Here is a 72,089-nt window from a genome sequence, read left to right on the forward strand (position 1 = left end):
GTTCAAACACACACTGGTTTAACCATTTTGACACAACATTTTTCACAAACATTCAAAACAAATTGTTTAAACATTTAAACATATAGATTTTCAATCAGCAAAACATCTTTCGCCTTTCACACAAACTTAGCTTCAGTCTAATACGTCAATTTGAATTCACATGAGTAACCAAAAAATAAATAAGACAGAAAATATTTTTCGATTTTCTAAAATTTATGCTAAAAGACACTAAAAATATGAATTTTTCATAGTATGAATGCATGTATGAAAAGTTGATGCAATTACACTAAAATACTAACATGCATTCTAACAGAAACAAAATCACATATTTTTGTGAGATGTTGATCTTAACATGGAATCAATACTAAACTATAGTAGCAATTCATCATCGTTCAATTCTTAAGATTAAGTACCTAGAGATTAAAACTCTGATTATAGATGTCAAGTCATATTAATCTTTCATATTCTTTCCTCGTAGACATTTTGATGATCACGTTGATTAATTACTTTAACATATTGCTATGCTAGATTAGATCATAGAATCAGTCCTCATTTGAGATCGCACGATGTATCAGGTAGTCAATTGAGCACTAAAGTCCAGACGCTGTCCGTTATCACTAGCACATACTTTTGATCTAATTGATCAGGAGGTACTCTCACAGTATTTTGAATATTCCTGTCAGCCTTGGGCTTCTACCTCAACCTATACCTTCAATTTAGATGGCTCGGGTAGATCTCATAGTATATTGAATATTCTGAGATGTGCATACACAAACGCTATAAACCCCATGCTTTTCATCTATGATAGCATAACTTAGATTACATATCTGTAAATATATTTCTAACTTCTTGTCTTAATGGGTATATCTTATATCACAAGGCACAAGGATACTCGGCAGTTCAATGTGAACCCCTGGATCAACAATCCAAGCCACGCGAGAGCGGCACACTATGAATGATTTGAGATTTTAGCACAGATATTCTTTAATTATGAGAACTCTCCTCATTATCTTTCTTCTTGATTGATTTTGACTTGAATTCTTCATCTTTGAACATTTGAATATTGTTTTCATATTGTGGAAACTTGACTTGAACTTTATGCAGATGCTCGTTGACTTCATAATTACTTTGGATGCTCAAAGCATTCATACGTGTTCTCACTTAAAGACAAGGACGGCCCGTGATGGTCGGATATACTTTTAGACATTATTTTCAAAATATATTTACCTCTATGTAAGCTAACCTTTCTATGTTTGGATTCAAGCATTACGAGCCGATAGAATTTGATATACAATATCTGTACAAAATATCCTCACCTTGTATTGATCACATGAATATCCCAATTAGTCGTCAGACTCAATGGTAGAGCAAATTTTGATTATTGCTTGGGGACATTCATCGCCAAATATGTCCAGTATAAATCTTAATAGGGAATACCCTCACCTTCTGTTGATTTCCTGACCAATTATTTCTAGAATATGCACACGTGATAATTAGGTGACTACCGTTCAACCGCTGTAAATCTTTCCATGATTTCCTCATCAAGATATTTACATGATTATGAGTGTGATCATCTCATTCTATGATTGAGTCATAAGGCTTAATAGTACTTGATATGAATAATCACTGATTTAATCTATACTACTTACTATTCGTGCCAAACGATAAACATGCAAGTTCAGTAATACAGTCATCTCCCAACGTGTTGATCAAGCAACTCAATTTTTTAATTTTCTATTTTTTTATGTTTTTCATTTTATCTTTTTTTTTTTTTTTTGTATTGTCGGATGTTGCCATTTTCTCCCCCTAAAATACTAAAACCGAGAATTTTTTTGGCTTTTTGGATTTTAAACAAAACAGAAAATAAAATTCAATACAGAAATTTAAACTACCTTACATGCAAATGTAGTAAAGAAAACATAAAAAGAGTTGGTTACTCATTTGACGTTTCGTTTCAGGGATGATATCAGACTGATTTTGACACCAAATTACGTTACTCAATGTATTTTACACTGAATTGTGTAGAAGTCAACAACATACGTTTCATTTCGGGTTACATAATAAAGATATGCAAGCCATACTTTCCTGGGCAGTTATGTGCTGGACCGCCCCATTGTCGACAATCCAGGTACTATCAACAAGGTTAAACAAACTTGGCGACCTGCACAAAGCTCAAAAACAAAATTAGTTCAAAGTGGAAACCCAAGCCCGAATGGCAGTGGATTTCCCGTCGACACCAACAACTTGTAAATCCACCCATTTTCCAGTGGATCCCGACGATGTCGTAATCACATCATCACCACTTGAACTACCACCTCCATCAGACTTAGCTTTCCAAACCTGACGCTTAGATGGCGATTGTTTACGATAAACAGTTGCCGAGTCAAAGTTAGGAGGTGGGAAAGTTCTGAAAGTTGGGGTGGAAGCACGTTTCTTAATAGGAAAGGCTGGACGATTCTTGAAAAGTCTATTGTTCTTCCATTTTGACCTAGACAAATTTTCATTAAACGTTTGGTTCAGGTCAACCTTCCTATGTGGTGTACGCAAGTAGTTCGAACATTTCCAAGCAACATGTCCATATTCTCCAAAATCAAAACATGTCCGGTCTACAAACTTTCTAGGACGGTGAGTCCTTCTATCTTTGAAAACAAATTCCTGATTAACCTTTCGTCTATGTGGTGGAATGTACGCACTTTTAAGATTTTGAGTCTTTAAGGATGCACCAGGAATAGTTTGATACTCTAGTTCTTCGTTCTTAGGAGAAGTAATGGGTTTGGTCGTTAGATTGAGATTAGACTTAACCTTTGAGTTCGATTTAGACCTAAAGGACTTAGATTTAGTAGCTCTTCTTGATTTTGACTCGGGTCTGTCAACAGGTTTTGACACAATCTCCTCAACTGTCTCATCATTAGAAAGAACTTCGTCAACAAACTTAGGCACACTGCTAGTCTTAGAACTCTCACTCTTAAAAAGTTCTTCAGGTGGTGGAGTAAGAACATACTCATTTTCTAAGTTCAGTCCTTTCTCATACTTAACACGTGTTTGAAACACAAGCTTCTCCTTAGGATTCCTAGACTTCTCAACTTTTCTTGATTTTGGTTTCTTACTAGCACTAACCCTACGAGCATTCTCAGGATTTTTCAAAATGGTGATGGGTTTAGTCACAAGTCTGAACGGTTTGCTGTCTTTCTTGGTGTCGATATCAGTATCTGATTCCGTCTCATAGACACTTTCAAGTGGTTTCTTAACCTCTACATCCTCACTCTTATTCTCAACCTTAACAGGGGAATCACTAAACTCACTGTAATTTTGTTCAACAATATCATCCTTACTTTTCTCACTAGGCTTCTTAAGATATGCACCCATAAGGGGTGGCGGACACTCGTTGTAGCTAACACCTTTCTTTTTAGCATCCTTAGATGGATTAGAGGTCTGTAGCACATACTTTGACCTCTTCCAATTGTCCATCCTAGCCTTCTCAGTCTCATATTGTATCTTAAAGGATTCCTTCTCTTTCTTAAGGTTTTCTATCTGATTTAAGTACAAGGTAATTGCTTTCTGATCATCTACAACTGTTGCTTTCAAGTGTCCTACCCGATTCTCTAAGGCCTTAATAACATCAACATACTCTTTCTGCTTGTTTAAGTAGAAAATAGCATCCTCATAGTTCTTTTTATTTGTCTGATTTTCAAGACTCAAATTTTTAAGTTCAAGTCTAAGATTCGGACAAGTTTCACAAGTAACAGGTATTTCACTAAGCTTAGAAACTACACATTCAAGCCTAGCTATTTCCTGTTCAAAATCAACACATTTAGAACAAACAGAAGTAGATTCATTGCATACCTTATCATTACTCGACGTGTTGGCCATGAATGCACAGTTGGTAGTCGAGTTCGAGACCTCGATTTCAGACTCTGACCTAGAACTGTCTGACACTATCTCCAGCTTCTCAATACTATCAGTAACAACATTCACAATTGGCTCTTCTTCCCTAGCCGGATTTTCAATCTCAGTAGCAGCATCACCACTGTCATCTGAAGATTCATCCTTAACGCAATCACCAACAATCTCAACCCCGTTATTAGATCCGGACGAAAATTCAACATTTATCTTAAGATCTTGAAGCATATTCCCTTTAATACATTGTTCCAATTCCTTCTCTCTCAACTTGGAAATAAGTGAATTGAGAGAGAGAACCTTATTTGTAGCCCAAGCTCTTGATTCAAGCTGCTCAAAGTATGCCTCCCATTTCCTTGGCAATCCCTCTTTTAGAACTTTCACAGCTTTAGATTGCGTCACCTCAATTCCATAACTTTTCATCTCAGATATAAGATGACGATACCTCGCAATCGTATCTTCTAAACTTTCCGTGCTTGGTGCCGTAAAATTTTTCCATTCCCGTTTCAACGTCATGGCTTTCATTTCCTTCTTTTCGTGACGCCGGTTCAGTAAATAACTCTTGTTCAAAATCTAAGGTATATAATGAATTAAAACACAAAATTATCACCTTCGTGTGTATCGAAATCAACTGAAAACAAGAGTGTATTACTCAATTGAATTGATGAACAAATACATATAAAAAATATATATATAATTCAAGTAAATCTCAAATTTTGTGTTCTCTTTTCTTTCCTTTTCTTGGTCGACTAAAACAAATAACCTCAAAGTGGTTTACTTTAATTTGTCTTCCACCAACATCATAAACAAATAATTAATTGTTGATCTTTCTTTTGTTTTACGTGGCCAACACCACCAACAATTTTTATTTATTATATTTTTTTTATATTCGTGGGCCAACAAACACCAAGACACTCCTCCTCCTTCCTTTTAAATGGACACGACAACAAACACACCCTTATTTCTTGACTTTGTTGATTCTCCTCAAATAATTAATTCAAGCTAGTAAGAACCTCAAAAACAAAACCCCAAAGATGGAGTCACCTCCTTCTGCCACTGATTGGCCCAAGGCCACACCCTCAAAACCAACAGCACACCAACAATTAAATTGAGAATTCTTCTCTTTTCTTGTTTCTCTGTATCGATCAACACCTGCTTCCACCTTCTTGATTCAATTAATAATCAAAACAACAAAACTCCTTTCTCGTTCTTTTGTTGCTCGATGACAAAAACCCAAAAAGTAGAAAATAATTTGCCTCTTTTTGCTTCTTCTCAATAGACGAATAGAAGCAGAGACATAAATCAAACCCAAACCAACAGCTTTGACTTGTTTTGTTCTCTGAATCACAGTCGGTCGATGGAGATGGACAATCGGTCGAGGGTTAGATAGTCGATCGATGGTCCTGGTATAATCGGTCGTGGGTCAGACCTCAAACAGAGCACGGGTAAAATACAATCGGTCGTGTGAGTTGTTTCAATCGGTCGTATGTGACATGACAGTCGATCGAGGGAGGCCAGACAATCGGTCGAGGAGGAAATACAATCGACCGATGGTGTTCTTGTTTCAAACTGAAGTTTCAGGCGACGGAAGTAGGTGGTTCACGGTGGATTCGACGGAAACAGAGAATTAGACAATGAAAATCAGCAGTAAGTTACGTTGTACGATTCCTAATACGATTGCAATATTAGTTTTTCAAAATACTCACTCGATCTCACTAACTTAATCAATCTTTATATTGAAAAATTTTGAAACAAAAACACAGATATCTCGTTGAATACTAAATGGAAACAGGATCTGTAAATTGGAGCATTTTCGTGTGATGATAAAGATTGTAAAACACTGATCAATTGAGAAAAATAACACCCAAAAACGAAATTTTAATTTTCGAACAGAAAAAAAATAAAAAAACCAAAAACTCGAATTTTAATTGACCCGGAAACCAAATCACGCTATGAACGATCGATCCTACAAGCCTCAGCTCTGATACCACTTTGTTGGAGCTATTCGGATCTTCGGATTGATGTTCTAGCGAATCGTTGACTTACGGGTGTCGATTGAGTCGAACCGGATTGTTTAGATCGGATTAGATCGACGCCTAGAGTCGTTATTCGACTTGGGTGGGTTTTTGGGACGAGTCTTGATGAGTGGAATAGCTGGAACAGTTAGGGTTGTGAAATAAGCATTAGTCACAAATGAAAGCAAAGCTTTCATTATATACTCGACTGGGCCCGATAGACGGTCAGACCCGTTAGTCGTTCGTCTGACCCGTCTAACTTTAATCTTGTTTCGGTTGATACGAACTTGGGCCTTTATGCACCAACAGGTTTAATTTCTTCATCGATCCTGCCAAAAGATAGTCTCATTTTGATGTTGGCCTTTTGATGTTACATACAATGAGTGAAACATACACAACCCTATTTAACTTCCATCAGCGAGTCTCCCATTCGGACCTTTATAGTTGCTATAACAATCACCAATCTCAACATGTTCAAGTCTTATAATTTAACGCTTATCCTAATCCTAACAAGTTTCAAATTTATAAAATGTAGACATAAATATTACAGTAATAAATAAATATAGTTAAAGTGTTTATGAACATAAAAATTCTATAAGCTTACCGATTGATGACTTTGTTAGATTAGTATCTAGTGTCATTTGTGTTTTACGAAACACGGATTGTGTGAAAGCGACATGAAAACACATGATATATACTAAATTCTCACCAATTCTTTAACTAAAAGTATTAGTTTTTGATGTCTAACTGAATCATAAATCCAAAATTGTCTACTTGTCACACCTACTCATTAACTAAATTAGTACTCCATAACAAAGTTTCCCCCAATACTTTCAATTCTTTAATGCATAAGAAAAATAAAACGGTTACCAGATATGGTTAGTGAGTACAGTGAAATGGAAGATAGAAGGTGAAATGTCCCGTTCTTATTGATTAAAAACGTTCCATATTAATTGATTTCGTTGCGAGGTTTTGACCTCTATATGAGACGTTTTTCAAAGACTGCATTCATTTTAAAACAAACCATAACCTTTATTTCATCAATAAAGGTTTAAAAAGCTTTACGTAGATTATCAAATAATGATAATCTAAAATATCCTGTTTACACACGACCATTACATAATGGTTTACAATACAAATATGTTACAACAAAATAAGTTTCTTGAATGCAGTTTTTACACAATATCATACAAGCATGGACTCCAAATCTCGTCCTTATTTAAGTATGCGACAGCGGAAGCTCTTAATAATCACCTGAGAATAAACATGCTTAAAACGTCAACAAAAATGTTGGTGAGTTATAGGTTTAACCTATATATATCAAATCGTAACAATAGACCACAAGATTTCATATTTCAATACACATCCCATACATAGAGATAAAAATCATTCATATGGTGAACACCTGGTAACCGACATTAACAAGATGCATATATAAGAATATCCCCATCATTCCGGGACACCCTTGGGATATGATATAAATTTCGAAGTACTAAAGCATCTGGTACTTTGGATGGGGTTTGTTAGGCCCAATAGATCTATCTTTAGGATTCGCGTCAATTAGGGTGTCTGTTCCCTAATTCTTAGATTACCAGACTTAATAAAAAGGGGCATATTCGATTTCGATAATTCAACCATAGAATGTAGTTTCACGTACTTGTGTCTATTTTGTAAATCATTTATAAAACCTGCATGTATTCTCATCCCAAAAATATTAGATTTTAAAAGTGGGACTATAACTCACTTTCACAGATTTTTACTTCGTCGGGAAGTAAGACTTGGCCACTGGTTGATTCACGAATCTATAACAATATATACATATATATCAAAGTATGTTCAAAATATATTTACAACACTTTTAATATATTTTGATGTTTTAAGTTTATTAAGTCAGCTGTCCTCGTTAGTAACCTACAACTAGTTGTCCACAGTTAGATGTACAGAAATAAATCGATAAATATTATCTTGAATCAATCCACGACCCAGTGTATACGTATCTCAGTATTGATCACAACTCAAACTATATATATTTTGGAATCAACCTCAACCCTGTATAGCTAACTCCAACATTCACATATAGAGTGTCTATGGTTGTTCCGAAATATATATAGATATGTCGACATGATAGGTCGAAACATTGTATACGTGTCTATGGTATCTCAAGATTACATAATATACAATACAAGTTGATTAAGTTATGGTTGGAATAGATTTGTTACCAATTTTCACGTAGCTAAAATGAGAAAAATTATCCAATCTTGTTTTACCCATAACTTCTTCATTTTAAATCCGTTTTGAGTGAATCAAATTGCTATGGTTTCATATTGAACTCTATTTTATGAATCTAAACAGAAAAAGTATAGGTTTATAGTCGGAAAAATAAGTTACAAGTCATTTTTGTAAAGGTAGTCATTTCAGTCGAAAGAACGACGTCTAGATGACCATTTTAGAAAACATACTTCCACTTTGAGTTTAACCATAATTTTTGGATATAGTTTCATGTTCATAATAAAAATCATTTTCTCAGAATAACAACTTTTAAATCAAAGTTTATCATACTTTTTAATTAACTAACCCAAAACATCCCGCGGTGTTACTACGACGGCGTAAATCCGGTTTTACGGTGTTTTTCGTGTTTCCAGGTTTTAAATCATTAAGTTAGCATATAATATAGATATAGAACATGTGTTTAGTTGATTTTAAAAGTCAAGTTAGAAGTATTAACTTTTGTTTGCGAACAAGTTTAGAATTAACTAAACTATGTTCTAGTGATTACAAGTTTAAACCTTCGAATAAGATAGCTTTATATGTATGAATCGAATGATGTTATGAACATCATTACTACCTTAAGTTCCTTGGATAAACCTACTGGAAAAGAGAAAAATGGATCTAGCTTCAACGGATCCTTGGATGGCTCGAAGTTCTTGAAGCAGAATCATGACACGAAAACAAGTTCAAGTAAGATCATCACTTGAAATAAGATTGTTATAGTTATAGAAATTGAACCAAAGTTTGAATATGATTATTACCTTGTATTAGAATGATAACCTACTGTAAGAAATAAAGATTTCTTAAGGTTGGATGATCACCTTACAAGATTGGAAGTGAGCTAGCAAACTTGAAAGTATTCTTGATTTTATGTAACTAGAACTTGTAGAATTTATGAAGAACACTTAGAACTTGAAGATAGAACTTGAGAGAGATTAATTAGATGAATAAAATTGAAGAATGAAAGTGTTTGTAGGTGTTTTTGGTCGTTGATGTATGGATTAGATATAAAGGATATGTAATTTTGTTTTCATGTAAATAAGTCATGAATGATTACTCATATTTTTGTAATTTTATGAGATATTTCATGCTAGTTGCCAAATGATGGTGGAACCATGTGTTAGGTGACTCACATGGGCTGCTAAGAGCTGATCATTGGAGTGTATATACCAATAGTACATACATCTAAAAGCTGTGTATTGTACGAGTACGAATACGGGTGCATACGAGTAGAATTGTTGATGAAACTGAACGAGTATGTAATTGTAAGCATTTTTGTTAAGTAGAAGTATTTTGATAAGTGTATTGAAGTCTTTCAAAAGTGTATAAATACATATTAAAACACTACATGTATATACATTTTAACTGAGTCGTTAAGTCATCGTTAGTCGTTACATGTAAGTGTTGTTTTGAAACCTTTAAGTTAACGATCTCAATTAATGTTGTTAACCCATTGTTTATTATATCTAATGAGATGTTAAATTATTATATTATCATGATATTATGATATATTAATATATCTTAATATGATATATATACATTTAAATGTCGTTACAATGATAATCGTTACATATATGTCTCGTTTCGAAATCCTTAAGTTAGTAGTCTTGTTTATATGTATATAACTCATTGTTAATATACTTATGGAGATACTTACTTATCATAATCTCATGTTAACCATATGTATATCCAAATATATATCGTCATGTTGTTTTTACAAGTTTTAACGTTCGTGAATCGCCGGTCAACTTGGGTGGTCAATTGTCTATATGAAACATATTTCAATCAATCAAGTCTTAACAAGTTTGATTGCTTAACATGTTGGAAACATTTAATCATGTAAATATCAATCTCAATTAATATATATAAACATGGAAAAGTTCGGGTCACTACAGTACCTACCCGTTAAATAAATTTCGTCCCGAAATTTTAAGCTGTTGAAGGTGTTGACGAATCTTCTGGAAATAGATGCGGGTATTTCTTCTTCATCTGATCTTCATGCTCCCAGGTGAACTCGGGTCCTCTACGAGTATTCCATCAAACCTTAACAATTGGTATCTTGTTTTGCTTAAGTCTTTTAACCTCACGATCCATTATTTCGACGGGTTCTTCGATGAATTGGAGTTTTTCATTGATTTGGATTTCATCTAACGGAATAGTGAGATCTTCTTTAGCAAAACATTTCTTCAAATTCGAGACGTGGAAAGTGTTATGTACAGCCGCGAGTTGTTGAGGTAACTCAAGTCGGTAAGCTACTGGTCCGACACGATCAATAATCTTGAATGGTCCAATATACCTTGGATTTAATTTCCCTCGTTTACCAAATCGAACAACGCCTTTCCAAGGTGCAACTTTAAGCATGACCATCTCTCCAATTTCAAATTCTATATCTTTTCTCTTAATGTCAGCGTAGCTCTTTTGTCGACTTTGGGCGGTTTTCAACCGTTGTTGAATTTGGATGATCTTCTCGGTAGTTTCTTGTATAATCTCCGGACCCGTAATCTGTCTATCCCCCACTTCACTCCAACAAATCGAAGACCTGCACTTTCTACCATAAAGTGCTTCAAACGGCGCCATCTCAATGCTTGAATGGTAGCTGTTGTTGTAGGAAAATTCTGCTAACGGTAGATGTCGATCCCAACTGTTTTCGAAATCAATAACACATGCTCGTAGCATGTCTTCAAGCGTTTGTATCGTCCTTTCGCTCTGCCCATTAGTTTGTGGATGATAGGCAGTACTCATGTCTAGACGAGTTCCTAATGCTTGCTATAATGTCTGCCAGAATCTTGAAATAAATCTGCCATCCCTATCAGAGATAATAGAGATTGGTATTCCATGTCTGGAGACGACTTCCTTCAAATACAGTCGTGCTAACTTCTCCATCTTGTCATCTTCTCTTATTGGCAGGAAGTGTGCTGATTTGGTGAGACGATCAACTATTACCCAAATAGTATCAAAACCACTTGCAGTCCTTGGCAATTTAGTGATGAAATCCATGGTAATGTTTTCCCATTTCCATTCTGGGATTTCGGGTTGTTGAAGTAGACTTGATGGTTTCTGATGCTCAGCTTTGACCTTAGAACACGTCAAACATTCTCCTACGTATTTAGCAACATCGGCTTTCATACCCGGCCACCAAAAATGTTTCTTGAGATCCTTGTACATCTTCCCCGTTCCAGGATGTATTGAGTATCTGGTTTTATGAGCTTCTCTAAGTACCATTTCTCTCATATCTCCAAATTTTGGTACCCAAATCCTTTCAGCCCTATACCGGGTTCCGTCTTCCCGAATATTAAGATGCTTCTCCGATCCTTTGGGTATTTTATCCTTTAAATTTCCCTCTTTTAAAACTCCTTGTTGCGCCTCCTTTATTTGAGTAGTAAGGTTATTATGAATCATTATATTCATAGATTTTACTCGAATGGGTTCTCTGTCCTTCCTGCTTAAGGCATCGGCTACCACATTTGCCTTCCCCGGGTGGTAACGAATCTCAAAGTCGTAATCATTCAATAATTCAATCCACCTACGCTGCCTCATATTCAGTTGTTTCTGATTAAATATGTGTTGAAGACTTTTGTGGTCGGTATATATAATACTTTTGACCCCATATAAGTAGTGCCTCCAAGTCTTTAATGCAAAAACAACCGCGCCTAATTCCAAATCATGCGTCGTATAATTTTGTTCGTGAATCTTCAATTGTCTAGACGCATAAGCAATCACCTTCGTTCGTTACATTAATACACAACCGAGACCTTGCTTTGATGCGTCACAATAAATCACAAAATCATCATTCCCTTCAGGCAATGACAATATAGGTGCCGTAGTTAGCTTTTTCTTCAATAACTGAAACGCTTTCTCTTGTTCATCATTCCATTCAAATTTCTTCCCTTTATGCGTTAATGCAGTCAAGGGTTTTGCTATTCTGGAAAAGTCTTGGATGAACCTTCTGTAGTAACCAGCTAGTCCTAAAAACTGGCGTATGTGTTTCGGAGTTTTCGGGGTTTCTCACTTTTCAACAGTTTCTATCTTTGCCGGATCCACCTTAATACCTTCTTTGTTCACTATGTGACCGAGGAATTGAACTTCTTCCAACCAAAATGCACACTTTGAAAACTTAGCATACAATTCTTCCTTCCTCAATACTTCTAACACCTTTCTCAAATGTTCACCGTGTTCTTGGTCATTCTTTGAGTAAATAAGTATGTCATCAATGAAAACAATGACAAACTTGTCAAGGTATGGTCCACACACTCGGTTCATAAGGTCCATGAAGACAGCTGGTGCATTAGTTAAACCAAATGGCATGACCATAAACTCATAATGACCGTAACGTGTTCTGAAAGCAGTCTTTGGAATATCATCTTCTTTCACCCGCATTTGATGATACCCGGAACGTAAGTCAATCTTTGAATAAACAGAAGAGCCTTGTAGTTGATCAAATAAGTCGTCGATTCTCAGTAGTGGGTAGCGGTTCTTGATGGTAAGTTTGTTCAACTCTCGATAGTCGATACACAACCTGAATGTACCATCTTTCTTCTTGACAAACAAAACAGGAGCTCCCCACGGTGATGTGCTTGGTCGAATGAAACCATGCTCTAAAAGTTCTTGTAATTGGCTTTGCAGTTCTTTCATCTCGCTAGGTGCGAGTCTGTAAGGAGCACGAGCTATTGGTGCAGCTCCTGGTACAAGATCTATTTGAAATTCAACGGATCGATGTGGGGGTAATCCCGGTAATTCTTTCGGAAATACATCGGGAAATTCTTTTGCGACGGGAACATCATTGATGCTCTTTTCTTCAGTTTGTACTTTCTCGACGTGTGCTAGAACAGCATAGCAACCTTTTCTTATTAGTTTTTGTGCCTTCAAATTACTAATAAGATGTAGCTTCATGTTTCCCTTTTCTCCGTACACCATTAAGGGTTTTCCTTTTTCTCGTATAATGCGAATTGCATTTTTGTAACAAACGATCTCTGCTTTCACTTCTTTCAACCAGTCCATACCAATTATCACATCAAAACTCCCTAACTCTACTGGTATCAAGTCAATCTTAAATGTTTCGCTAACCAGTTTAATTTCTCGATTCCGACATATATTATCTGCTGAAATTAATTTACCATTTGCTAATTCGAGTAAAAATTTACTATCCAAAGGCGTCAATGGACAACTTAATTTAGCACAAAAATCTCTACTCATATAGCTTCTATCCGCACCCGAATCAAATAAAACGTAAGCAGATTTATTGTCAATAAGAAACGTACCCGTAACAAGCTCCGGGTCTTCCTGTGCCTCTGCCGCATTAATATTGAAAACTCTTCCGCGGCCTTGTCCATTCGTGTTCTCCTGGTTCGGGTAATTTCTAATAATGTTGAAATGTCCCGTTCTTATTGATTAAAAACGTTCCATATTAATTGATTTCGTTGCGAGGTTTTGACCTCTATATGAGACGTTTTTCAAAGACTGCATTCATTTTTAAAACAAACCATAACCTTTATTTCATAAATAAAGGTTTAAAAAGCTTTACGTAGATTATCAAATAATGATAATCTAAAATATCCTGTTTACACACGACCATTACATAATGGTTTACAATACAAATATGTTACATCGAAATCAGTTTCTTGAATGCAGTTTTTACACAATATCATACAAACATGGACTCCAAATCTTGTCCTTATTTTAGTATGCAACAGCGGAAGCTCTTAATATTCACCTGAGAATAAACATGCTTTAAACGTCAACAAAAATGTTGGTGAGTTATAGGTTTAACCAATATATATCAAATCGTAACAATAGACCACAAGATTTCATATTTCAATACACATCCCATACATAGAGATAAAAATCATTCATATGGTGAACACCTGGTAACCGAAAATAACAAGATGCATATATAAGAATATCCCCATCATTCCGGGACACCCTTCGGATATGATATAAATTTCGAAGTACTAAAGCATCCGGTACTTTGGATGGGGTTTGTTAGGCCCAATAGATCTATCTTTAGGATTCGCGTCAATTAGGGTGTCTGTTCCCTAATTCTTAGATTACCAGACTTAATAAAAAGGGGCATATTCGATTTCGATAATTCAACCATAGAATGTAGTTTCACGTACTTGTGTCTATTTTGTAAATCATTTATAAAACCTGCATGTATTCTCATCCCAAAAATATTAGATTTTAAAAGTGGGACTATAACTCACTTTCACAGATTTTTACTTCGTCGGGAAGTAAGACTTGGCCACTGTTGATTCACGAACCTATAACAATATATACATATATATTAAAGTATGTTCAAAATATATTTACAACACTTTTAATATATTTTGATGTTTTAAGTTTATTAAGTCAGCTGTCCTCGTTAGTAACCTATAACTAGTTGTCCACAGTTAGATGTACAGAAATAAATCGATAAATATTATCTTGAATCAATCCACGACCCAGTGTATACGTATCTCAGTATTGATCACAACTCAAACTATATATATTTTGGAATCAACCTCAACCCTGTATAGCTAACTCCAACATTCACATATAGAGTGTCTATGGTTGTTCCGAAATATATATAGATGTGTCGACATGATAGGTCGAAACATTGTATACGTGTCTATGGTATCTCAAGATTACATAATATACAATACAAGTTGATTAAGTTATGGTTGGAATAGATTTGTTACCAATTTTCACGTAGCTAAAATGAGAAAAATTATCCAATCTTGTTTTACCCATAACTTCTTCATTTTAAATCCGTTTTGAGTGAATCAAATTGCTATGGTTTCATATTGAACTCTATTTTATGAATCTAAACAGAAAAAGTATAGGTTTATAGTCGGAAAAATAAGTTACAAGTCATTTTTGTAAAGGTAGTCATTTCAGTCGAAAGAACGACGTCTAGATGACCATTTTAGAAAACATACTTCCACTTTGAGTTTAACCATAATTTTTGGATATAGTTTCATGTTCATAATAAAAATCATTTTCTCAGAATAACAACTTTTAAATCAAAGTTTATCATAGTTTTTAATTAACTAACCCAAAACATCCCGCGGTGTTACTACGACGGCGTAAATCCGGTTTTACGGTGTTTTTCGTGTTTCCAGGTTTTAAATCATTAAGTTAGCATATCATATAGATATAGAACATGTGTTTAGTTGATTTTAAAAGTCAAGTTAGAAGGATTAACTTTTGTTTGCGAACAAGTTTAGAATTAACTAAACTATGTTCTAGTGATTACAAGTTTAAACCTTCGAATAAGATAGCTTTATATGTATGAATCGAATGATGTTATGAACATCATTACTACCTTAAGTTCCTTGGATAAACCTACTGGAAAAGAGAAAAATGGATCTAGCTTCAACGGATCCTTGGATGGCTCGAAGTTCTTGAAGCAGAATCATGACACGAAAACAAGTTCAAGTAAGATCATCACTTGAAATAAGATTGTTATAGTTATAGAAATTGAACCAAAGTTTGAATATGATTATTACCTTGTATTAGAATTATAACCTACTGTAAGAAACAAAGATTTCTTGAGGTTGGATGATCACCTTACAAGATTGGAAGTGAGCTAGCAAACTTGAAAGTATTCTTGATTTTATGAAACTAGAACTTTTGGAATTTATGAAGAACACTTAGAACTTGAAGATAGAACTTGAGAGAGATCAATTAGATGAAGAAAATTGAAGAATGAAAGTGTTTGTAGGTGTTTTTGGTCGTTGGTGTATGGATTAGATATAAAGGATATGTAATTTTGTTTTCATGTAAATAAGTCATGAATGATTACTCATATTTTTGTAATTTTATGAGATATTTCATGCTAGTTGCCAAATGATGGTTCCCACATGTGTTAGGTGACTCACATGGGCTGCTAAGAGCTGATCATTGGAGTGTATATACCAATAGTACATACATCTAAAAGCTGTGTATTGTACGAGTACGAATACGGGTGCATACGAGTAGAATTGTTGATGAAACTGAACGAGGATGTAATTGTAAGCATTTTTGTTAAGTAGAAGTATTTTGATAAGTGTCTTAAAGTCTTTCAAAAGTGTATGAATACATATTAAAACACTACATGTATATACATTTTAACTGAGTCGTTAAGTCATCGTTAGTCGTTACATGTAAATGTTGTTTTGAAACCTTTAGGTTAACGATCTTGTTAAATGTTGTTAACCCAATGTTTATAATATCAAATGAGATTTTAAATTATTATATTATCATGATATTATCATGTATGAATATCTCTTAATATGATATATATACATTAAATGTCTTTACAACGATCATCGTTACATATATGTCTCGTTTAAAAATCATTAAGTTAGTAGTCTTGTTTTTACATATGTAGTTCATTGTTAATATACTTTATGATATGTTTTCTTATCATAGTATCATGTTAACTATATATATATATATATATATCCATATATATGTCATCATATAGTTTTTACAAGTTTTAACGTTCGTGAATCACCGATCAACTTGGGTGGTCAATTGTCTATATGAAACATATTTCAATTAATCAAGTCTTAACAAGTTTGATTGCTTAACATGTTGGAAACATTTAATCATGTAAATATCAATCTCAATTAATATATATAAACATGGAAAAGTTCGGGTCACTACAAATGTGGCCCGGTTTTCCACATTTATAACAAACTACATTGGCATAACTTGCTCCGACACTACTTGCTCCGCCATTATTCGTTCCGACACCATTTTTTCCTTTCGTTTTATTAACCCCTGGTCCGTAGACCTCACACTTCGCCGCGCTATGACCATTTCTTTTACACTTGTTGCAAAATTTGGTGCAGAACCCCGAGTGATACTTTTCACACCTTTGGCATAGCTGCTTCTGATTGTTGTTGTTGTTGCGGTTATTATTGTTGTTGGGATGATTGTTGTAGTTGCTGTTGTTGTTATTGTTGTTGTTGTTGTTGTTGGGCCATTTGTTGTAGTTGCGATTGATGTTGTGATTGTTGGGATAATTGTTGCGATTATTGTTGTAATTGCTGTTGTTGTTGTATTGGTGATTCTTATCACCGTTTTCCTCCCACTTTCTTTTAACTTGCTTCACATTGGCCTCTTCAGCAGTCTATTCTTTAATTCTTTCTTCAATCTGGTTCACTAGTTTGTGAGCCATTCTACATGCATGTTGTATGGAGGCGGGCTCGTGTGAACTTATATCTTCTTGGATTCTTTCCGGTAATCCTTTCACAAACGCGTCGATCTTCTCTTCCTCATCTTCGAATGCTCCCGGACACAATAGGCACAATTCTGTGAATCGTCTTTCGTACGTGGTAATATCAAATCCTTGGATTCATAACCCTCTAAGTTCTGTCTTGAGCTTATTGACCTCGGTTCTGGGACGGTACTTCTCGTTCATCAAGTGCTTGAATGCTGACCACGGTAGTGCGTACGCATCATCTTGTCTTACTTGCTCTAGATAGGTATTCCACCATGTTAACGCAGAACCTGTGAAGGTATGCGTAGCGTACTTCACTTTGTCCTCTTCAGTACACTTACTTATGGCAAACACTGATTCGACCTTCTCGGTCCACCGTTTCAATCCGATCGGTCCTTCGGTTCCATCAAATTCCAAAGGTTTGCAGGCAGTGAATTCTTTGTAGGTGCATCCTACACGATTTCCTGTACTGCTAGATCCAAGGTTATTGTTGGTATGTAGCGCAACCTGTACTGCGGCTATGTTTGAACCTAGAAAAGTACGGAATTCCTCTTCATTCATATTCACGGTGTGTCGAGTAGTCGGTGCCATTTCCTTCAAAATAGTCAAATGGAACAAGTTAATCATACAGAATATTAAGAGTAGTTAATAGTATTTCGTAGTATAATATGAACTCATTTATAAAAGCTTTTTCTTCATATTAGCGTTTTATAAGTTTAAATTCGGGTAGTACCTACCCGTTAAGTTCATACTTAGTAGCTAATATACAATTCAACTACTACAATTCTATATGAAAAACTGATTATAATAATATTTCGCGTTCAAACTTTTATACAATATTTTACAAACTTACAATACCGCTTATTTTACATAAAGCATGAAATATAGCACACAATAACTTTGATACAAGATAGTTGTGAAGATAATTCTAGCTAGTACACAAGTCGTTCAGCAAAGGCAATAAAGACACGTAATTCATACGTCCAGAAACAAGTCATGCATTCTGGTTTTACTAGGATTACTTCCCATCCTTGGTCTTGTAGAACATAACCGTTATGTTCGTTGATAAGATAGCGTGTTGTAACGTCGTCAAAGGGACGAGGGTTACGTAATGTCCAACAGTCCCGTAACAATCTAAAAACCTCATTTCTTACCCCAATTACCGACTCCGTCACTTGTGGGAACTTTTTGTTTAATAGTTGTAGCCCGATGTTCTTTTTCTCACTTTGGTGAGAAGCGAACATTAATAACCCGTAAGCATAGCATGCTTCTTTATGTTGCATGTTAGCCGCTTTTTCTAAATCATGAAGTCCTATATTCGGATACATTGAGTCAAAATAATTTCTTAACCCGTTGCGTAAAATAGCATTTGGGTTCCCCGCAATATATGCGTCAAAGTAAACACATCGTAACTTATGGGTTTCCCAATGTGATATCCCCCATCTTTCAAACGAAAGTCTCTTATAAACCAAGGCATTCTTGGAACGTTCTTCGAATGTCTTACAAACTGATCTCGCCTTAAATAGTTGTGCCGAAGAATTCTGACCGACTCTAGACAAGATTTCATCAATCATGTCTCCGGGTAGGTCTCTTAAAATATTGGGTTGTCTATCCATTTTGTGTTTTTATTCTGTAAAATAGACAAGAGTTAGATTCATAAAAAAAATACTTATTAATACAAGCAATTTTTACATATATCATAAAGCATAAGCACACTATATTACTTATATTACACCACACGAATACAACTATCTTATTCCGACTCGCTTGTTTCTTCTTCTTCGATTTTGGTTCGTTTTGCCAAGTTTCTAGGGATATATGATGTTCCCCTAATACGAGCCGTCGTTATCCACATTGGTTTAGAAAAACCTGGTGGTTTAGAGGTTCCCGGGTCATTGTTACAACTTAAGGACTTCGGGGGTTGACGATACATATAAAGTTCATCGGGGTTGGAATTAGATTTCTCTATTTTTATGCCCTTTCCCTTATTATTTTCTTTTGCCTTTTTAAATTCATTTGGGGTAATTTCTATAACATCATCGGAATTCTCGTCAGAATCCGATTCATCGGAGAATTGGTAATCCTCCCAATATTTTGCTTCCTTGGCTAAAACACCATTGACCATAACTAACCTTGGTCAGTTGGTTGAGGATTTTCTTTTACTTAACCTTTTTATTATTTCCCCCACCGGTTCTATTTCTTCATCCAGTTCTGATTCTTCTTCCGGTTCCGATTCTTCTTCCGGTTCCGACTCTTCTTCCAGTTCCTCTTCGGGAACTTGTGAATCAGTCCACGAATCATTCCAATTTACATTTGACTCTTCATTATTATTAGGTGAGTCAATGGGACTTGTTCTAGAGGTAGACATCTATCACATAATATCAAACGCGTTAAGAGATTAATATATCACATAATATTCACATGTTAAAAATATATAGTTTCCAACAAAATTTGTTAAGCAATCATTTTTCAAGTAAACATGGTCGAAGTCCAGACTCACTAATGCATCCTAACAAACTCGATAAGACACACTAATGCAAAATTCTAGTTCTCTAAGACCAACGCTCGGATACCAACTGAAATGTCCCGTTCTTATTGATTAAAAACGTTCCATATTAATTGATTTCGTTGCGAGGTTTTGACCTCTATATGAGACGTTTTTCAAAGACTGCATTCATTTTAAAACAAACCATAACCTTTATTTCATCAATAAAGGTTTAAAAAGCTTTACGTAGATTATCAAATAATGATAATCTAAAATATCCTGTTTACACACGACCATTACATGATGGTTTACAATACAAATATGTTACAACAAAATAAGTTTCTTGAATGCAGTTTTTACACAATATCATACAAGCATGGACTCCAAATCTCGTCCTTATTTAAGTATGCGACAGCGGAAGCTCTTAATAATCACCTAAGAATAAACATGCTTAAAACGTCAACAAAAATGTTGGTGAGTTATAGGTTTAACCTATATATATCAAATCGTAACAATGGACCACAAGATTTCATATTTCAATACACATCCCATACATAGAGATAAAAATTATTCATATGGTGAACACCTGGTAACCGACATTAACAAGATGCATATATAAGAATATCCCCATCATTCCGGGACACCCTTCGGATATGATATAAATTTTGAAGTACTAAAGCATCCGGTACTTTGGATGGGGTTTGTTAGGCCCAATAGATCTATCTTTAGGATTCGCGTCAATTAGGGTGTCTGTTCCCTAATTCTTAGATTACCAGACTTAATAAAAAGGGGCATATTCGATTTCGATAATTCAACCATAGAATGTAGTTTCACGTACTTGTGTCTATTTTGTAAATCATTTATAAAACCTGCATGTATTCTCATCCCAAAAATATTAGATTTTAAAAGTGGGACTATAACTCACTTTCACAGATTTTTACTTCGTCGGGAAGTAAGACTTGGCCATGGTTGATTCACGAACCTATAACAACATATACATATATATCAAAGTATGTTCAAAATATATTTACAACACTTTTAATATATTTTGATGTTTTAAGTTTATTAAGTCAGCTGTCCTCGTTAGTAACCTACAACTAGTTGTCCACAGTTAGATGTACAGAAATAAATCGATAAATATTATCTTGAATCAATCCACGACCCAGTGTATACGTATCTCAGTATTGACCACAACTCAAACTATATATATTTTGGAATCAACCTCAACCCTGTATAGCTAACTCCAACATTCACATATAGAGTGTCTATGGTTGTTCCGAAATATATATAGATATGTCGACATGATAGGTCAAAACATTGTATACGTGTCTATGGTATCTCAAGATTACATAATATACAATACAAGTTGATTAAGTTATGGTTGGAATAGATTTGTTACCAATTTTCACGTAGCTAAAATGAGAAAAATTATCCAATCTTGTTTTACCCATAACTTCTTCATTTTAAATCCGTTTTGAGTGAATCAAATTGCTATGGTTTCATATTGAACTCTATTTTATGAATCTAAACAGAAAAAGTATAGGTTTATAGTCGGAAAAATAAGTTACAAGTCATTTTTGTAAAGGTAGTCATTTCAGTCGAAAGAACGACGTCTAGATGACCATTTTAGAAAACATACTTCCACTTTGAGTTTAACCATAATTTTTGGATATAGTTTCATGTTCATAATAAAAATCATTTTCTCAGAATAACAACTTTTAAATCAAAGTTTATCATAGTTTTTAATTAACTAACCCAAAACATCCCGCGGTGTTACTACGACGGCGTAAATCCGGTTTTACGGTGTTTTTCGTGTTTCCAGGTTTTAAATCATTAAGTTAGCATATCATATAGATATAGAACATGTGTTTAGTTGATTTTAAAAGTCAAGTTAGAAGGATTAACTTTTGTTTGCGAACAAGTTTAGAATTAACTAAACTATGTTCTAGTGATTACAAGTTTAAACCTTCGAATAAGATAGCTTTATATGTATGAATCGAATGATGTTATGAACATCATTACTACCTTAAGTTCCTTGGATAAACCTACTGGAAAAGAGAAAAATGGATCTAGCTTCAACGGATCCTTGGATGGCTCGAAGTTCTTGAAGCAGAATCATGACACGAAAACAAGTTCAAGTAAGATCATCACTTGAAATAAGATTGTTATAGTTATAGAAATTGAACCAAAGTTTGAATATGATTATTACCTTGTATTAGAATGATAACCTACTGTAAGAAACAAAGATTTCTTGAGGTTGGATGATCACCTTACAAGATTGGAAGTGAGCTAGCAAACTTGAAAGTATTCTTGATTTTATGTAACTAGAACTTGTAGAATTTATGAAGAACACTTAGAACTTGAAGATAGAACTTGAGAGAGATTAATTAGATGAAGAAAATTGAAGAATGAAAGTGTTTGTAGGTGTTTTTGGTCGTTGATGTATGGATTAGATATAAAGGATATGTAATTTTGTTTTCATGTAAATAAGTCATGAATGATTACTCATATTTTTGTAATTTTATGAGATATTTCATGCTAGTTGCCAAATGATGGTTCCCACATGTGTTAGGTGACTCACATGGGCTGCTAAGAGCTGATCATTAGAGTGTATATACCAATAGTACATACATCTAAAAGCTGTATATTGTACGAGTACGAATACGGGTGCATACGAGTAGAATTGTTGAGGAAACTGAACGAGGATGTAATTGTAAGCATTTTTGTTAAGTAGAAGTATTTTTATAAGTGTATTGAAGTCTTTCAAAAGTGTATAAATACATATTAAAACACTACATGTATATACATTTTAACTGAGTCGTTAAGTCATCGTTAGTCGTTACATGTAAGTGTTGTTTTGAAACCTTTAAGTTAACGATCTCAATTAATGTTGTTAACCCATTGTTTATTATATCTAATGAGATGTTAAATTATTATATTATCATGATATTATGATATATTAATATATCTTAATATGATATATATACATTTAAATGTCGTTACAACGATAATCGTTACATATATGTCTCGTTTCGAAATCCTTAAGTTAGTAGTCTTGTTTATATGTATATAACTCATTGTTAATATACTTATGGAGATACTTACTTATCATAATCTCATGTTAACCATATGTATATCCATATATATATCGTCATGTCGTTTTTACAAGTTTTAACGTTCGTGAATCGCCGGTCAACTTGGGTGGTCAATTGTCTATATGAAACATATTTCAATTAATCAAGTCTTAACAAGTTTGATTGCTTAACATGTTGAAAACATTTAATCATGTAAATATCAATCTCAATTAATATATATAAACATGGAAAAGTTCGGGTCACTACAGAAGGTAGAATGAAGGTTGCGAAGACGATGATTCAGATATGAAGATAGCAGGTAGAATAAACCCATTGATAGCAGATAAAGGATTTGAGTATTTGATTTTAAAGGAATTTTAGGTAGGGATGTGCTATTGTTACGTTGGATAAACCCTAGGGAATGGAATAGAATGGGTAAAAGATTTGACAATGTTTGTTTGATATATTTGCAAATATATCATCTGTTTTTAATCTAAGGGTTAGGTTATAGTAGATTTTGACTTTTTAATCTAATGGTTTAAATTATGTCAAGTCAGCTTTTTAAACATATAGTTTGCTAATTATTATTATTACTTTGAGAGAAGAGAGAAAAGAGAAGAGATATAATATATATATATATATATATATATAAGAGAAAAGAGATATAAGTTTCAGTTTTGAACTTAAAAAATAATCTCCAACTTTCACCTCAAGCTACATAACCAAAGTCACCGTATAACAAAACAAATACATAGAGCACCTAACTAAAATTTCAAAAGACGTGGCTAAAACCATTGACGTGCCCGTTTTACTTTTTTTTCGCGGTATCTTATATATCTATCCATCTATCCGAACATAGTAAACCCTAATTCCAAATTCCAAATTCCAAATTCTACAACAATTGATTCGAAATTCCAAATTCTACAACAATTGTGGCGTTGTGACGCCATCTTATATATTTATCTGCATCCTAGTGGCTTTATCCACAACTTCAAATCATCATCAATCACATTCGGGAGGTAAATTTCTTCACATCCAGCTAATATCATCTAATTTCACTACTTATAATTGTTTGATTTATTGCTATACGTGTATACTGATGTTGTATTTTCACGTTTTTGTAATTCGATTCAATTGAAACCGTTTTTTCATTACTAATTCATAGATACTCTATCAGTGCTATCATTCGTTCTGTGATGTGTATTTTGTGCTTCTGACGTATTGATTCATATATTAGTGTTATTATTCATTTTATGACCGTGTATAGTTGTATATATAATATGTAATGCAGTATTTGTACAATTAGTGACGAGATGGGAGACATAGATCGTGGGAGGGGCTTAAAGAGGAGGGACCAGCTTTTGGATATTGAACACGAAGTACGAAAATGGTGGGATGAAGGTCATGTTTTCGAGGCAGAAGCTAGTGAACAGTTCCCTAAAGAAGGAGATAAGTTTTTTGGGACATTTCCGATTCCTTATATGAACGGGTACTTGCATTTAGGGCATGCGTTTACGCTTTCAAAGCTGGAGTTTGCTGCAGCTTATCACAGAATTAGGGGTGCTAATGTGCTTTTACCGTTTGGATTCCATTGTACCGGAATGCCAATTAAAGCCTCTGCTGATAAACTCAAAAGGGAGATTGAAAGATTTGGTAATCCACCTGTTTTTCCTAATTTAGATGCAGAGGAGATTGTTGTTAGTAAACCCGAAGTCAAGTCTAATGAAGCAAGTGATCCAGAGAAATTCAAGGGGAAGAAAGCAAAGGCGGCTTCAAAAGGTAGTAGAGAGAAGTATCAGTGGGAGATAATGCGTGGTTATGGGTTGTTGGACACTGAGATTGCTAAATTTCAAGATCCTCATCAGTGGCTTATGTTCTTTCCTCCATTGGCTGTTGAAGATCTGAAAGCTTTTGGATTGGGTGCTGACTGGAGGAGGTCATTTATTACAACAGATGTTAACCCGTATTTTGACAAGTTTGTTAGGTGGCAGATGAGGAAGTTGAAACAATTTGGAAAGATTGTTAAAGACATAAGATACACCATTTATTCACCGTTGGACCGGCAGCCATGTGCCGATCATGATCGGGCATCAGGAGAAGGTGTTATTCCTCGGGAGTATACTTTAATTAAAATGGAGGTGGTCCCACCGTTCCCTGCCAAGTTTGCACATTTAGAAGGAAAGAAGGTTTATCTAGCTGCAGCAACCCTTAGACCTGAGACAATGTATGGGCAGACCAATTGTTGGGTCTTGCCAGATGGCAAGTATGGTGGCTTTGAAATCAATGAGATTGAGGTTTTTATTTTGACTGAGCGTGCAGCACGCAATTTGGCTTATCAGCGTCTATCTCTTGTTCATGAAAAGCCTACTTGTGTAGTGGAGTTGACTGGTCAAGATCTTATAGGGTTACCAGTTCGATCACCATTATCGTTTAATGAAATTATATACTGTCTTCCAATGCTCTCGGTTATGACTGATAAAGGTACTGGGATTGTTACCAGCGTCCCCAGTGATTCACCGGATGATTACATGGCGTTGCAGGTACTCCCTTTTTTTTTTTTTTTGACAGTACAAGCAGCTGATATATGTTTTAACATGTTTTAATGTTGTTTACTTCATATATTGAATTACAGTTCATTTAGCTTAATTGGGAAACTGATTTGTTGGAGCTGAAACTTCAGTATTGCTCTCTCGTAGTTTTATGGGGTGTTTGGATTAGCTTATTTTGGAGCTTATAGCTTATAAAGCTAGTAAGCTCCATAAGAGAAGCTTATATTTTCTTATAGCTTATCCTTTCGTATTTTGGCTTATAAGCGCAATAAAATAAGACAATTTTACCACAAAGTGGTGCTTATTAGGTTAGGAGTAATTAGATTAAAAGCTATAAGTTCACAAAATAAGCTAATTCAAATACCCCCTTAGAAGCCTAACATTCCAATTTTACTTGGTCCAAGTTGCTGATGAATAATCGATCATGTATTATTATCTATTCTACAGTCACCTCCATCTTCTTTTGGTTTCTCACTTGATATTCTCATTTTGCGGATTCCTTGATCACATTATTCATGAATCATGACGTTATTTAGTTGAACAGAATTTTAGTTTTTAAACACGATCAGTTACATTCTTGATGGTAGGTTAAACATACATACCGTCAGACGCTATTTAAACATGTGAGCAAAAAGAATATGTAATCGCAGCTTTGTGTAAGATTACCCAATGGTATGTTTCTTCATTTATAATCACACTTGTTACTGATTTTTCATTGCCCTCTTTAGGAGCTAGGACTGTCACTAAAATTCTCCAGATCACTCTACCCTCAAAAAATTATTTGTCAGATCATAATCATAAGTGATAAGTGATCTTTGTAACAAATTTAAAAGTTTTGCTCGAAGAAATGAAACTGACTGGAATCTTTTGGGGAATATGAAGATCATTTGTTTAAATACATTCCTTCCCATATATATATAAGCAAACTTAGAAACTTTCTATGAAGAATTGGAACTCAATGGATAAACCAGAAATAAGTTGGAGAAAATGAGGATAGAAAATATATGAGTTGTGATAAATAAGATTTAATTTGATAAACTCCTTCCCCCCCCCCCCCCCCCCCCCCCCCCCCCCCCCACACACACACACACACACACACACACATATATATATATATATAGGGTCATAATCAAGAGGGAAGTACTTTTTTGGGGGGAAGTAAAATTAATTTTTTTATTTTTTTCGAATTTTTTTTTCCAACATTAAAAGCAAACGAAAATATGAACATTTAAAAAAGACACTTTGTGATAAATGTTATTATTTTGGCGGGAAAATACTCGAAGAAAAAACTGATAACATGCAGCATGCGTAATGTTATTCATGAATGTTCCATCATATGTGAAGTTTTTTTCAAGATCTAGCCCAGTTTAGAGTTTAGAGTTTAGAGTTTAGAGTTTAGAGTTTAGAGTTTAGAGTTTAGAGTTTAGAGTTTAGAGTTTAGGGTTTAGGGTTTAGGGTTTTGGGTTTAGTCCCTAAACCCAAAACCCTAAGCCCTAAACCCTAAACCCTAAAATCTAAACCGTTTGTGTTAAAAATTCAATCTAAACCCTAATTTCTAAACCCAAAACCCTAATTTCTAAACCCTAATTTTTAACCCCTAATTTCTAAACCCTAATTTTTAAACCTCAAAAAACAAACTCAGAATCAAAACATTCATTGCAGTGAATGTTATCATTTATTTCTCCGAGCGTTTTCCCGCCAAAATAACAACATTCATCACGAAGTGTCTTTTTTAAATCTTCATATTTTCATGTGATCTTGATGCCTGAAATTTTTTTTTCGAAAAAAACGAAAAAAAATTACTTTCCCCACTTCCCCCCAAAAAAGTGCTTCCATATATATATAATGAGATGGGATTCAAATGTTGCAAATTTACAAGTTTGTGTGTTTGCCTTTTGAGATGGTTGAGGCTTGTTCTAATAATGAATGAACGATCTTGATGCATCTATACATCATGATATTGATACTTGTCAAATTCTGCATTGAATAACAAAAGGTAATTTGATTCTGGTTTTGTTACAAGTCTAACACCTTCACATTCACATTGTAGGATTTGAAATCAAAAGCTCCATTCAGGGCCAAGTTTGGAGTAAAAGACGAATGGGTATTACCTTTTGAGATCATCCCAGTTATCAGGCATCCAAAATTCGGTGACAAGTCTGCTGAAAAAGTATGCACCGACATGAAAATCAACAGCCAAAACGAGAGACAAAAGCTCGATGCTGCTAAAAAGGTTATCTACAAGGGTGGTTTCTATGAAGGAACAATGTTGGCTGGTGGATATATCGGAATGCGTGTTCAAGATGCTAAAAACTTAATCAGAAACAATTTACTAGAACTCCGTCATGCTGTCGTGTACAGTGAACCCAAGAAGAAAGTCATGTCACGATCAGGTGACGAGTGTGTGGTTGCCTTAACCAATCAATGGTATATTACATACGGTGAAACCAGCTGGCGAAAAGCTGCAGAAAAATGCTTAGCCGATATGAATTTGTACTCTGATGAGACCCGTCATGGGTTCGAGCATACATTGAGCTGGTTGGACCAATGGGCATGCTCTAGAAACTTTGGTCTCGGGACCCGCATTCCATGGGACGAGGAGTTTCTTGTGGAATCATTGTCTGATTCCACCATTTACATGGCTTACTATACGGTATGTCACTTGTTACGGAACGTAAAACCAAGGCACCTGACAGACGATGTCTGGGACTACTTGTTCCTGTCTGGGCGCGAACCAAAATCTTCAGAAATTTCTCTATCACTTTTGAAAAAGATGAGGAAGGAGTTTGAATACTGGTACCCGGTTGATCTTCGTGTTTCTGGTAAGGATCTGATACAGAACCATCTTACGTTTTGTATTTATAACCATACTGCATTATTTCCCGAGAAACATTGGCCTCGTGGGTTCAGATGCAATGATCACATTATGTTGGGAGATGAAAAAATGGCAAAGGCAAACGGGAATTTCAGGACATTGAAGCAAGCGATTAATGAATTTTCAGCTGATGCCATTAGATTCTCTTTTGCTGATGCTGGTGATGGTATGGACAATGCTAATTTTGTGTTTGAAACGGCTAATACTGCCATTATGAGGCTCACTAAAGAGTTGGGGTGGATGGAGGAAGTTCTAGCTGCTCCTGACTCAGCTTCGTTAAGAGTGGGCCCGCCTTCTACTTATGCTGACCGTGTGTTTGATAATGAGATGAACATTGCTGTAAAAATCACTGAGAAAAATTACAGTGAATATATGTTTCGTGATGCTCTTAAAACAGGGTTTTTTGATCTTCGAAATGCTAGGGATGAGTATAAGTTATCGTGTGGTGGCACGAGTGGGATGAATCGTGATCTTGTATTGCGGTTTGTGGATGTTCAAACACGACTGATTGCTCCTATTTGCCCACATTATTCTGAATATGTATGGAGGAAGATATTGAAGAAACAAGGGTTTGTTATTAAAGCTGGTTGGCCTGAAGCTGAAAACCCTGATGTTACCCTTCAAAAGGCCAATAGATACTTGCAGGACTCGATATATAATTTCAGGTTCCACCTCAGTTGGCTTAAATAAATTCGATGTTTTATGATAAATATTTATTTTGTTTGTTTATCTGTTTCTGCTAACTGTTATTATTATCGAACTAAGGGCGTCTGATCTTCTTCTACTCTAGCTATATTTGGCGCGCAGTTCAATTTGATTTAGTCAATCCTGGTTATGTTTCAAAATTTTAAAAAGACACATGTCAACACAAAGGAATATAAGTTTAAAAGTGAAACAATATTATATGATGCGAAGGGGTATAACTCATCGCAAAAACATGTTTTTTTTTTTTTTTTTTATAAAAAGTGACATAATTGTTGAGAGAATGTACTAGTATCTTCAATATGTCAGTCACATTAGTTATCAACTTATGTTTTCAAATTTTGGAAAAGTGTTTTTACTCAACCCGGCATGTGCCTAAAATGACGGTTGGTTTTACCCAAATAATTGTTTCTTTGTGGCAGTTAACGTTGTTATTGTGGTATATGTATAGCAGTCCCTAACCTCTAAGTTCTCTTAATTTGTTGATTGATGATATATTTTATTTGAAATGTCAAATCTTTGATTGTCTCATTAAAACTTGTTTTAGGAAGCTTCTTATGAAGCAGGCTTCTGGTCACTCCAAAAAGGGCAACAATAATAAAGCAACCATTCAGAGCAAACCAACAATTGGTCTCATATATGTGAATGAACAATATGATGGGTGGAAACGAGAATGCTTGAACATTTTAAGAAATAAATACGATACTCAAAACCGCAAGTTTGCACCTGATGAGGAGATATTACAAGCATTGCAGAAGAGTGAAGTAGGCCAGAAAGAAAATTTTAAGCAGACTCCGAAGCAATGCATGCAGTTTTTGAGGTTTAAGAAGGACGAGATCATGACACTTGGCGTTCAAGCGTTGGATCTAAGGCTGCCGTTTGGTGAGATCGAGGTTTTTCAGGAGAATCTAGAGTTGATAAAGAGACAGATAGGTCTGGAACATGTAGAAATTTTGTCAGCCACTGATTCACATGGTTCTTTGTTAAAGCAAGATCTACCGTCACCTGGATCTCCTACCGCCATATTCTTGACTCATGACGGTATGTGTTGTTAGTTGTAGGCTTTTCTATAGGTGGAAAAATGGGCGGGTGCTGGGTCAAACAGTTTCATGTTGAAACTTGTCATTTTTGTCCTGTTTGAAACAGGATGTTCAGGTTGGGTTCTTCACCTTTTTCTGCCCAGTTTTGTTTTCTATAGAATTGTTTGAAGGGTTAGTTATTTTTTTTGTTAAAGCATAATCTGAATCTTTTAAACTGTGAACTTTTAAATTATAAATATGATCAGGTTAGGAGGCTTTATACACTGAAAGTTCACAGTGGGAGACTTTCAATCATTTCCCCCGTTCACTTTTTAACTAAAATTTCTATTTGGCTCATTTTAGATAATAATATAATAATGATAATGATAATGATAATGATAATGATTGATTTAACTGGAAATAAAGTCATTGTTTGTCCCTCTTACTGTGATTTCAAATATATTTTGATGACTGAATTATGAAGTTTATATGTATATATGTGTGGACCCAGATGGCCACCATATATTGCAAGTTTCAATCACATTTTGCCCCGATTTTAATGCTAAACTTAAGCAGTTCCTATAGTTGATCGGTCATTCTCTATGTTTGCAGCCGCGAAGATGCATAATGGAGTATGACAAGCATTTAGAAGAACCGTTATCTTTCCATCTATCTGCATAATTGTTTGTTAGTTCTATACAATCTCGTGTTAATCGTGTTGTTAGGAAGTAAACACTGTTTTACCAAGTTATGAATGTTTGTTAGGAAAGCATTTTATATACTCAAGAAATGAATATCCCGGATAAATTTATTAGTAAACACCAATATTATAAAAAACGCGAGACGAGATCGAGAGGGTCGGACCTTAAGACGTTAAGACGGGCGTTGATGTATGTATGTATGTATAAATGTACAACAACAAAATCCAATCCTACAAAAGCGGGGTATGAGAGAGGTAAGATGTAGATAATTCTTCCTTTATCTTGGAAGATAAAACTACACGAGGTCCTGTGGTTTGTTTAAAACATCAACTGGAGTCCAAAATTAATTTTTGAACTTGGGGGTTCACTGTGGTTTGAATTAGTTTCATGGGGGTCCAAAGGCTTAACGGCTGTGACAAACTAACGATTTAAACCTTCACATGACTTGCACATGAGGGTATTGTCGTCTGTTGTTAATATTTACACACCATAAATATCTCCTGGACCTATAGATGCACAAACCGGATAAAAAACTGGATTCGGACAAAAAAAAAAATCGGATTTTTTTGTCTGGATTTTTCCGAACCAGTTCCGGATTCGGTTCCGGTTCTTGGCGTCGGTTTTTTCGGATTTTTTCCGGAACTGATTCTTTTTCGGATTTTTTTGGACTAGGATTCGATTTTGCCAATTATATTTTTACCGGTTCGATTTTTTTTAATGTTTGAACAATAATAATATAATCGATATAAAGAAAAGTTATAATGCTTAACACAATAGATAATATAAATAACAATATTCGAACAATACAATTATAAAAATAACACTTTTATTCGAACGATACAATAATAAAAATAACAACACTTTTATTCGAACAATACAATTATAATTAATACATTTCGAGCTTCGGCATGGCCATCACCTAATAATGTATTAAGACTAAAGTATATCGAGCTTCGGCATTGCCATCACCCGTTATACTTTAGTCGTCAAATGACCCAAATGTGTTATCTTGTTGAGCACGTCGAGGACCGTGCCTTCGATCGTAGTCTTCAAAATCGGGGTCATCAACTAGAGAAAGGTAAGCTTGTTGGTAACGTGATACATTCATTTCGGTTTGGTCTATATCAAACGGTTCATAGTCACATTCATCCACTTCGTTTAGTTCATTGTCGGAATTCTCTTCGGTTGATGTAGGTGATAATCCTGCTACATTTTCTTCATACTCTATACATTCTTCAATGTCATTATATAACGGACCTTCTAATGAAGTTTGATCTTGTATCCTATCTACCCCATCCAAATAATCTTTCAAACATACACATACTTTCACGGCTTGGGGGGGTAAGTCTTGACCTTCTTTCCGATATAATTCGACCACTCAAAGAAAAGGCCGATTCGGAAGCTACGGTTGAAGCTTGAACGGTAAATAACTCACGAGCCATAATGCTTAATATTGGATATGTGTCTTGTTTTGTTTCCCACCATTTTATAATGTCAAGGTTGTTAAATTGTTCATTCATGTTTAGTGCAAAGTTTCCCATCTTATAATTTCCCAACTCGCTTGTGGGTGCCGATGTTCGTGCACGTTTGGAAGCGTCTTCACGTACTAAGTTAAAAAGACTTATTTTGAGGTCTCGGGCCCTTCGAGAAGATGATCCGGGTTGGTCAACAATTGGGTTTGATTGTCGACCATATTTTGTTGCATAAATACCAAACATATTCTCAAAAACTTCATTAAATTCGTGTACTTGGTTCAAAAGATAGTTGTGTTCGTCATCGAAAATACCATGCACACAATCAAAGTTGGTATATATTGTTGTCATCAATCGTTCGACCCCATTAAAATTTAATCGTGGGTCAAGTGCGGCCGCACATAAAAATACCTTCGGTATCTCTCCAAAATATTTTTTTTAGTTTTTTTCTTATATGAAAAATCGCTTGTCTAAAAATAACATTATTTGAGTTCGCAAACTCGCATATTTTTTCTGTCATTATATAAAATTGTTCTAAAACTAGTACGCTAGTTGGGTAATAAACAACCGATAACATTGTCGATGCCTCTTTAAAAACTTGTAAAAAACGTGTATGAATAAATGCACCATTTAAAATCGGTTTAAGTGCAATTTTTAACTCACTCATGGCCGCATCGTTATTAGACGCATTATCTAACGAAATTGTAAAAACTTTATCGATTAAATTATATTCTTCTAAAGTGTCTTGTAAAACTGTTTTTATATTATTACCGTTATGTGGATAATCAAATAATTTAAAATCGATAACACGTTTCATTAAAAGCCACGAATCGGGATGAAACCAATGAGCGGTAACGGCTAAATAAGAATTTGACGTTCCATGTGGTGCGCTCCAAACATCACAAGTTATAGAAACCCTATGTTTATATGTTCGAAAACCTTCAATTATTTCAGTTTTAGCTTTTTTCCATAATTTAAAGGCGTCACGTCTTAAGGTAGAACGACTTACATTGTTATATCGCGGTTGTAGTCGATTCCGAATTAGCTCCGTAAGCCTTGGATTCTCGAAGTGGTTGAAAGGAAGCGCTTGTTGAATGACAAACCTTGACAAATCTTGCCGAAGAGCTTCGGCATCGTATTCAAAAATCGAACCATCGGCCCGAAGTGTTTGTTGTCTCGGGTCTTGCCTTGCACTACAACTTTTGTCAAGATGTTTTCTTAAGGTTGAATTACCAGAAACACCCAGGAACTTCATACATTGTGTACAACGAGCTTTTTCTACACCATCCTTCATTACACACAACTCGAATTTGGACCAAACGTCCCCTTTTCGCTTTGTTTCTTTTTTGTAATCAATATCGGCCGTAGTGTAGCCTTGTGAAGATGTTCCAACGGAAGCGGAACCGGAAGCGGAAGCTTGTGAATTATCCATTATGGGATAAGTAAGTAGAGGTTAGAGAATATTTAGTGATTTAGAAAGAAATATGAGAATGTTTGTTGGTGCATTTTCAACCAAAACATTACCATGTATTTATAATGGACTTTGTGAGGTTAAAATGGTAAAAAAAAAATAAAAAATATCAAAAAACTGCAAAAAAAAAAAGAAGCAAAAAAACGGCTATTTTTCAAAAAAAAAAAATAAAAAAAAATTTGAAAAACCGGATCGGATCCGGATCCAAACCGGATTGGATAAAATCCGGTTTATATCCGGAAAAAATCCGGTTTGCGTAAAAATCTGGATCCGGTTGGAACCGGATCGGATCTCGAATCCGGATCCAGATCTGGCTGTATCCGGTTTTGGATGTGTCCGGTTCCGGATCGGGTCTTCGGATCGGATCTGGATCCGGTTTTTTTGCCCATCTCTACCTGGACCCTTTATTTCCCCTTCTCTTTCATTCGCACGACTGAACCATTGATTCCTCTTCTGCACTACCTTTCTTGTTTGCTCCAACACTACATAAACGATGGTGAATTGCTATTGTGGAAGGCGTGCAGTGATTCAATTGTCCCGTACACAACGAAACCCCGGGAGACGTTTTTATGGCTGTTCAAAAAAGGTACTGAACCATTGATTTTAAACCCTAAATTAATTGGTTTTGTTCTTTATATTGTTGAATTAATTTAGGGTTTTATTAGTTTTCTGAATGCAGCTTCTTTGAACGGACCGACCCACCTATTTGTGGTCGTTGTAATGAACTGCTAAGGGAATTAAAAAGGATGAATATCATTATTATTTATAGTTGGATACTTTTCTTGGTGTATGTTATGTTAGTGTAGTAACAATGGGTGTTGTAATCTTGTGAATTAGATATGTTTCATTTGTATCTTTATCTGAATGTAACAAGCAAACGGGTCCGCGCACCGCTGCGTGCGAGAAGCTTTATCTTGTAGATAACCATACGTTTTCAATAAAAATATTTTAATGATAATGAGCTCAACATAATAAAAAAAAATCGTTTCAAAAGACGAAACCTACATTCTTTAATCTTCAATAATCATAATCCAACTAATTAAAAGTCACATAATTCAAAAACTTTTGTTAATTTGAATATTTTGGTTATTAAGACTCTATAGTAAAGTGTTGAGAAAAGATATTAATATGGTTAGGGGAAAATTATAAAATAAAAAACTGATAGTGTTTAAAATAAAAAAAATTAAATGAGGTGAGAATTAATGTTGATTTTGTTTGAGAATTAAGTTATGTTGTTAAATATTTAACCTTCAAAGTAATGCAGGGAAAAAAAAAAAAAAAAAGGAATCGAACCGGGTGCCTCGGTTGACAATACGTGCTATGACCATTCGAGCAAGAATGTACTTTTGTAAACTTGTTAACACATTAGTTATTTAACAGTTATAATTATCGGATTTCTAAATAATTTTACCCCTGGATTTCAGTTATATTATGGACATAGTCTAATTGAACAGTCCGATTGTCATTTTCTAATTGAATATATTTATAATTTATAATATAATTTATAATTTGGTTGGATTATGTAGTTGAATGAAATTTAGTGCAAAATGTTCACTTTTTAAATTGTACATAACCTGGAAATTCACACAAATAGCATAATGAAAACTGGAACAACGCCACATACATAAACCAAATACATAAGTTGTAATTTACCAAATACATAAAGGGTTTTAAGCATTAAATTCAAACCAAAAGAGAAACAGCCTTCTTAATACATCAAACCAAAAGAATCAACCTATTGAAAGACCACCTAATCAAAAGCAACTGTTTTTAAAACATTACATAAATTAAACCAAAAGAAATAGGCAATTCATAGAAAATAATCATATTTTCTTGTTGGTGCCACTTGAACTACCTGCATGTTTCCTCTTTTGACCCACATTCTGGCTTCCACTGGTACATCCTCTCCTGTTATGACCATATTCACCACAAATTTCACATGTTGTACTCTTTCCTTTCCTTGACAACTTTCCATTATTGTTCACACTTTCATTCTCATCAATTCATTTTCTCATATTCTTCTTTGGTCTACCAGCTTGAGGTACAATGATTGGAGGAAGTAGTTTGTTTGCAATAGGTTGTTTCCACATACTCCTACCATTAATGGGGTTAATGGTAAAAACATATGTCTTTTTTCAAGTATCCAAGAAGTAAAGACGGTTCACCCAATGCTTAGGTACACCAACATCACCTGAATTGTCTGCCATGTTCCAAATACTAGCTATTGTATGTTTGCAGGGCATACCAGTAATTTCTCATCTTCTACAAGCACAAGTTCTCCTCTTTAAGTCAACTACATATTGTTCACCACTGAATCCATTGACTTGATATAATTCACTTCCACTCCAAAGAACTTGACACTTATGGGCATCCTTTGTGATTGAATCAAACATTTTTTTGGCAGCAGGTGTAAATGGTCCCTCACACTTAGCAATATTTTCCCTAGATGTAACAATCCTTCTCATCAAATATTCTCTCACATATTCTAAGCAAGTAATTATGGGTCTATCTCTAGCTACACCAACCAACGATTTAAAACCTCACATACATTGTTTAACAACACATCAGATTTAGCCCTTCCTGTAATAGTTAATTAAATATTGACAAAGTATTAAGACATGTCAAGTATTAAAGTACTACACAATTCATATTCATATATTAAGTTGTTATAAAAGACAATACATACGAGTAAAGTGGCTTCTTGACCATTGAGATGGTTGGATCTTGGATAAATAGGTGTGGCATTCCTTACTGAATCCCTTTAACTCAAGCGTTGCCTTTTGAAATTGAAAGTAAGGAACATTAGTTGCAGTAGCACACTTCCACAAGTGATTTTAAATACAAGACCATTGGAACCTCTTGTTTTCATGTTTTCATGAATGTGCCTCAGACAATATCTATGTTCAGCACAAGGAAAGATTCTCAAAATAGCTTGTGATAAACCCTGAACAAAATCAAGTAACAATTGTTATTACCTAAAATAAAACTATATATATGTCTTATAAACAAATCAAGTAAGGTACCTTTTGTCTATCACTCATGAATGTAAAGTTGGAGTTTGTGTCCAGATCCAAATCTTTGCCTAAACAACTCAAGAACCAACTCCACGAGGTTTAATTTTCTTGCTCAACAACTGCATATGCCACTGGATATATTCCATTATTTGAGTCCAAACCTGTCACGACCCTACTTTTTCCGTTATCTTTTACCGTTTGTATTTAACGTCCGTTAATTGATATTCGTGCTACGTCATTTCTATGACTTATGTTATTATTTTAGTAATAATATATTCCTTATTATGTGTTATATGAATATTTGTATTCGTATTTAAAATTGTACGTTTCTATGTGTCGTGGATTTCTATCCGGCGAATCATTTCGGTTTTCAAACCAACGGTTAGACCTTTGAGATAATTTAATTCCAATTATTTTAATTATGATATTTTTATATCATATGTGTATATAAAATATTTTTATATTTTATTTTTCGCGTGTGCATGATTCCTCCGAAGATTTAATCGCGTAACGGCGTTTTCGCGTTTCGGGCTTCGTTCGGGCGTTCGGGCTAAAAGCTATTAGACATTTTATCAAATTGGCCCACTAAGGGGGCCCACCCTATCATTTTCGGCCGAACCCTTAATGGGGGAGGTTTAGTTGTATTTTTTTTTATTAATTCCCTTTCCTTCCATTTTACTAAATCATTCTTATTTCATTCTTATCTTTTTTTCTCAAATTTTCCTTTCTTCTTTCTCCTCCCTTTTTGGCCGCCACCATCACTCTCATCATCATCTTCATTTGATCATCATCAAGAGCTTGGATCAAAGGGCTTTTAGCATCAACAGATTTCTCTCGTTCTTCTCTACGCGTCCATATAAATCATTTCTTGATTAGGGTATAATCTCAAACCCTAGATTTTTCATTTTTATTTATTTTTACTGATTTTAATCTTATATTGATAGTATAGTACTTGTGTATGATTGTGTTGTTGATTTGGTGCTTAGAAATGCTCGATTTCATATGTTTTCGGTATGATTAAAAACGGACAGCAGGATTTTTACAAAAATCAGTGAACCTAACATATGTTTATGATTAAATAAAGTGTATAAATGAGTTCCTCTCATAAAGAGCATAATTTTAGGCTTTGGATTCATGTTATTTCGAGTTACGAATCATAAAATATGCTTGTTTTAGTGTTTTGTTGAAATTAAAATATGAAAACTTGTATGATCAGTTGGGGTCCGACTCTGTGACCATTTTTGGAGCCTTTAGGGTGTACCATTGGGTTAGGATTGATGATTGGATTAACATTCATGTTCGGGTCATCGAAATCCGAGCCACGGATCACCCGGAATGGCTAAAACAAATTTTAAAACGGATTAAAGCAATGTTTGGTTCATGGCTGTATGTCACGACTTATGAACTGATATTATGATGTTCTTGAGTGCACTAAGGTTTCGGGTTGGTTGGTTAGACGAGGATATATATAAAATTCGTCGAAAACCAACACCCGAGGCTCAAGTTATGACCCGACGAACTTTTAATTAAACTTATGATTATGAAATTGAACCTTATGTTAAAAATAATGATTTGCATTATGATTAAATTACTTATGATATAAAAGTAATTATTTTAATTAATACTTATGATATATATTTATTATATCATTTAATAATTACTTTATAATTTAATTATTCATATAATTAAACTTATGATTAATAATACATTTATTATTAATGAAGATACTTATGATAAGTATTAAACTTATGTTATGAGATTATTATATCAAGACTTATAATAAAGATTAATTATTTATTTATTTATTATAAGACTTAGTTATTATTTAATTATAATACAATTTAATTATTAAATACTTATGGTTTAATAATTACGTAGTATATTAAAATACTTATGATATGATTAATAATTCATTATTAATTAATAATACTTATGATATGATTAAAAATTTATTATTAGTTAATAATACTTATGTTATGATTAATAATTAATTAATTAAATACTTATGTTATATTAATTATACCATTTAAACTTATGTTAACTTTATATTTCAATTTAATTCAATTAAACTTATGATATGACATGATTATACAAATATGACTTTAAATAACATTATAACTATTGTTATTAATATAATTTACACTTTAATTTCAATGTTGACTAAGTTTGACCAAGGTTGACATTTGAGTTGACTTTCGGTTGACTTTGACTTTTAGTTGACTTTTGTTGACTTTTCTAATTAAGGAAACTTTCCTAAGATAAAAACTTTCTAAAAATAGAAACTTTTCAAAAATAGAAACTTTCTAAAAATAGAAACTTTCCAAAAATAGCAACTTTCCAAAAATAGAAACTTTCCAAAAATAGAAACTTTTCAAAAATAGAAACTTTCCTAAAATATAAACTTTCCAAAAATGGAAACCTGCTAAAAATAGAAAGTTTCTAAAAATAGAAAGTACGTGTTATACGCTGTCCTGATCATGCCAAAACATACCGAGTGTTGTTCTATGCTTATTTACAACAAGTACTATAGTTATCATACTAAGACTTGACATAAGTTAGTTATTTATATCGACCTACTTTATTTATAGGTCGGCGTTGTGGTCATTCTTGATCACTTTACCTTTTGCTGTTCGCATTACTGTGTTGTTGCTTCATTTGCTTTAAGGTGAGTTATAGTCCCGTTTTTCATACTATTTTAAAGTATTTTTGGGATGAGATTGCATGCAATATTTGTTTTAGGTTTAGACACAAGTGGAAATAAATTTAAATTATTCATTATGAGTTGAACGAAAATATCCCCTAGTCTGGTAACTGTAATCACTGGTTTCTACTGGTGAACGTGAATCTTATGGATAGATCTATCGGGCTTGACAGCCTCATTTCAAGCTAATTGCGCTAGCAATTTATAATCGGAATGTATTAGTACTTCGTTATTTTTGAAGATACACTTGTTCAGTGTATATTGTTGTTTGGTAAGGGTATGGAAATGGTTAAGTGGTTACCAGGTGACTCATGGATTAATGAAATAACATTTTAGGTTTTCTAACATTTGAAATCTTGTGGTCTAAAGTTTATATTTTGTTTAAACCTATAATTCACTCAACATTTTTGTTGACAGTTTACTCGCATGTTTTCTCAGGTACTTGATTGTTTGGCTTCCGCTGTGCTAGAGAGTCTGCATGCATGTTGGCAGATTTTATTTAAACACTTAAACTTGCATTCTACTTCTGGTTAATACTTTGTGGGTGTTTGTTGGCTTGGTTTTTGGTCAACTTTGGTTATTTACATATGTTGGGTTTTTCTAAACTTACATATTTGGTAGGTTTCCTTTATAGGAAATCATTTTTAAATAAAGAATGCAACGTTATTTATGAAATTCATACAGAGTTACGATCAAGCTGTGGGACCAAGTGACGGAGCCGTTAAGGGTACTTGATGGGCCATCACAGTTGGTGTTAGAGCGTTGGTTGTAGGGAACTAGGCGGTCATAATGTGGTCAACCCTTGGTCTTTAGGGTGCATTAGAGTCTAGTCTACAGCCCGACCCTTCCTGTTATAGCATTATTATGCACTTCTGTTCATATAAAGAATATTTATGAGTTTGTTACTTATCTGTACTTCTCCACTATATGTTCTTATGAGTTTCATGTTTGCAGATGTCGTCTTTGAGTAACACCTCTGTTCCTGCTCCTGTTTCTTCTTCTACCGCTTCACGTCATGCTCGTTAGCCTTTGATTGATGATTCGGTTAACTACTTTATGTCTACTATTACCCACATGACCCGAGCATTCCATCTGGAGACCCGTATTGATGCCTTGTGTGACTGCATGCGTGTTCTGCCGCATGTGAACGTGATTGATGAAGTTAAGCGCGATATGGCTAGGTTCGATAGCTTCAGGAATGGTGTTGAGTTCGGGATCCGTAAGCGAGACTGCGAGGTGGACGCGAAGTTTAAGGCGTTGGAAGATGAGATGCGTGGTATCAAAGCTGAGTTGGAGGTGGTGAAGGGTAAGTTGAAGAAGTATGAGACTCCCGAGGAGCCTCATGCTGGATCAACTTATCATACCCGCTCCAAGAAGATAAGATATGATAGTGGATGATTTATTTATTTCATAGACCTATTTCCTATATACATACATCTCTTTTATGTTCTGACTCTGGGAGGAACTCCCATTTCGATTAAACGTATTCTTCGACTCATGCGTGAATATTTTTTTTTATAAAACCACCTCGGTTAGTGAAACCGAGGGATGTCATTCATGACTTCTAGAATACTCGGCATTCCAATGTCAGCTATTATATTTATGTATATAACATTCTTGTTCTATTATGTGCCTTTATCCCTTTGTGCTTTGGTTTACGAACCGGTAACATCGTTCTTGACTTTTAAAGATTCTCGATATTTCAAAGACATTTTATGCCATCACTATTCATGTTCATTACTCTTGATATTTTTGTCCCTTCGTGCTATCCTTAGCACACTGTTTAAGAAATCGTTTTAGAGAAAATTGTGAAGAAAACCAAAGTTGATCACGTATCCTGACCTTATAGGGTGATATTGAAATGGAAGTATGAATTAGTGTAATATAAGGACACCTGTCCAACGGGATTATATTATGGTAAATCATATAGAAGTTTCAATATTGTTTCATGAGGAATAGAAAGTGAATCAAAGAAAATTCTAGTAAGCACTACTTGTGTATTTGAATGATGGCCTGCCGGAGATTTGAGAAAGAATGACCACGTAGCCAAGGACTATACAAGAAGGACTTTTATTGAAGATTAGTTAACCTTGGAAATTTGTTATAGATTCGAATGCCCTAGGCACTTAAAGAATAAGTGCTTAAATAGAATAAACACTGGACTTGCTCGTGATAGGAAAATATTTATTTCAACTAGAGAGGCTCACAGGGATCCTGATTTCGATGATAGTGTATTCCTTCTCAAGATTTTATGATTTCGAAGTTGTTTAGCACTGGTACGGTAGAACCCGTATATCCGAGAAATTTGGGTGCTGTGACTTATGATCCACCAACAACCATGGACGTTAAAAATTCTGTAGAACCATGTAATGTTAAACTGACGAAGGTAGTTGAATAATTTGAAGTTGTGATTTAGATTTAATGGGAAGGTCATTTGAAGATGACCTTATACCAATAAAGCTAAGAAGGTTTGATGTCGTAATCGGTCAGGATTGGCTATCGAAGAATAGAGCTGGTATCGTTGGCCTTGGTAACCCATTCGTATTCCTCAAGTAGATGGAGAACCGTTAATGATCTTCGGAGATAAGAAATACAAGTAGTTGAATCTTATTTAGTGTTTGAAAGTTCATAAATATCTTCGCAAAGGCTGTCACGCTATTCTGGCCCATGTAGTAGAATCCGACAAAGAAGAGAAGAGAATTGATGATGTTCATGTCGTTAGGGATTTTCTTGAGGTATTTCCCGAGGATTTACCTGTCCTTTCGCCGCATCACGCGGTAGAATTTCAAATTAACCTCGTACCCGGTGCTGCTCCGGTAGCACGTGCTCCTTATAGACTCGCTCCTTCCGAACTTCAAGAATTGTCAAGTCAACTTCGTGAGTTATTAGACAAAGGCTTCATTTGTCCCAGTTCGTCCCCTTGGGGAGCTCCCGTTTTGTTTGTTAAGAAGAAAGATGGTTCATTTCGGTTGTGTATTGATTATCGCGAGTTGAACAAACTTGCTGTTAAAAATGTTACCCTCTTCTGAGAATTGATGATCTGTTCGATCACCTCCAAGGTTCATCCGTTTATTCTAAGATTGATCTCCGTTCCGGTTATCACCAATTGCGTGTCAAAGAAACTGATATTCCGAAAACCGCCTTCTGTACCCGTTATGGTCACTACGAATATCTAGTTATGCCATTCAGATTGACTAACGCACCTGAAGTGTTCATGGATCTTATGAACCGTGTGTGTAGACCTTATTTGGACAAATTAGTTATCATTTTCATCGATGATATTCTTATCTATTCCAAGAGTGATCAAGAGCATGAAGAGCATTTGGAGTTAGTGCTTGATTTGTTAAGAAAAGAACAACTGTATGCTAAGTTTTCCAAGTGTGCATTCTGGTTAAGAGAAGTTCAATTCCTTGGACACGTTGTTAGTAAACAGGGAATTCAAGTTGATCCTGCTAAGATTGAGGCAATAGAGAAGTGGGAAATTCTGAAGACTCCTACTCAGGTTCGTCAGTTCCTAGGTTTGTGTAAGACCCTAATACTGATTGAACATGGCGCATTATTAGTGTACATCAAGTGTGTGAAGTGTGGAACGAATTACAAAACTGACAGACTGTTTTAACCCTTGTGCGCGCCGCGCACAGTTATGGGTGCGCGCCGCGCACCTTGCCAGCGACAGATTTCTGTTTTTCTGCTTTTGAGTTTAATGAAGGGCAATTTGGTCATTTCACTTGAGGCCGGATCTGTGAGCTTTATTAGTTGGTTTGGATCCAACTTTGGATCATTTTAACATCCATTCAACACTCTCATATTCAAACCCTAGAGAGAGAAGAGTTTTAGAGAGAGGAAGCTTCATTTGGAGAAGAAGGAGTTGGATTCTCACCAAAGCTCGGGTTTTAAAGTTGTTCACCTCGTTTCTAGCTACGTTTTGGTTGTTGTGGTAAGTGCTAACTCCGAATTTTCATTGTTTGATTTTGATATTCAAGTTAGGGTTTGAACTTAAATTGTAGATAAACCCATTTAAACTCTTGAAGTGAGTTTAGTGATGCTAGTAATCGGGTTATTTGTTGTTGTTGGTGGGTTTTGGGTTGGTGAACGAATTGGCCATGTTTAGAACTTGTAATTGGGTTTAATCACTAGGTTTAGTGATTATGGAAGTGTTAGAACCCATTTTGTGTGTTTGAAAGACTAATTTTGAAATGAGTCAAAATTAGGGTTATTTGGATGATTTTGAGATTGATAAGTGTTTAACACTTATGATTGGGTTAATTTGGCATATTAGGACCATTGTCACTAGTGTTAGTGATTATTGGTTAGTTTGGGCGTGTTTTGTGTTTGTAAGTGCAATTGGTCGAATTTGCACTAAGTGTCGAATTGAGTTGGTTTGTAAATCCACTCTAAGTGTGTTGTTGTATTTGTGATAATGGAATAGGTACTTTCCATTGACGAGTTGCAGATTATTTCGGTAGCATTCATCAAGGCGACAAGGTAAGTGTTAATATCCTATGTGCATATGTATGTGTAGGATGGGTGTGCGGGTCGGGTGGAGTGGTTCTCGGTTATAGAGCTCACTTCACATATAGGTGGAATTGATGGACTTGTGTATAGGTCCAATTGGCACGGTTGTGCGTTTTGGTTGACCACCTTTGGCGAGGTACACACCTTGTGTGTACGTTATCACATGTGATTGTGATGTGGATGATATAACCCCAATGGCGAAGGGTTTTGATGTTGAGAAGTGAGTCGCGTGTGGATGCGGATTCACGATGACGCGTGTAGTTTTTGGTCATCTTATTGAGTTGTGAAGTGGATCACGTGTGTTTGCGGATTCACGATGACGCGTGTAGTTCGGTCATCTTATTAAGGTAGTGATCTCGTGTGGTTGCGGATTCACTAAGGCTCGTGTAGTTCGGCCAACCTCGATGTTGTTGTGTTAGTGAAGATAGTAGTCTCGTGTGGATGCGGATTTACTAAGGCTCGTGTAGTTCGGCCAATCTTCATTGTGGTATTCTGTGACACCGCTATTTTTTTTATACGTGGCGGAAGCATAATATTAATTAATTACGATATCAACATTTGTACAAACCGATGTCACGTGTCATTAAAACAATTTACATATTAATAGGAAGAGACGTAAATACATTCTACTAACACCATTGGAATCAGTTCTCATCGGAATCTGGTCAAGGTCAAACAAATGGGGATAGCGCGTTCTCATTAACTCCTCGGTTTCCCACGTCAGGTTGGAACCTAAACTATGTCGCCACTCTACTAACACCATTGGAATCAGCTTCCTTCTTAACTTGGTGACTTTCTTATCTACTATCTTAATCGGCTCTTCCACTAATTTCTTAGTCAAATCAACTTTCAAGTCTTTCAATGGAAGAATCTGACTTTCATCGTCTACTTTGCACTTTCTCAGATAGCACACATTGAATGTGTTGTGAATTCCTGCTAACTCTGATGGAAGATCTAAAACAACAGTCTGATCATTCAAAATTTCTTTGATTGGAAATGGCCCAATAAACCTCGGAGCTAGTTTACCACGTTTACCAAATCTGATCACTCCCTTCCACGGTGAAACTTTCAGATAAACACGATCACCTACATTAAATGTCACCGGACGTCTGCGCGGATCAGCATATACCTTTTGTCGATCTCTAGCTGCCTTTAATTTCTCACGTGTAATTTCAACTTTTTCTGCAGTTATCTGAACAATCTCGGGACCTGCAAATTGTTTCTCGCCTGCTTCTAACCAACACGTAGGAGTTCTGCATTTTCGACCATATAACATTTCATACGGTGGCATTCCGATACTCGAATGATATGAATTGTTGTAAGCAAACTCTATCAATGGAAGATGTGAATCCCAAGAACCACCATATTCTAAGACACATGCTCTTAACATATCTTCTAATGTCTGAATTGTCCGTTCACTCTGACCGTCTGTCTGTGGATGATATGCTGTACTCAGATTTACACGTGTACCCAAATTTTGTTGTAAACTGTTCCAGAAGTTCGATACAAACCTAGTATCTCTGTCGGAAACTATAGACAACGGTACACCATGTCGACTAACGATCTCTTTCAAGTACAATTCTGCCAAATCACACAACGAGGCTGTTTCACGAGTAGCTAAAAAGTGAGCACTCTTTGTTAAACGATCCACAATCACCCAGATCATGTCGTGTCCTTTCTGGGTTCGGGGTAACTTGGTTACAAAATCCATCGTTATATGATCCCATTTCCACTGAGGAATTTCTAACTGTCTTAGAGATCCATACGGTTTCTGATGTTCTGCCTTAACTTGCGCACAAATATGACATTTTTCGACAAAATTTGCAACATCTGTCTTCATTGTCGGCCACCAATACAATATTTTCAAGTCTCTATACATCTTTGTACTACCTGGATGCACTGATAATCTCGATTTATGCGCTTCAGTAAGGATTAAATCCCTCAAATCTCCAAGCATAGGCACCCAAATTCGATCTTTATAGGTTTTTAATCCTCTAGAATCATTACATAGGTCAAATTTTCTTTTAGTCATTTGTTCAGTCTTTAGGTTTTCGTCATTCAAAGCTACTAACTGAACGGTTTTCAATCGATCAATCAAGTCTGAAACTATTTCAATTCTCATAAATCTAACATTTTCGATGGTTTTCTTGCGACTCAGAGCATCTGCGACCACATTTGCTTTACCCGGATGGTACTTAATCTCACAATCATAGTCTTTAATCAATTCTAAACATCGACGTTGACGCATATTTAATTCTTTCTGCGAAAAGATATATTGAAGACTCTTATGATCTGTATAGATTTCAGAATGTGTACCATACAAATAATGTCTCCAAAGCTTCAAAGCAAACACAACTGCAGTTAACTCTAAATCGTGAGTAGGGTAGTTTCGTTCATGATTCTTCAACTGTCGTGAAGCATACGCTATAACTTTATTTCTCTGCATCAAAACACAACCCAGACCTGCACATGACGCATCGCAGTAGACCACAAAATCTTCTGTTCCCTATGGTAAAGCTAAAACCGGCGCTTGACATAACAACTGTTTGAGAGTCTGAAAAGCCTTTTCTTGTTCATCAGTCCATCGAAAGGCTACATCTTTTCTGGTTAACTTATTTAATGGACCTGCTATTTTGGAAAAGTCTTTGATAAACCGGCGGTAATAACCTGCTAAACCCAGAAAACTTTTATTTTCTGTTGGCGTTTTTGGCGAGTTCCAGTTCATTACAGCTTCTATCTTAGACTGATCTACTTTAATACCCTGTTCACAAATCACATGACCCAGAAACTGTACTTCTCGCAACCAAAATTCACACTTAGAAAACTTACCGTACAACTGTTCCTGTTTCAAAAGTTCTAACACCAATCTCAGATGTGTGGCATGATCTTTCTCGGTTTTTGAATATATCAAGATATCATCTATGAAGACAATCAAAAACTTGTCAAGATACTGACGATACACCCTGTTCATGAGATCCATAAACACTGCTGGCGCGTTGGTTAACCCGAATGGCATAACTAAAAATTCATAATGACCATACCTAGTTCTAAACGCTATTTTCGGTATGTCGGTCTCTGCAACACGTACCTGATGATACCCTGAACGTAAATCAATTTTTGAAAAGTAGGAAGCACCCTGTAACTGATCAAATAAGTCATCTATTCTTGGTAACGGATACTTATTCTTGATTGTTCTCTTATTTAAGTCGCGGTAATCTATACACATACGAAGCGACCCATCTTTCTTTTTCACAAACAAAACAGGAGCACCCCACGGTGAAAAACTTGGCCGGATAAACCCCTTATCTAACAGTTCCTGAATCTGAGACATCATTTCTCGGATTTCTGCCGGAGCTAATCTGTAAGGAGCTTTTGCAACTGGCGTAGCACCTGGAACCAAATCAATTTTATACTCTACTTCACGTACTGGAGGTAATCCTGGTAAATCATCTGGAAATACTTCTGGAAATTCTGACACAACGGGAATATCGGTCACCTGCTTCTTCTCTTTTTTAACATCAATCACGTAGGCTAAGAATGAATCACACCCTTTCGTTATTGCCTTCTGAGCTTTCATTAGGGAAACCATAGGGAAGTTAAATCCACTGCGCTCTCCCCTAGCTATCACTCGGGATCCGTCGGCCAAACGGAAAGAAATCATCTTCTTATAACACTTAATATTAGCCCTATTAGCTCTTAACCAATTCATTCCTATGACTACATCAAAGCTAGGTATAGGCATCAACAAACAGGTTAAAGGGAAGGAATGGCCGTCAATTTCGATGTTAATTCCAGACACAGATGATGTGCATGGAACCATTTTACCATCAGCTACTTCTATTCCCAAAGGCTCATCTAACATCCTAACAGACAACTTCAACTTATCACAGAAGCCTAAGGACATAAAAGATCGATTCGCTCCAGAATCAAATAACACACGAGCTGGCAAGGAATTAACCAAGAACATACCGATAATGACATCATCGGTAGCGGTTGCAGCGTCTACCGTCATCTGAAATGCCCTTGCCTCTGCTGTTGGAGGATTCTTCCTCTTCTGCCCGGCAGAAGAAGCAGAAGATCCCCCGGAAGTAACTGACCTCGCCCCTGACCTTGCCCCAGAACCGGCTCTCGACGCGGATGGACAATTCGCTGATCTATGACCTACCTGATGACAAGTCCAACACACATCGGACTTAAAGGAACAAGTTGTTGTTTCATGACCTAGTACTCCACATCTAAAGCATCTTCGGGTCATTGGAGAACATGGACCGGCATGAGTCGACTTACAAACATTACACCAACCAGATTGACTAGAACTCGATCCACTCATACCTGACTTACTTCTCTGTTTAATCCCACCTGACTTCTTACCACGAAAACCAGATTGCTTACTCGACTACTGAGTCGACTGTCCACCTGATTGACCTTCTGATTTACCCCCAAAAGGTCCACCTTTTGAACTTTCTCTTTTCGCTGCCATTATATCACCTTCTGTAACTTTAGCCATCTCATGAGCCTGTGCCAATGAGGTTGCAAATCTTGCAACTGTCCTATATTCTGGCCTAATCACCCGCATAAAATGCTGAATCTTATCTTTCTCAGTTGGTACCCACTGTTGAACAAACCTTAACTTCGATGTAAAATCTTCGAAAACCTCATCAATCGTCATGTTTTCGGTCATTTTCATACTCAGAAACTCAGTTTTCAATCTTTCCATCTCATACTCAGAACAATACTGCTCCCGAACCTTAGCAGCGAACTGTTCCCAAGTTATCTGACTGATCTGTTCTTTGGGTAAATATGCAGTGATAGAGTCCCACCATTCCATTGCTTCACCCTTGAGAAGCCTACTAGAAAACAGTACCATAGATTCAGGCTCACAAAAACATGCTTCCAATGCTCTCTCTACTTCTCTTAGCTAATTAAGGGTCATTGTAGGGTTTGTGTGACCACTGTACTCAGGAGGTTTGCAGTCCATAAACTGTTTATAGGTACACTTCCTTCTTGTCTCAGGGACTTGAAATGGGTACATCATTTGATTAGGAAAAGTCTGGTTAAACGGAAATGGCATTTGATAGTTTTGATAGGTATTTTGTGGAAATTGTGACTGAGAACTGCCACCAGCTTGATTATAAAAATTAGGAGGAAAGGTTGTGTTCAACGCAGTGGTATTTGGGTTCCATTGCGCCCGTTCTTGTTCTAATTCCTTAATTTTCTCCTGAGCTTCTAGTAACCGACTTTGAAGTTCTATTACTTCTTGAGAAGTTTCTTCTTCTGAAGACACATGTCCATCTTCGTCAGGGGCTCTAAAAGTACCAGTTCCAGGGACAGTGGGGCCAGTAGCGTTAGCTTCATTATCTGCCATTACTGCACTACCACAACACTCACACCAAAGCTTAGTATAAACTCTGTTAGTACTAACAACTAACACATAACCTGTCCTAATACTCACTTAACCCATCCCCAACATGTTATGTTTGACATGACTCTTCTAAGTTTGGGAACATGACATGTAGATCACAATGCACATGCTGCCAAACTCAGCTCTGATACCAACTTGTGACACCGCTATTTTTTTTTTATACGTGGCGGAAGCATAATATTAATTAATTACGATATCAACATTTGTACAAACCGATGTCATGTGTCATTAAAACAATTTACATATTAATAGGAAGAGACGTAAATACATTCTGTTTTCAAAGGTACACGGTTCATATTCTAAAAGACCACATCAGAGTTAACCCTGTCAAACATAACACCATCCTGCCCGTCTTCTCCCAAAAGCACTATCTACAAAAGCTAACAACCTGCAGGGAGGAGATGGAGGGGAATTAGCACGAAGCTAAGTGAGTACGACTAACTACAGGCCATAGTATACATAAGTGTTATACTAATCATGTAACTTAGTCTAACACACAAACATCACCCAAGTGCCGTCTACAGAGACTCTGGCGGCTCGGCCAAATCATTAACCACCAGCTGATCGGACTGGGGCTTACCAGAAGTTCCTCCACCACCGTATGTATATACATAATCCACATGCGACGGACGCGTCATTCACATATATATACACCACGGCTGTCTAGGCCACCACATGAGGAACCCAACCCGCAGGTTGATCTCTCCTACCGAGGCCACCACACAATAGGGACGCACTGGGCTCCAGCAGACAAGCATCAACCAACATGCAGTCATCACAATGTACCAAATATCCACAACAATAAGTATATATAACAAGCATGGCAGTCATAATATAACATGCTACTATATACTATATACTCCAGTTAGTCCCACTCACCGATTACCAGCAAACGAGAAGGTGTTCAGCTATATAATCACTGAACCTTCTCTTTCTCCTTTTCTCCTGAGAAATACATATACACGAGTTAGTTTATGTCCATAAACACCAAATAACACAATACAGAAAATTTTGTCAGAAAACTGTCCGCTAAAAATTTTCTCCTTAACACTTTCAAAATTTACATCATAAACATCAAAATACAAACGGGCAGCATAACGGCTAAAAATCAACACTTTGGTAAAATATTCTGCCCTGGAAACTCAGTCGGTCGACTGACACTAACAGTCGGTCGACTGACACTGACAGTCGGTCGACTGACCCTCTCAGTCGGTCGTCTCACTTGGTATATCATCAATCGGCCGAAGGTAAATCTCAGTCGATCGGTTGTCATCGTCAATCGGTCGGTTCACCCTCGGTCGGTCGACTGTCGACCGAGAGTCGACCGACTGTGTTCATCTTCTTCAGAAGCTGAACACAAGTTACGGACTTCAAGCTAAAATCGCCAAAACTCGATCTAGAGCTCATTTTCGACACCAAAACTTACCACAACTCAATCACTATATGTTATAGACTATAAACCCACAAAGTTTGGACTATAACAACATCAAATTCATGGGTTTTGACACAAAATCAAGCTTTTTACAAAACTTACACAAAACTATGAATTTAACCACGAATTGAACACAAAAACACATGTTTCTTACCTTGTTAGAATCAGTAGACAACAAAGAACACGATTCCAAGAACAATTTGAGCTCAAGAACTTGTTTTAGCAATTAGGGTTTCAAAGGGGAAGAATTTAGGTACGGGGTAATATTTGGGAAGGGTCTGGAAAGTGCAAGAAATGCACTGCATAAGGCATCAAAAGTGGGTTAAAATCCCACACTGTGTGGCACACGGGTATTTATCAGTTATCTGATATATTTCGTACATCATTTGGCAACCTAAACGAAGTCCAAATTAAATAAACAAACCTGTTCTGTGACCCTTTCACAAACTGGTCCTAACCTCATCATTAAATAATACCAAACATTAAATAAAAATAAAAGCATATAATAACACTACACTAACTTAAGGGCATTCTAGTAATCTTACATCTAGGCCCACTTGAGGATGTTACATATTCGGTTTTCGGTATTGGGTTAAGGGGTTAACCTTGGGCGTTTATATATTGTTATATATATATATATATATATATGTATGTATATATATATATATATATATATACATATATATATATATATATATATATATATATTAATGTATTGTTGTGATGCAGCTAACCCTCCGGGTGTAGCTTATTGGCGTTGTGCACATCGTCGTTGGTGAATTTATCTTATTGTTGATATTATTAGCTTGATGCTTAGTGATCGTACGGTATGCTTAGCTTAGCTTGCCTTTATGCTTGGATGCTCCGGTATGCGTTATTTGATTATTTGTGTGGCGTGTCCATTTTATACATATATATGTATGTAGTATATTATCACTCACTAAGCATTAGCTTACCCTCTCATTGTTGACTTTTTTTTATAGATTTGCATGGATGCGGTGGCTCGGGTAAGCGTGGGACTAGTGGGCTCGCATAGTTGCTTTAGAAGATCTTGCTTTTGGATTGATTAGGATTGGGTAGCGTATCTCCAATCGCCATGCTCGGTCTTTATTTTGTGTTAATAATCATGTGGTTGAAAACTTGTATTTTGTACGAAAGTCGTAAAACGGCCGATGTGGGCCCGGTCTCGTAAAACTCATTTTATTATCGGAACGTGTTAGTTTTAACTAATATAAAATATTGTGAAAAGCGTTTCGTCTAAAAGTGTCGGGAAGTGGGAGATCTTTAACGGGAAAATGGAAATTTTGGACAGCGGGCTGCCAGGCCTTGTGCGCGCCGCGCACACAAGGTGGTGCGCACCGCGCACCTATACTGAATAAAAAAAATTTATGTTGCATATTCCGTTGGATAACGGTTTGGGATGTTACAAGTGGTATCAGAGCATGGTCTAAGGGATTTAGGTGACTTGAGATAGGTGCCTAGACTTAGACTTTTGTGTGTGCTTAATTTTGTGCGGGACTTGTAGGAATACGGGTCGGAATGGGTTATAGTTAGTGCCTTGTTTGTAGGTGGACTAACGTTTATATTAATATGCGGATATTATTAATATGTGATTGCGTTGTATTTGGTTTATGTTTGCGGTTGCATATATCATCGAGCGACGCGGTCATTGTACTAACGAGTTGATATGGCGTGTGTGCGTAATAAGGACTTGAAAACCTTGTTACGGGTGAAAATCGTGTCTAGCAAGTGATGTACGACGAGTGTTTAGCAAGATGGGGCGGTAGTGTGTGTGTGCTTTAAACGTTCGTGATCTAATCGCTTTGCATTCCTTAGAATGACGACGGGAAACGGGATCGAGACGAACTATTTGGAGTTTAACGCTAGATTTGCGGCCGCCGTTGCGGAGCAAATGAGTGCGTTTCGAGAAGAAATGGATAGGAAGTATTCCGAATCTCGGAGTAGTGGTGAAATGGAGCGTTGTCTTAAGAGCTTCATGAGGACTAAACCCCTAATGTATGACGGGAAACCGGATCCTTTGGTGAGCACAACTTAGATCTCGGATGTCAAAGGGTGTTTTCGTACTATTGAATGCCCTCCTGAGAAGAGGACAAGACTCGCTACTAGTTTGTTGCGGGGTAGGGCAAAGGATTGGTTGGATGGTAAGATTGATCTTATCGGTGGTGAGCCGTTTATGGCGTTATCGTAGGACGAGTTTAAGAAGGAATTCTTCGAGGAGTTCCGGACTTCAGCCGATTTGTCGGAAATGCGTAATGAGTTGCGAAATTTGCAACAAGGTTCTATGGATTTGAATACTCTCAAGATGGCCTTTATGGCGAAGGCTCGTTTTTGCCCGGAGTATTTGGGGAATGACCATTTGTTGATGCAAGATTTCTATCGAACTTTGAATGATGACTTGAAGAATAAGATTAGCCGGGGTTACGCGAAATCGTTTGCAGAATTATTCGCCGTGGCTAGAGGTTTCGAGTCGTATTCACGATCGAAGATGAGTGAACCTTCAAGTGAGAGAAGGGTTGTTTCGTATGGTGCTCCAAGTAAGAGGACTAAGGGTCCGAGCGTGAGCACGGGTGGTACGCAGACGAGTATATCGGATTCTAGTGCGTCTAGATGTTACAATTGTGGCATGAGGGGTCACAAGTCTTGGGAATGTTCGGTGCCAAAGGGTGATGGCATGGTGTGCTTCATTTGCCAAGAAGAAGGACATCGTAAGTCGGAATGTCCCAAATTAGCGGGGACGGGTGCGGCAAGAAGACGTTAGGGTACGTTTTGTTTTAATAAATATGTCCTATGATTATTTATTATGTGCCGTTTGAGTTTGATTTGTAAAATGCCTTGTGTTGTGCATATTATTGTTATGGGTGATGTTCCTAATGGAAGTACCCTATGGTGATGTTTTGATTGTCTGGCGAAGGGCGTAAGACTTGGTGTAACCAAGCATTCCTTAGTGTTGAGAAATGTTTCTACCAAGCCTTGGGAATGGGCTTTGGTGTTCGGATGAAAGAGTGTGTTCGCTCTCGTGTTGAAGTTGATGAACCGTGAGGTTCGTCGGGTGGATAAAACCCGAGAGATCGAGTGCTTGATCTCGATGTATATTGGTGAAGGAGTCTACATGACGCGATATTAGGTGCCTCTTTTATACCTACCAGCGTGGTGTTCGACTCCGATTGTGTTGCGGTTACATTGTACTTGGGGTACCGAAGTGAAACCCTTAGGTACATGAGTGACTAGGTGGAAGTTGACAAACTATAGCAATTGGATGATTGCGAGAGTAGAGTTTGTGTAATTTGCGGTACACTTTTTGTTTGAAGTGTTTAAGGATAGGTTAAAATCCTTCGTGTGCTCAAGGTTGGAGCGAGATGTGGTGATGGGTCGTGTAAACCCAATTATTGGTAAATTCTACCTTTGGTAGCATTGTACGGTTGTACAAGTTGTGGTTATGGAACGTAGTTCCAAGTGGGGGAGTTACACTCCCGCACGAGGAGGCCTTAGGGTGAGAATTCGGATAATGCTTATGGTAGATCCGAAACTTGTGTTGGGACCTAGTTTTGGTCGATTGTGGTAGAGTACAATTTCGGTTAGATTGTACTTATGATTTTGGATTTGAATTATCACCGAGGTGGTAATGTGGTGAATCTCGTTGAGAGATAATGACGTGTTTGACGAGCAAGGTGAGATCCCTCGGCTAAGGGATGTGTGTGTCGGATTCTCTTTTAGAGAATTGTTGTTTTGTGCCTATGTTCAATATAGGTGGTTCTTGCTCGATTGTGTGAATGGTTAGTGGTATCTGTTAGGATTCACTATGGCGTAGCAGAGCGCGATGTTACGTTACTCGTTGTATGAGGCCAAAAGGGCGTCGATTGGTGAAGCATGACCGTTGACGGGGTCCGCTGACTTCATCATGGGAGTGGTGTTATATCGGTGAAGCATGACCGTTGACGGGGTCCGCTGACTTCATCCGATGTTGAGATTGGGAAGTGGATCGCGTGTGTTTGTGAATTCACGATGACGCGTGTAGTTTCGGTCATCTTATTGTGGAAGTGAGTCGCGTGTAGTTCAGATTCACAAATGGCTCGCGTGGTTGCGGTCATTGTATTGAGGAGTGAGTCGCGTGTAGTTCGGATTCACAAATGACACGTGTGGTTGCGGTCATTCTTTTGGGATAGTAACTCTCGTGTAGTTCGGATTCACTAAGGCGCGTGTAGTTCGGCCAATCCTGATTGTTGTGCTGTGGAGGTAGTGAGTCTCGTGTGGTTACGGATTCACTAAGGTGCGTGTAGTTTTCGGCCAGCCTTCATGTTGTTGGATGTGTGATCTATTGGTTGTTTTATACGCCAATGGTGGGGTCGTAAGGACCATGTTGTTTGATCTATTGGTTGTTTTATACGCCAATGGTAGGGTCGTGAGGACCATGTTGTATGAGTTTAGTGATGCGATAGTCGTGTTTCACTCACATGACGTTACGGGTGTGACGATAGTCGATTTTGTTTACCTTGGGATTTGCGTTTCCATAGTCGTTGGGCGTAATCGGTTTAGCCGTTGGATTATGATGTTACGGTAGTTGCGTATTGGTCGTGTTGCGCACTACAAGGGATGTTGAGTGGTAAGTGTTATCCGTAAGGATTCGTTTTTATTTCGGTTTTCGTCGGTTTAGACGGTTGACCTTGGAGTGGGACTTGGTTATTTTAGCTTTATACTTGGTAAAGGTACGCTAAAGGGTTGATGTCTCGGTTCGGGATTTGGTTGAGTTTTCCCGATGTGAGGAATTGAGCAAGGTTTTAGTGCTCGGATTATGATTTGATAAATCGTGGGTGACGATTTCGTTGTTAAAGGTGATTCATTTGGAAGAATTGCCTAGGTAAAAGTCGGTTTGAAACGTATGTTCGAGGACCATTGAGCGTGGGTCCGTATGTTCTTTTGACGAGGATCACGAGGACGTGATCGATTCTAAGTGGGGGAGAGTTGTAAGACCCTAATACTGATTGAACATGGCGCATTATTAGTGTACATCAAGTGTGTGAAGTGTGGAACGAATTACAAAACTGACAGACTATTTTAACCCTTGTGCGCGCCGCACACAGTTATGGGTGCGCGCCGCGCACCTTGCCAGCGACAGATTTCTGTTTTTCTGCTTTTGAGTTTAATGAAGGGCAATTTGGTCATTTCACTTGAGGCCGGATCTGTGAGCTTTATCAGTTGGTTTGGATCCAACTTTGGATCATTTTCACATCCATTCATCACTCTCATCTTCAAACCCTAGAGAGAGAAGAGTTTTAGAGAGAGGAAGCTTCATTTGGAGAAGAAGGAGTTGGATTCTCACCAAAGCTCGGGTTTTAAAGTTGTTCACCTCGTTCCTAGCTATGTTTTGGTTGTTGTGGTAAGTGCTAACTCCGAATTTTCATTGTTTGATTTTGATATTAAAGTTAGGGTTTGAACTTAAATTGTAGATAAACCCATTTAAACTCTAGAAGTGAGTTTAGTGATGCTAGTAATCGGGTTATTTGTTGTTGTTGGTGGGTTTTGGGTTGGTGAACGAATTGGCCATGTTTAGAACTTGTAATTGGGTTTAATCACTAGGTTTAGTGATTATGGAAGTGTTAGAACCCATTTTGTGTGTTTGAAAGACTAATTTTGAAATGAGTCAAAATTAGGGTTATTTGGATGATTTTGAGATTGATAAGTGTTTAACACTTATGATTGGGTTAATTTGGCATATTAGGACCATTGTCACTAGTGTTAGTGATTATTGGTTAGTTTGAGCGCGTTTTGTGTTTGTAAGTGCAATTGGTCGAATTTGCACTAAGTGTGTTGTTGTATTTGTGTTAATGGAATAGGTACTTTCCATTGATGAGTTGCGGATTATTTCGGTAGCATTCATCAAGGCGACAAGGTGAGTGTTAATATCCTATGTGCATATGTATGTGTAGGATGGGTGCGGGTCGGGTGGAGTGGTTCTCGGTTATAGAGCTCACTTCACATATAGGTGGAATTGATGGACTTGTGTATAGGTCCAATTGGCACGGTTGTGCGTTTTGGTTGATCACCTTTGGCGAGGTGCACACCTTGTGTGTACGTTATCACATGTGATTGTGATGTGGATGATATAACCCCAATGGCGAAGGGTTTTGATGTTGAGAAGTGAGTCGCCTGTGGATGCGGATTCACGATGACGTGTGTAGTTTTCGATCATCTTATTGAGTTGTGAAGTGGATCACGTGTGTTTGCGGATTCACGATGACGCGTGTAGTTCGGTCATCTTATTGAGGTAGTGATCTCGTGTGGTTGCGGATTCACTAAGGCTCGTGTAGTTCGGCCAACCTCGATGTTGTTGTGTTAGTGAAGATAGTAGTCTCGTGTGGATTCGGATTTACTAAGGCTCGTGTAGTTCGGCCAATCTTCATTGTGGTATTCGGTTTTCGGTATTGGGTTAAGGGGTTAACCTTGGGCGTTTATATATATATATATATATATATATATATATATATATATATATATATATATATATATATATATATATATATATATATATATATATATATATATATATTAATGTATTATTGTGATGCAGGTAACACTCCGGATGTAGCTTATTGGCGTTGTTCACATCGTCGTTGGTGAATTTATCTTATTGTTGATATTATTAGCTTGATGCTTAGTGATCGTACGGTATGCTTAGCTTAGCTTAGCTTGCCTTTATGCTTGGATGCTCCGGTATGCGTTATTTGATTATTTGTGTGGCGTGTCCATTTTATACATATATATGTATGTAGTATATTATCACTCACTAAGCATTAGCTTACCCTCTCGTTGTGACTTTTTTTTATAGATTTGCATGGATGCGGTGGCTCGGGTAAGAGTGGGACTAGTGGGCTCGCATAGTTGCTTTAGAAGATCTTGCTTTTGGATTGATTAGGATTGGGTAGCGTATCCCCAATCGCCATGCTCGGTCTTTATTTTGTGTTAAAAATCATGTGGTTGAAAACTTGTATTTTGTACGAAAGTCGTAAAACGGCCGATGTGGGCCCGATCTCGTAAAACTCATTTTATTATCGGAACGTGTTAGTTTTAACTAATATAAAATATTGTGAAAAAGCGTTTCGTCTAAAAGTGTCGGGAAGTGGGAGATCTTTAACGGGAAAATGGAAATTTTGGACAGCGGGCTACCAGGCCTTGTGCGCGCCGCGCATACAAGGTGGTGCGTGCCGCGCACTTATACTGAATAAAAAAAAAAATTATGTTGCATATTCGGTTGGATAACGGTTTGGGATGTTACAGTTTGGCAGGCTATTATAGAAGGTTCATCCAATATTTTTCACGAGTAGCGAAACCTCTCACTGCTTTAATGCATAAGGGGAAGAAGTACGAGTGGAAAAGTGAACAAGATTCTGCTTTTCAAACTCTGAAGAAGAAGTTAACCTCCGCACCGATATTGTCACTACCTGAAGGTAATGATGATTTTGTTGTCTATTGTGACTCTTCGCGCCAGGACTTTGGTTGTGTTTTGATGCAGCGAAAGAAAGTCATTGCTTACGCGTCACGACAATTGAAGATTCATGAACAAAATTACACGACCCATGATTTAGAATTGGGAGCTGTTGTGTTTGTACTCAAGATTTGGAGACATTATTTGTATGGGGTCAATAGTACAGTGTACACTGATCACAAAAGTCTTCAACATATCCTTGATAAAAAACAATTGAATATGAGACAGCGAAGATGGGTTGAATTGTTGAATGATTATGATTGCGAACTCCTTTATCATCCCGGAAGAGCCAATGTTGTGGCTGATGCTTTAAGTCGTAAAGAGAGAGTTGAACCTCGTAGGTTTAGAGCCTTGAACATGACTATTAGAACAAACCTAGCAAGGCAGATTCTTGCGGCACAACAAGAAGCCTTGAAGGAGGAGAATTTTGTGAACGAGAAGGTCAAAGGCTTGAGTAAACAATTTGAGGTACGAGCAGATGGTACTCGGTATTTTGCGGGACGTCTTTGGGTTCCGAAATTTGGTGATTTGCGACAACTTGTTTTAGATGAAGCTCATAAGTCTAGATACTCTATTCATCCTGGTTCAGGAAAGAAGTATCATGATCTCAAGGAGCTATATTGGTGGCCTAACTTGAAAGCTGATGTGGCTACTTATGTGGCTAAGTGTTTGACCTGTGCTAAAGTTAAAGCTAAACATCAGAAACCGTCCGGACTTTTAGTGCAACCTGAGATTCCTGAGTGCAAGTAGGAAGGTACTACAATAGATTTTATTACGAAGCTACCGATAGTTGTAGGTGGTTATGATACCATTTGGGTGATTGTTGACCGACTCACAAAGTCAGCTCATTTCTTTCCGATTAAGGAAACAGATTCGATGGAGAAGTTTACTCGTTTGTATTTGAAGGAAATTGTTTCAATACATGGTGTTCCTGTATCTATTATTTCAGACCGAGACAGTCGATTTACATCGAGATTTTTGCAATCTCTACAGGAAGCTTTGGGAACCAAACTGGATATGAGCACTGCTTATCATCCACAGACGGATGGTCAGAGTGAAAGGACCATTCAAATGTTGGAAGACATGTTTCGTGCGTATGTTATTGATTTCGGTAATGGTTGGGATAGATATTTGCTGTTGGCTGAATTTTCTTATAATAATAGTTACCATGCAAGCATTGGTGTTGCACCATTCGAGGCATTGTATGGTAGAAAGTGTAGGTCTCCTATCTGTTGGAATGAGGTTGGGGATGCTCAACTCACAGGGCCAGATATTATTCATGAGACTACCGAGAAGATTGTGCAGATTAAAGAAAGGTTGAGAACTGTCAGGAGTCGGCAGAAGAGTTATGCCAACGTTAGAAGGAAATCTTTAGAGTTTCAAGTTGGTGATCGTGTCATGTTGAAGGTAACACCTTGGAAGGGTGTGGTACGTTTTGGTAAGAGGGGAAAGTTGAATCCTCGATTTGTTGGACCGTTTGAGATTACTGAAAGAGTTGGACCCGTGGCTTATCATTTGAAATTGCCACAAGAACTTAGCGTCATTCATGACATTTTTCACGTATCAAATTTGAAGAAGTGTTTGGCTGAGGCCGATGATACCATTCCTCTTGATGAACTTCATGTTGATAAACAACTCCATTTTATTGAGGAACCCGTCGAGATTATGGATCGAGAGGTTAAGACACTCAAGCAAAGTAAGATCCATATCATCTGAGTTAGATGGAATGCTAGACGCAGACCCGAGTTCACTTGGGAACGTGAAGATCAGATGAGGCAGAAGTACTCGCATTTGTTCTCAGATGGCGAGTCAACCCCTGCACCTACTTATATTTCGGGACGAAATTTCCGTAACGGGAAGGTACTGTCACGACCCAACTTTTTTCGTTATCTTTTACCGTTTGTATTTAACGTCCGTTAATTGATATTCGTGCTACGTCATTTCTATGACTTATATTATTATTTTAGTAATAATATATTCCTTATTATGTGTTATATGAATATTTGTATTCGTATTTAAAATTGTACGTTTCTACGTGTCGTGGATTTCTATCCGGTGAATCATTTCGGTTTTCAAACCAACGGTTAGACCTTTAAGATTTTTGAATCCCAATTATTTTAATTAATATATTTTTATATCATATGTGTATATAAAATATTTTTATATTTTATTTTTCGCGTGTGCATGATTCCTCCGAAGATTTATTCGCGTAACGGGGTTTTAGCGTTTCGGGCTTCGTTCGAGCGTTCGGGCTAAAAGCTATTAGACATTTTATCAAATTGCCCCACTAAGGGGCCCACCCTACCATTTTCGGCCGAACCCTTAATGGGGGAGGTTTAGTTGTATTTTTTTTATTAATTCCCTTTCCTTCCATTTTGCTAAATCATTCTTATTTCATTCTTATCTTTTTCTCTCAAATTTTCCTTTCTTCTTTCTCCTCCCTTTTTGGCCGCCACCATCACTCTCATCATCATCTTCATTTGATCATCATCAAGAGCTTGGATCAAAGGGCTTTTAGCATCAACGGATTTTTCTCGTTCTTCTCTACGCGTCCATATAAATCATTTCTTGATTAGGGTATAATCTCAAACCCTAGTTTTTTCATTTTTATTTATTTTTACTGGTTTTAATCTTATATTGATAGTATAGTACTTGTGTATGATTGTGTTGTTGATTTGGTGCTTAGAAATGCTCGATTTCATATGTTTTCGGTATGATTAAAAACGGACAGTGGGATTTTTGTTAAAATCAGTGAACCTAACATATGTTTATGATTAAATAAAGTGTATAAATGAGTTCCTCTCATTAAGAGCATAATTTTAGGCTTTGGATTCATGTTATTTCGAGTTACGAATCATAAAATATGCTTGTTTTAGTGTTTTGTTGAAATTAAAATATGAAAACTTGTATGATCAGTTGGGGTCCGACTTTATGACCATTTTTGGAGCCTTTAGGGTGTACCATTGGGTTAGGATTGATGATTGGATTAACATTCATGTTCGGGTCATCGAAATCCGAGCCACGGATCACCCGGAATGGCTAAAACAAATTTTAAAACGGATTAAAGCAATGTTTGGTTCATGGCTGTATGTCACGACTTATGAACTGATATTATGATGTTCTTGAGTGCACTAAGGTTTCGGTTTGGTTGGTTAGACGAGGATATATATAAAATTCGTCGAAAATCGACACCCGAGGCTCAAGTTATGACCCGACGAACTTTTAATTAAACTTATGATTATGAAATTGAACCTTATGTTAAAAATAATGATTTGCATTATGATTAAATTACTTATGATATAAAAGTAATTATTTTAATTAATACTTATGATATATATTTATTATATCATTTAATAATACTTTATAATTTAATTATTCATATAATTAAACTTATGATTAATAATACATTTATTATTAATGAAGATACTTATGATAAGTATTAAACTTATGTTATGAGATTATTATATCAAGACTTATAATAAAGATTAATTAACTATTTATTTATTATAAGACTTAGTTATTATTTAATTATAATACAATTTAATTATTAAATACTTATGGTTTAATAATTATATTAAAATACTTATGATATGATTAATAATTCATTATTAATTAATAATACTTATGATATGATTAAAAATTTATTATTAATTAATAATACTTATGTTATGATTAATAATTAATTAATTAAATACTTATGTTATATTAATTATATCATTTAAACTTATGTTAACTTTATATTTCAATTTAATTCAATTAAACTTATGATATGACATGATTATACAAATATGACTTTAAATAACATTATAACTATTATTATTAATATAATTTACACTTCAATGTTGACTAAGTTTGACCAAGGTTGACTTTTGAGTTGACTTTGACTTTCAGTTGACTTTTGTTGACTTTTCTAAGTAAGGAAACTTTCCTAAGATAAAAACTTTCTAAAAATAGAAACTTTTCAAAAATAGAAACTTTTCAAAAATAGAAACTTTCCTAAAATAGAAACTTTCCAAAAATGGAAACCTGTTAAAAATAGAAACTTTCTAAATATAGAAAGTACTTGTTATACGATGTCCTGATCATACCGAAACATACCGAGTGTTGTTCTATGCTTATTTACAACAAGTACTATAGTTATCATACTAAGATTTGACCTAAGTTAGTTATTTATATCGACCTACTTTATTTATAGGTCGGCGTTGTGGTCATTCTTGATCACTTTACCTTTTGCTATTCGCATTACTGTGTTGTTGCTTCATTTGCTTTAAGGTGAGTTATAGTCCCGCTTTTCATACTTTTTTAAAGTATTTTTGCGATGAGATTACATGCAATATTTGTTTTACGTTTAGACACAAGTGGAAATAAATTTAAATTATTCATTATGAGTTGAACGAAAATATTCCCTAGTCTGGTAACTGTAATCACTGGTTTCTACTGGTGAACGCAAATCCTATGGATAGATCTATCGGGCTTGACAACCCCATTTCGAGCTAGTCGCGCTAGCAATTTATAATTGGAATGTATTAGTACTTCGTTATTTTTGAAGATACACATGTTCAGTGTATATTGTTGTTTGGTAAGGGTATGGAAATGGTTAAGTGATTACTAGGTGACTCATGGATTAATGGAATAATATTTTATGTTTTCTAACATTTGAAATCTTGTGGTCTAAAATTTATATTTTGTTTAAACCTATAATTCACTCAACATTTTTGTTGACAGTTTACTCGCATGTTTTCTCAGGTACTTGATTGTTTGGCTTCTGCTGTGCTAGAGAGTCTGCATGCATGTTGGCAGATTTTATTTAAACACTTAAACTTGCATTCTACTTCTGGTTAATACTTTGTGGGTGTTTGTTGGCTTGGTTTTTGGTCAACTTTGGTTATTTACATATGTTGGGTTTTCCTAAACATACATATTTGGTATGTTTCCTTTATAGGAAATCATTTTTAAATAAAGAATGCAACGTTATTTATGAAATTCATATAGAGTTACGATCAAGCTGTGGGACCAAGTGACGGAGCCGTTAAGGGTACTTGACGGGCCATCACAAAACCAACTGCAGTCAATAAATGTCTAGTGGTTGGTTGTTTCATGAAAGCCCCATCCACTCCTAGTAAATCTCTACCACAAGCTTTGAATCCTTGTTTCAGTGGCCCCAAACATATATAAATTCTCTGAAATAGATTTTTTGCGTCTGAAGATTCACATACTTGTGTTTGAATCTTCACAGTTGTATCAGGGTTGTATCTTATCAATTCCTCTCAATAACTTCTAAGATCAGCATATTGCTCTTTATAGTCACCCTTCATTGAATCCAAAGCCTTCTTCAAAGCTCTATAAGCTTTAATCTTAGAAATTTTAATTCTGTTTGTGCTTCAAGTTGTACTTTAACTGCCTTGGTTGGTATGGTAGGGTTATGTGATGACCCGGAAATTTCCGACCAAATTTAAACTTGATCTTTATATGATTTCGATACGATAAGCAAAGTATGTAATGTTGAGTCTAGAAAATTTTGGAACGATGTTCATATATTCAATTGACCTTCGACTGCTCTCGGCGATTCACGAACAATTAAGTGTAAATAGATATGTGTGTTTGTATATGTAAATAATAATTCGAAATGTAATTTGAAGTATTATATGTTATTGTTATTAAAAATTAATAAAAATAAAAATAGGATATTATAATAATTTTTATTTAAAATATATTTCCATATATAAATAAAATATATTAAAAATAAATATTAAATGATTGTAATACTCGTTTGGTGTTTCGGTTGATATTAATCAAGTTAAATTCAAACTTATGTAATTTTAAAGTAAACGGTGATACGAAAATAAGTTATATAAGTTGTAGGCTTATTAAAAATATATTTAGCAGCTAATTAATAAATTGTAACATTTTTTTTTAATATTTTTCCCGGAATTGAGAGGGACAGTTGAGGTAATTTTATTTATTAAATTAATGATCAAATTTTGTACCATAATGATCAAGATAAATAAATATAGCTAATTTAAAAATATGGGATTTTTCTGGGTACTTTTATCTGTCACTGATTAACAACGGAAAGCGATATATCAGTATGTGAAAACTGTCGGTAACTACGTACAAAACAAGAGGCTGCTGAGAATCCTAAATTATTAATATATTACTATTTTTCTTCTTTTCTAATATGAAAATGAATATATTATTATATATTAAAATTACTATATAAATAAGATATCTATCTCTATCTGCATATATTTACATATCTCTTAGGAAGATATAAACCCACATCACTTGTACACCCTTCATGACTAACTCGATCACCACTACAACTATTAACCTCTACCTTTAACCCATTCAATCGCCACCTTCTTCTTCGTTAAAACCACCACCGTAAGCAAAGATCACCACCACCTTCCTTCTTTACCTATCAACGACGATGATCAAACTCTAACCATTACTATCGTTTATTTTTTTTTCTTCTTATGATAATTAGAACCACCAACTGCAACCCTTGTTAAATGCTATTGCAACCATTTCCGTTTTCTTTTCGATTACCACCAAGTACCACCACGACTCTACCATCACAACTCTCCATTTATATATTTTTTTCTTCCTTACTGCACAATTGCCACTCAAACCATCACTCCTGTTTCTAATTTGATGCAACTGCTAATCGCTTCCCTGTGTTCTATTTCTTGTTCACTTCGTGACCACCACCCAACCACCGTGAACCACCTTCTTCATCCCAAACAGTCACCATCGCGCCTGCACAAATTTTTTTTTCATTCGCTGTTTCAACCACCAACAAATATCACTTATATATGTTACTCGTTCCTACCGCTATGTTCTTGTTGGGACTGCAACTAGACTACAAAAACCCACAAAACATGACAATGATGATGAACAGTAAAGTGGAGGAGGACACAACGATGATGATAATTCCCTTACTATTACGGTTCTGTTTATTTTCGTTTCTATTTCTTTTTGAACTACGGTTACCTATCAACTCCCTTCAATCACGAACCACCACCATTCATTCTTTCTTGTTTTATTTTTTCGTGAACCCGAGATTAAACCCACTTAACAATCACTGTAAACTGTGAACGAAGGGAAATAACAATGATGATGATGTACAGAAGGACGAGCTGAGAGGATTAAATGATTATGAAGTTGTTGTCGAACCCTATAACTCCACAGTTGCTATCTCGTTTCTGTTTTCCCACTCTCCTGTCGACCCACAACATAAACCAACAAAAACCGCTACAATTATATACATAGTTTTTCTTCTCCTTTTCTGTTCGAGCAAAGAAGTACAAATAAACATAAATTAATATTATGGTGGCCAACCATAAAGAACATAGTGGACAAGTGGGTAATGAAGACCCCAAATGTTACGGAGTATTTTTTTTTATTACTTTGGCCATCGAGTAATTGTTTTCATTTTGGGCCGTACGGTAGTTTGTTGGGCTGTTTTTTTTTTTTTTTGTATTTTTTCAATTGGGCTGGGGTGTTATTTTATGATGGGCCGAGAGTTGAGAAGTTGGGCCGAATTTGATGATTGGGCTGATGGCTAACTGGACAAAGAATCAATAACGGTGTAAATAAATTTGCGTCTGAGATTATATAAGATTAGATGGAACGGACGAGTGGTTTAAGGGTGTGTAAGGTGAACAAGAGGTCGGGGGTTTGAGCTCGAGCCTGGGCGTAAGCAGCAATATTTTTTTTTTTGAATTCTTTGTGAGGTAGTTTTCTAATTTTATTATTATTATTATTATTATTATTATTATTATTATTATTATTATTATTATTTTTATTAACAACATTAAAAAAATTATTATTTTTATTAAAAAGGTCATTTTTACTAAAACTAACATTATTATTAAGATTATTATGAAAAGTGTCTTTTATTATAAAAATTAGTATTATTATTAATATTATCATTTTTTTTACTAAATTTATTATTATTATTATTATATTCAATATTATTATTATTACTATTATTATTATTATCATTATTATTATTACTTCCATATTAAGAATATTATTATAATAAATAAATATTTTCTATATAAGAATATATTTATTACAAATACATATAATTATATATTAAATAACTACATATAAGCTATTATTGATTTTTAATATAATACTAATCACATAGATATATATAAAAAAATATAAATACTAATCATTTTAAATATTTATACAAATCAAATATATAAGACATATAATTTAAGATATAATACATATAAATTTATTCGATTACGATTACATGTATTTTTACTACAAAATACAGTATGGTGAGTTCATTTGATTCCCTTTTACTCTTTACATTTTTGGGACTGAGAATACATGCGCTACTTTTACAACTGCTTTATTAAATGCTTTTGAAATACATTTTGAACTGCGAATACATGAAATGCTTTTATAAATGTTTGACGAGATAGACACAAGCAAAACATTCCTCGAATGAATTATGTGAACGTGAAAATTGCCACCATTGAATTATGTGGACGTGATAATTGCCGCAATTGATATGAATATTTTTCCCCTGATTATTATTGCTTGGTAACCTAAGAATTAGGGAACATCACTAATTTTGAGAATTAGTGCACGCCTAATTGACGCGAATCCTAAAGGTAGCTACCGGGTTTAACACCCCCACCCAGAATGTTCACTAGACAGAAGGGCTAGTGGGCATGGTGTTTAGTACTTCGAAGTTTATATGATTATTATACAGACGAGATGTTCTGTTTTGGGGATATTATTATGCGCATTATATGTTAAGGTCGGTTACCAAGCCAAGCTATGAAAGAAATGAAAAGTGAATGTTATGTATCGAGAGAATGATTTTATACACAGGTTATGTGTATGTTATTTTTGTGCACTAGATATGTGTACGGTTACTAAGATTTATGAAAGATGATTTCATACACGAGAAAGGTGTACTGTATTTAAAAGATATCGCATGTACATTACAGGTGGGTATAGAATTCGGGCCCATTTGTACCATGCAGCATTTAAATCTTGTGGTATATCAAAATGATGAATTTTATTGTTTTATGATAAACTTATGAACTCACCAACCTTTTGGTTGACACTTAAAAGCATGTTTATTCTCAGGTATGAAAAAAACCTTCAGCTGTGCATTTGCTCATTTTAAAGACATTATTTGGAGTCGATCATCGCAATGGGACCAGAAGTTGGTGACTTCGTCCAGATGGATTAGGACGGGGTATGACATGTGGTATCAGAGCGGTGGTCTTAGCGAACCAGGTCTTGCATTAGTGTGTCTAACTGATAATTGTTTAGATGCATTAGTGAGTCTGGACTTCGACCGTGTCTGCATGTCAAAAGTTTTGCTTATCATTTTGTGTCGAAAATTACCTGCTTATCATCCTTAAAGTCTAGACACATCTTACTGTATTGATTGCATGGATAGTGTGTAGATAAGATTCGTATCTTAGCGTATCTGTTAATTCATATCTTAGCGTATCTGTTACTGTAGACTTGCCTGACATATGCCGTAAATTCCTCTGTAGTCTACGAAATCTTTAGTACTATATATATAGATATTCTATGTAGTTAGAATATCATTCAATATTCGAAAATCATTTCATATCGAAAAAAAAATCCTTTACTCAATCGTACAAAATGGAACTCATCACTAGTTCAAGTTCTTCGGAACCCGACAGCTATTCCGACACGGATGTTCACCTAAGCTCCGAAAGCAGCGTCACCAGAATGAATCAACCAATCAGCCATCCCCAATTCACCTGATGGGTTCGTAGTCGACTTAATCAATGGAGATGCGAAGAAGGCGATCTCTTCCACCTACTGGATTCACCTCTTGGTGAAAAACCTGAAGCACTTAACGACGAACCTATTCATAATACCATTTTCACTCTCATTTCCCGAATATCTCGCCACGATTATATTCTATCTAAAATTCTAAATCTTATTCATCCGCTCGTTCCGACCGACAATCATCCCGGAATAATAGAAGAAGTCAACAAACTTCGCGCTCGAGAAATAAATTTAGAGAATATGGTGCAAAATTTACCAGCTTCAGCAACATCACCGACACCAACAGTTCCACCAAAAACCCAAGTATCAATATCACATGCCTCAACATCTCATTATGTACCTCGAGAATAATCATCGTTCTACATGACGTTCTACATCATTTATATTCGTTCGACATGATGGTTATGTAACCTCTAATATTTTAGAGATTATGTACTCTAGTTCTAAACGTAAACCAAATGAGTTTAATATCATATTAACTCATTAAATCTATATTACATCTGAAGAAAATATATATGTAAGTATATTTTCATAAAGATTGTGATTAAAAATTCTTTCGTACAAACTGTTAATGATGAAAATATTTTAACGGGTAGGTAATACCCGAGGAATATTTAGATTTCACATTAATAAGTTACACTGTACATTCTTCGAATCTGATTCAACAAGCCATTTACTATCCTACTTGCATCCACAGATATACGTATCCGTTCACCGCAGAATAACCCTTTTCATTCAATTTTATATTTGGATTTTGACCTATCAGAATCCGACAAGTGGCATAATGAAGAAAACATTGGACAAAATAAAATTTGTTAGAAACAAACAAATTAATTATGAGAAATTTTGTTAAGAATCCACGCTAACTGTTCCTAGCTAACTGATTACATTTTTATTTATCGCAATTTATTTATCGCATTTTATTTATCGCAATTTTAATTCTCGCAATTTTATTTATCGTCATTTAATTTCTGTTATTTATTTTACGCACTTTAAATATCGGGTCACGTATACAAGGTTTTGACATATCATATCGACGCATTTATATATATTATTTGGAATAACCATAGACACTCTATATGCAGTAATGATCGAGTTAGCTATACAGGGTTGAGGTTGATTCTACAATAATATATATAATTTGAGTTGTGATCGAGTCTGAGACATGTACACGGGTCACGATACGTATTAATCAATTCGAATATTATATATTAAACTATATATGAATTATTGGACTGTTAACTGTGGACTATCGACTGTGGACTAATGACATTGGACAATTAAAATGAATTAAAATTTTGATTATAACATATGAAACTAAACATCTCTTCAAGTTTGCCACTTGATTTCATTTTAAACCTCATTTGTATCTTGACGATTACAATCTGCGTTCAAACATTTCATAATTCTCGAAAACACCTCAATTGAGAAGATGAACCAATCGCATTTAATATACGGAAGAAAAGATTGATACATATAGTTATGCACCTGAAAAACTCTCGGAACCTAAGTAAACGTTTAACACGTAGCTGTGCTAATTCCTTTAGTGCTATTATTACCCAAAATAAATTGGTAATCCTTTTCAAAGTAGCAAATTTTGTCACAGCTCCAGCAAATCAACTTCGACTTTTCGTTCGAAACAACTTTATTATAACTTTGATATATATATATATGTGTGTGCTCTTTTATTGTTATCGGGGAACCTTTTATATTTCACCATATTACCATCAGCATTTAATCATCTAAAAACACAATTCTCCTGAAACCACCTCGGATTGATAACCGATGATTCAGATATCGTAGCATTAAATGCAGAGGAAACAGAAAAATTATAGATTGTCTAAACGGTCAAAAGTTTAATGATAAAGAAGGGAGTGTTAGGAACGTTCGATAGAAAATTTGGTACTGAAAAACAGATTGAGCAAACCATGAAGGAGACTAAGGAAAAATACAAGGACCAAACCCTATATTCAAAAAAAAAAAAAAAAAAAAAATTCCAGGTAATTCTGGATCCGATGAAATCTTTAGAGAATATCCTGCTCCGAAGTCATGTTAAAATCTTGCGAAAATTTTTTTATCAACTTTCGAAACATAGAAATTCCAAAATATCATCATAAATATCTTCGATACTTCTGAAGATATTTTCATAAATATTTTCGTTCGAAATTATATACCTCTTCGTGCTATCTGTATTACATCATATTGAAAACTGTTTTAGTTTTCAATATTCTGTAACATCTAAATATAAATTATGAATGAATTCTGGAGAAGTGTTGGGAATTGAAACATGAGTTAGTATAATATAATGACACTTGATCAACGTGATTATATTACATTAAGTCATGCTGAGTTTCTAATGAAATGTGATGATTCACAGACCATAACATCATCATGTGCCATGTTACATGACTCTTACATTCTATCTAATCTCCAAACATATCGAGAACATATCTTCTTGATAAATCTATTTTTCCAGGATACTCTGGAAATTTGACAAATCAAGATTGAACCCTTACAATCTCCTTCTTAGAACATTAACTATGCTCATTCCGAAATTAATATTTACAAATTCTGCTGGACCATTATTCGCTTGATTTAAAGTCGGGAAGATAAAAACAAAAGCATGAAGCTTCAAGATATCAATGGGGGTATAAATCACAGTAAATTGGAGAGAGTATTAACTGTGGATGTCAATGATTATGGAAAGACAGAAGCAGAGACTTCGAAGTATAAGGGAAAATATAAAACCCAACAACAACGCCAAAATTACAAACCGTGGATAATAATACGAATAGCAATATAAAGACACGGTATAATAGTGTCACCCCAAGGGCGAAGTAGAAGAAAACAGATTCCTCCGGTGGAAGTTGAAAAAGGAGAATGATTGTTACGATAGTAAGGATAAGGACAAGGATTAGAACGGGATTAAGCATTTTCAAAATCTTTTGGATGTAAGAACTAAGAAAGAAAGTATAGGAATGGTGAAAATAATGGAACGGAAAAAGTTTAATTTATAATGGAAATATCAGACAGAGTAATCGAGGCAGATCATCGTATTTAATTATAGAGATATTAATTTTCTTATTCGCTGAAGAATCAAATCTTTTAGGTTTCGAAGATTTCCTCTAAACCCCTTGAATTCCGGAAATCAACCATGACTGCATCACCGGTTAAGACGAACATGCAAATATTCATTTCACTCTTTAGTGATAGCTTCACTCGTACTCTTTGAATAGTAAAATTATTTTATTCATATTACTCGTTGGTGATAAAACTCTAATTTTCAGCTCGTATGCGTCATGAAAACATATTTATTGTTAGCAATGACCATCCCAATCAAATTTCGGGACTAAATTTCTTTAACAGGTAGGTACTGTGATGACCCGGAAATTTCCGACCAAATTTAAACTTGATCTTTATATGATTTCGATACGATAAGCAAAGTATGTAATGTTGAGTCTAGAAAATTTTGGAACGATGTTCATATATTCAATTGACCTTCGACTGCTCTCGGCGATTCACGAACAATTAAGTGTAAATAGATATGTGTGTTTGTATATGTAAATAATAATTCGAAATGTAATTTGAAGTATTATATGTTATTGTTATTAAAAATTAATAAAAATAAAAATAGGATATTATAATAATTTTTATTTAAAATATATTTCCATATATAAATAAAATATATTAAAAATAAATATTAAATGATTGTAATACTCGTTTGGTGTTTCGGTTGATATTAATCAAGTTAAATTCAAACTTATGTAATTTTAAAGTAAACGGTGATACGAAAATAAGTTATATAAGTTGTAGGCTTATTAAAAATATATTTAGCAGCTAATTAATAAATTGTAACATTTTTTTTTAATATTTTTCCCGGAATTGAGAGGGACAGTTGAGGTAATTTTATTTATTAAATTAATGATCAAATTTTGTACCATAATGATCAAGATAAATAAATATAGCTAATTTAAAAATATGGGATTTTTCT

The 72,089-nt window shown here is 35.5% G+C and overlaps 1 protein-coding gene across 1 annotated transcript; it reads left to right on the top strand.

Annotated features, from left to right (window-relative positions):
• The first annotated feature begins 23,761 nt into the window (after positions 1–23,761).
• On the top strand, positions 23,762–30,884 carry LOC139898012 (leucine--tRNA ligase, cytoplasmic-like). Its single transcript, XM_071880721.1, has 5 exons — positions 23,762–23,942; positions 24,215–25,463; positions 27,523–29,012; positions 29,597–30,090; positions 30,681–30,884. Exons 2-5 carry the CDS (start codon positions 24,237–24,239, stop codon positions 30,704–30,706), a joined length of 3,237 nt encoding a protein of 1,078 aa, XP_071736822.1. The 5' UTR covers positions 23,762–23,942; positions 24,215–24,236; the 3' UTR covers positions 30,707–30,884.
• Positions 30,885–72,089: the final 41,205 nt, after the last annotated feature.

This window comes from Rutidosis leptorrhynchoides, chromosome 3 (assembly GCF_046630445.1).
Source record: "Rutidosis leptorrhynchoides isolate AG116_Rl617_1_P2 chromosome 3, CSIRO_AGI_Rlap_v1, whole genome shotgun sequence".
Classification (NCBI taxonomy): Eukaryota; Viridiplantae; Streptophyta; class Magnoliopsida; order Asterales; family Asteraceae; genus Rutidosis; species Rutidosis leptorrhynchoides.

Coding starts and splice junctions, on each gene's coding strand:
- LOC139898012 (XM_071880721.1), top strand. CDS start 24,237: ATGGGAGACATAGATCGTGGGAGGGGCTTAAAGAGGAGGGACCAGCTT. Junction 29,013..29,596: donor GACTCGATATATAATTTCAG/GTTCCACCTCAG, acceptor AACTTGTTTTAG/GAAGCTTCTTATGAAGCAGG. Junction 30,091..30,680: donor CATATTCTTGACTCATGACG/GTATGTGTTGTT, acceptor CTATGTTTGCAG/CCGCGAAGATGCATAATGGA.